The 72,089-nt window shown below is 40.7% G+C and overlaps 1 protein-coding gene across 1 annotated transcript; it reads left to right on the top strand.

Moving 5' to 3' along the window:
* The first annotated feature begins 13,427 nt into the window (after positions 1-13,427).
* Positions 13,428-67,849, top strand: NFATC3 (nuclear factor of activated T cells 3). The gene is made up of 10 exons (XM_035117883.2): positions 13,428-13,899; positions 29,550-30,672; positions 37,518-37,680; positions 49,058-49,257; positions 50,435-50,607; positions 52,370-52,510; positions 55,609-55,664; positions 56,398-56,524; positions 58,486-59,547; positions 66,151-67,849. Exons 1-10 carry the CDS (start codon positions 13,758-13,760, stop codon positions 66,273-66,275), a joined length of 3,312 nt encoding a protein of 1,103 aa, XP_034973774.2. The 5' UTR covers positions 13,428-13,757; the 3' UTR covers positions 66,276-67,849.
* Positions 67,850-72,089: the final 4,240 nt, after the last annotated feature.

Genomic DNA, 72,089 nt, shown 5'->3' with positions numbered 1-72,089 from the left:
ATTCAAATGGCAGACTGGGAAAGACTATGATATAAAATTTACGGCCGGTACCTTATTTAAAGAGAATTATATGAAAATGATGTATAGGTGGTATTTAACACCGGTTAAATTGGCAAAAATGTACAAAACAAGGGAAAATAAGTGTTGGAAATGTAAACAAGCAGAAGGTACGTTTTATCATATGTGGTAGCAATATAAGGTTATCAAAAAAATTCTGGGAAATGATATATAACGAATTGAAAAAAATGTTAAAAATAACCTTTGTTTAAAAACCAGAAGCTTACAGGAACTGATCTACCTAAAGAGTACAAGAACCTGATTATGTACGCAACAACGGCCACTCGAATATTGCTAGTCACCACTAAGGACCATTGGCAAATTCAGTTAATGGAATATGCGGAAAAGTAACTGGGAAACTTAGAAATCAAGATGATAACAAATATAAAAAAGAATGGGAAATGTTTCTTGCATATTTACAAAAGCACTGTAAGGAACTGAATACATTGGCAGGATTTTAAAAACACTTGTAATGTTATGGATAATGTTTAAATTTGGAGGTAAGTAGAGATAAAGACTTTATTGACATGCATAAATGAAGATAATATAAAGGAACCAGGGGAGGGAGTGGAGGGAAGTTGGGGGATTCAAGTAATCCCACAATGTAGATTTAATACTAAGTGTATACACAGTTATTTTAAATGTTTCATTTTATTTCTTTTTCTTTAATGTAATGATTTTGCTTATTGTTAAAATTAATAAAAGTGTGTGTGTGTGTGTGTGTGTGTGTGTATGTGAATTTCACCAGCATCTTTTTAAAATGTTGCTTTGATGCTAGAAAAACTCTGAGCCCCCGAAAGCTGCTATCACACGCTTTCTTCAGATGTTCTGTGCACAGCTCTGAAATCAAAAGGACAAATATTGGGTTGACTGACCTTAAGAGACCAAGCAGATTAGTTATACCCATTGGTTACCAGTAAGTTTAGGTATATAACCTTGGATTTATTGATATATTTCTTATATAAGTTATTCATTTGTAACAGTCAATATTTTGAGTGGGAATGCATAATAGATCAGAGAGGCAGGCTGCTGGCCCGGCTTGAATGAGTGCCCTTGTTGAAGTTGTGAGCTTCCTTGAGGAGAGAGTGAGTTGTCTTCTTTGGCTCCTTGACTAACTGTTGCATCAGAAGTCACTGATAACAGCCTGTCTCATCTGAAGAGATGTGCATCAACCCGGATCCTGTCTGGGCCAAGGAAGATGGAGAAAACAAGGTCATCTTCATTTGGGTAAGGGCAGGAGTTATGGGTTATGGCATGTGAGCATAGATGCTGCATAAGGTGGTCAAAATATATAATTGGACTAGTGTATATGTCATCAGGTTATATCAACCTAAACTGTAACACTTTTCAGTTTAGGCTTCCCATAATACCTTGTCACATATGTATTGTGTACCTAACTGAACCCTGGGATCCTCTTCAGAGGCCCTGTTCTGAGTGCCTCCACCAAATGGAGTGATGCTGGCTATCACCAGAGGGTGGGGGGTTGGCTTTCAATGGCAGCACCCATGTTATGCAACAGGAAGGAAGGCCGACTCTCCTAAGCAGGGATGGGGAACCTGCAGCCTTTCAGAGGCATTGCTGAATTCTAGCTCCCATCAACCCGGAGCATTGGCCATGCTGGCTGAGGCTGGCAGGAGTTGGAGTCCAACAGCATCTGAAGGTTCACAGGTTCCCCCTTCCCAAAACTCTAACAGTACAACCCTAGTCATGTCTGCTCAGAAGCAAGCCTTCCCCTCAACTCAGTAGAATTTGCTTCTGGCTGAATATACAGGTATGGGATTGCGCTGTAAGGTTATTATATACTCTTGGAATACTTCTGGGGTGGGAACTGAGGGCCACATGCCAGTGGTGGGCAGGCAGAGTGCGCAGAGAAACAAATGTGATTTTTAAAATCTTTATACAGTATTCTTGCTTCTACACTTACTCAGATACCTCTCTCTCCATCCTCCATCAAGACAAGCAAGAAACATTATGAGAGTTCGAGGGCACATTCCTGCCTGGCAGAAACACTCAGGGAATGAAGCAGCACAGCCTGGGGAGAGGGGACACAGTCTGGGAAGAGTTCTGAGGGCCAGATAGAGAGACCTGGAGGGGCCACATTTGGCCCCTGAGGCAAGAGGCTTGCTTCCCAGTCTTTGCCTACTTAGCCTTTGAGGGCCTAATTCACCAGTAAGTTTCCTGTTCATTTCAATTGGGTTTTCCTGGCTGCTGGATTGTGCCTTTCGTTTGTTTCTTGCTCTACTTTGCCTGCTCTTCAGAAGGAGTTGTCGAAGCTTAATTACCCCAGGCCATGTTTCCCACAAAGAGCCTGCTTTGGCTGGGTTTCCATTGGCAAAGCTGCCATTCTGACATTTCCAGACTGAAACCGGAGGCCTCCTTAGTGCTTCAGGTGAGATTCTATTGTCAAGCAAAGCCACACCTGTGCCAACCAGGCATTTCCTTTGGAGTAAGAGACTGTTGGAAAGAGTAATAATAATTTCTCACACACCTGAGGGGAAAGTAGTGCTAAATGTTGAGCCTAGCTTTCCTGCAGATAATGGAACTCTAATCTGAAGCTGAGGACACACCCAGCATTGCTTTTGAGTAGCTACCAGTCTATGCATCCCAGGTAAACACAACTTCGTTGATATTCACTAAAGAACAGGAGGGATTTTCCTGTACTGACATCAGAGTCCTGGCACTGGGAGAACTGCTGCAGTCTTTACTGCACACCACATATTGCCTCTGGAATGTGTGATAGATCCAATGTGGCAAAGTCTGGATCAAATGGAGAGGGGGGCCAGTTCAGATGTCACGGGGTGGTTGGGAGATTAGCAAGAGCTAAACTCTACTGTACAGTATATCATATCAAAATGGGTGGAAGAAGAGGCAGCATGCCATAAGTCACGGGTAGCCAATGTGGTGCCCTCTATATGTTGCTGAATTACAACTCTCATCATATCTGATCACTAGCCATGCTGCCTGGGACTGATAGGAATTGGAATCCAATGTCATGTTTATATTCACAAGAGCATCTGTTACTTTTGTTTATACCTCATCAAGACAACAACACTTCTTCTTCTTCTTCCTCGGCGATCACTCGTATCCGAGTAAGATTGTCTTCCATAAACCTGGTTGTAACAATGAGTCCATAAGTGACTGTGGAGGCCAATTCTGGATCCACACATCCTTCCACAGTGGGGACATTGGTTTCCAGGAGGGAGTTGATCATGGTGTGGATTTGCCATGCGTGCCTTCCTCTTAGCACGTTTCTCCCTTGTGTCCTGAGTTCGAGTGTCTTCAAAGCCCATGACACCTTTGGTAAAGGCTGTTCTACAACTGGAGCGCTCGCAGGCCAATGTTTCCCAGTTGTCAGTGTTTATACTACCTTTTTAAAGATTTGCCCTGAGACAGTCTTTAAACCTCTTTTGTTGACCACCAGCATTACACTTTCCATTTTTAAGTAGCAACAACACAGGCTGAAAACAGCCACTCTCCAGTTGAAGCAAAAGGGCTTTTTGTCTGAGACATCCACAACCTAGTTGCATTGGCCAATTTAAATTGTTAACTAACAGCACCAATTCTATCAGACTGCAGAGCAGGGGAGATATTCAGCAAGGCTATTTGCTGAATATTTGACACTCAATTGTCACTTAGTGGTACTATTCCATTCAGACCACCTGAACTGTTTCCACTCCAGCTGGTTGGTTTAAGAGCTTTCACTTTCAGACCCCCCCCCAGCTTGCTTTTCCCTCCTTCCTCATTCTCCTTTCCTCTCCTGTCATGTCTTTTCAGTTGTAAGCCTGAGGGCAGGGACTGTCTTACAATCTTTGTAAGCTACTTGGGGAGCACTTTCAGCAAAAGAGTGGGGTAAAAGCCCACTACCTCAATTCAGTGCTTAGGGCTTAGGTTCTCTCCTAAGAGAGAGAGCAATCAAGTGCTTAGGCCAGGCATCCCCAAACTGTGGCCCTCCAGATGTTTTGGCCTACAACTCCTATGATCCCTAGCTAAAAGGACCAGTGGTCAGGGATGATGGGAATTGTAGTCCAAAACATCTGGAGGGCCGAAGTTTGGGGATGCCTGGCTTAGGCTCTCTCATCTCTCATGGCTTAAAACAATGTTGTTAGAGTTCATCACACCAGTATCTCAGGGTCAGCCTTATCATTAGGCAGAGTGAATCAGCTGCCTTAGGCAGCAGGTGCCTGGGGAGTAGGGTGGGGAGATCGAGTGAGGTGTTGGAGAACAGAGCTGCATGAACTACCGTGTTTCTCTGAAAATAAGACACCGTCTTATATTTATTTTTCCTAAAAAACACACACACTATGGCTTATTTTCAGGGGGTGTCTTATTTTTTTCTCCTCCTGCTGCCACGGCCGGCATTGCTGCTGCGCCTATCACTATGTCTTATTTTTGGGGTATGGCTTATATTCCTTGAGTGCTTAAAAATCCTGCTATGGCTTATTTTATGACTACGTCTTAAAATAGGGAAAACAGGATACATGTCTTGTGCTCTGCAGCCCCTAAGCTAGTCTACTACCATCATTGTACACTGAAGTGTAGTGTACCCTCTCATCATTAGTGCTGAAGTAAGATTCAGCTACAGATTCAGTTGGCTTCTGTACAAGGAGTAAGATGAGGGGATGTGGCATCTCTAGTGGCCAAACAACTTGGGCCAGCCCTACAACATATGCAAAATGGGAAATTGTGGGTTTAAGTTCCGACTATAACCCAGGATTACAAACCATGGTTTGCCAATCAGGGATCTAGCTAGTGCTTAAACTGCACTCTCCTAATTTGGACATAGCAGAAAACTGTGGTTTAATGAATCCTGGGCATACTGCATTAAGATGCCAGAGTTGAGGTGAGACTAGGTGGGGCTGTGGAAGCAGAAGGCTTGTTCCTCTTCCAATAAACTCTTGTTAAAACTGAACCAAACTAAAATATTGAGCTGGACATAGATGATCATGAGGAAAAATCACAACTGGCCTGAAACGGGATGTGGAGAGGGGAGGAAGAGGATGGGTTACTCATCCTGTCCTTTCTAAGTGACAGTCAGGCTATAGTAGTTTTAAACTACAGGGTGGGGAGAAAACTAAATTAAGTCAGATTACTGTGAGACTGTTTCTAATAGCATCAACTTCAGCCTAGCTGTAATCACCTCATTGCTGCATATACAGATCATCACATTCAGCAAATTGAAACAGCTATATTTTAATTAATCTGGTTCTTTTGCTGTTAAATGATATGGCAGCTGTTCTTACAGTTCATATCACATTACACAGTTGGGAATCAACAATGTGATATTTACACTTTTGCTTCTCTTTCGAGCCCAATCACTTTCCTGAGCAATAAACCTGTCCCCTTAAAAAAAGAACAAGATCATTCTAACAATAATATGGAATTTATTTAATATTATTTTTCTAAGTGCAGTGAACAGTTTTTAGATTAATATAAAAAGATGGCTATGGCAGTAATTTTCTTATGCTAAAATACTGTGCATGGTTTAGAAAGCCCACCCTGCCCCCGCCCAAGTCCACACAATGAGGACCACAGTACGGTAAATCACAGGGACAGCTGTTCACACTACTAAAGACCATCCTGTATTTCATTTTAGTGCTATTTTCTTACATTTTAAAACATCTCTTAAAATGAAACCAGCCTGACCCTGAATATAAGCATGATTACTCAAGAGTAACTACAGTACTGAAATAAGCGTATCAGGAAATAAATTAGTCAAAGTACTGGGGTATTATCACTCATCTTCTAATACAGATGGACACTGGAGGACTTTTTTGATGTTAACATCTTCCACCCCAATAGCAATGGCAGTGAAAAGAACAAGATAGTGCCTTAGATTATTAAGTGAGCATAAAACTCACCAACAGTCTGTACTGTTTCAGCCAAGAGTTACATCAGAGAACAATAATGAAAAAAACAGAAATGATTGCAACAAAAGAAAATGTTCACTGTAGCAACAAAATCTACTTATTTATCATACTGCTGAGAAGAGAAAATAGGCTCTCACTTTAGAGGCCTGCCATGGTGAATTCAGTCACTGCTAATAGGATCTCTTGATTATAAGAGCCTGGCAGAAAAATCAATTTTCTGCCATTCAGACCAATTAGCTTTCCCAGCTGGATCTGAAAAATTTGTATGAACTGCCGAAAACTGCAATAAAATAATGTGGCATGTCCTCTATAGAACTATGTACTGCTGCAAGGGCAGAGACTAAAATCATGAGAGATTTTTTGAAAAAGATAATCTAAAATTGCAGTTGGCATCAGTTGCACCTTTAGATTAGAGTAGGGTTAGAAATAAATTTCAGGTAGCACTCAAATGAAAATCTCTATGTAATCATGTCACACCAAGGGACTAATGAAACTCACAGCTGCAACCAGGGGTGTGGGAGAAATTTGTTTGCATTTAAAGGCAAACCTACCTAATTTGCACGTTCCAAAACAATACAAAAATTGAAACAAACCCATTGTTCAAAATGTTCCCTTCTCTGAATTTTGCAGTAACACTTCTTTAGTGAAGCACAAAAAGCGCACATAAAGTGTGCATACAATGCATAAAGTATTGAAAATTGCATACAAAAATGCATTACAGTACATAAAAGAAAGCAACTATTATGAAAGAATCTAAAAATGGCTATAATTTCCCCCTTTCCCAGAAATGGATGAAATTTGTAGGCAAAAGAGCCCCTCCAGAGTGGATTAAGGCTGTGAGATGTTTGTGCAGGGAACATTTCTATGGGGTGGGTGTGTTTAGATACTTTTTATCCAGTATTGGATGCTATTTGCAGACATGTTCCCCTTTCTGAAGGGATTAGACCTGCCTGCCTTCAGAATAAAACATGCAGTGGTTTTTCTGTAAGGATAGACTTTGCCATTTTGAGGTGACTACAATAGAAATCACATAACCACTCCTTGTGTTTTATGGGCAATTAGTCTGAAAACTGATGGCATGAGGGAGGTGCCCATGGATAAGTGGATAATAATAGGCTGACAGTGAACAACAAAACAACTAGGGCCTTACTTAAGGGACAAGCAGGCTTAGCTGAGTGGGAAAATGTACCAGGCTTTAATAAAAAATATTAAAATAAATGTAGACAACAAGAATTCAACATAAATAAATCACAAGTCCCCTGACCCTCAGGGTTCTTTCCAACTATGGTATAAAATTCTATGATTCTATGAAAACCAAAAAAAGGAGGATAAAACTTCAAACAAGCAAAATGAAACTAAAGCCTTCTTCCCTGGGAACTTTAGAAATTCCCTTTGTTAAGGGAATAGGAATTTCCTAACAACTCTCAGACCCTTAACAAACTATCATTCCCAGGATTCTTTGGGGGAAAACCATGGCTATTTAAAGTAGTATGACACTGCTTTAAATATATACCATAGTATAGATGTGGCTTAAGAGAAGTTTGCACAAACATAAGCAACAAGGCAATGAAATGAAAAACAAGCAATTAAAGTAGGCATTTATTTGAAAACAGAAATGGGTATGGATAAAGAACAAATAAATTATATGAAAACCCTGGAACTGAACTGTGGGAGAAAGAAAATGGAACGGCACTACAGTATATTGATCTCTCCTACAGGTTTGCAAACCAACAAGAAGCAAATGAACAGAAACCTGGGGTGGGGCAGAAGAGAGAAGAAATAAAATGAAAACAAATGAACTAAAGTATTAATTGTAATTGTTTGTAAGGAAGCAAAAAGCAATCAGGAAGAACACCAATAGTCCACCACTCTTCTAAACACTCTGCTTTCTCATGCAAAGCTTGCAGAAGAATTAACATATGGAAAACAAATGTTTTTATTTACTTCAACCTCACCCATATCACTGTCATTGGAGTTCCCTGAGAAAATTATTCACTGCAATCAAAACCTAGACTTGCTTGTTAAAACAAAATATTCCACACACTCTGTCCACTGCAGCTCAGAATGCTTCTCTAGTCGGCTTGATTTCACCTTTTAAAAAATGCAGCAATTGCTTTACTTGGAATGGCAGAATGCAGAATTTGGGGGCACTAGAATCCACAGAGGGGGACGCAGCTGGTGCTGTGGTCTAAACCACAGAGCCTAGGGCTTGCTGATCAGAAGGTTGGCGGTTCGAATCCCTGCGAAGGGGTGAGCTCCCGTTGTTCGGTCCCAGCTCCTGCCAACCTAGCAGTTTGAAAGTATGTCAAGTGCAAGTAGATAAATAGGTACCACTTCGGCAGGAAGGGAAATGGCGTTTCCGTGCACTGCTCTGGTTTGCCAGAAGCAGCTTAGTCATGCTGGCCACATGACCTGGAAGCTGTCTGAGGACAAACGCAGGCTCCCTCGGCCTATAGAGCGTGATGAGCACACAACCCCAGAGTCGTCCGCTACTGGACCTAAGGGTCAGGGGTACCTTTACCTTTACCTTTAGAATCCACAGCGCAAGCTGAAACTTTAGGGCGTTTCTGTTTCTGACTTGAGATGCCCCTCACCCAAATCAGCCCATTTTGCCTCATAATTCAGGCTGCAAACAGAGTTGATATACACCTCTACTACATGCAGGCTTTGTGGATTCAATATCAAACCAGCTTTTCTCCCCCTCCCTCACTTTGCTTAACATCCAGCCTGCTGAGGTGTTCTGAAGAACTCAAAAACTCACTCATTAAGTATTTTGTGACAGTTTAGGTGGACCTAATAAAGGTATTGCCTGTCCATGGATTTTGGAATCATCCTTTTGAAATTGCTTGTTGGCAGGCAGAGACAGTTGGGGCTCTTATTTCATCTGGCATAACAGTCAAAAGTTGCCTTGAGGATGTCACTGTATTAAGAAATTCCTCAATGAGAAGTGCAAGTCAACTTCAAATAGTAAAAATAGAGAAATAAATGAAAGGTCCCAGCTACAGTAACACAACTGCAATTTCCCCCTCTTACTGGAAGATGTTCAACATTGCAATAATAATTCTAGACTCTGGAGTTAACGATCTTACAAACACACATACCTTTTAAGATTTATTTTTTCCATTCAATTTATGAATCACTTCCTATTAAACCTCCTAAAGTGATTTAACAATAACAATGTCAACAATAAGAACAATTTCAAATAGATACAAGACTGGGAGGGAACTCTCCACATAAAAGCTTGTTGAAAAAGAATGATCCTCAAAAGGCACTGAAAGAGACAATAGGGAGCGTATTCATTTGCTTCTCTTGAGCAGAAGTCTTGTAAAATCTTGGCTTCTTCCTCCCTCCCTCCTTCTTTCACCTGGGCAGAAAGAAAGGCATTGGAACAATGCACTCCCTTCCTCATGGGGTGCTGGTAGAGAGACTGAGAGTTGCTGGTATTTTACAAGCATCCTGCTGTTCAAGAGAAGCCCCTTTCAAAGCAGACAGGCAAAACCAGCCCCCCAATCCAACCCACCTTTTGTGGGGCTTCTTTTGAGTTTAGCTTGTAGAATACTATGTAGCATCTTCCTCCCCACTTCAAAGAGTGCCTCTTCTTAAAGTTTAAAACATGTTAAGCCAGCCTGGCTGCATTTGGGAACCCTTCTGCTCATTTTGCTGAACATCTGTGTCAAAGTCCCTACTCTGATGGCATCACTAAGTAATCTGTGTCTCCCCCCCCCACCTCTGAGATCTTAAGAAAAGGATGCTTGATTAAGCTTCTCTTTCAAGCAGTACTCCCCCCCTCCCCCTCCCTGCTGCCATTATCACTTGTGTTTTTGCCTCATTGGCTCAGGCACACTCCTTCTTTCTACAGTAATTTGTTTAGCACTTAAAATAATCCAAGTGCTTCGAAAAAACGTAAAGTCCCCATCTGGTGATCTGCAGCAGGTCCCTTGAGACACAAGAGTGAAAGGGGGGGGCAGGGAGGACAGAAAGAGAGAATAGCTTTATTTGTACAGCTGCAGGTGAGCTAAGGAAGGTGTCTGAGGGCGGATGCCAACTAAAAATAATAATCCAATTTTAGAACAAAAAGGAAGATCTGCAGAATCATACCAATGGTCCATCTAATCAGTCCAGTGAATTAAAAAAAGGGTAAATTCCATGTTAGGGAGCAGTAGGAAAGGTATTGAAAATAAAAGTCAGTGTCATAATGCCTTCACCCTAAATTATGAAGTACTCTACTTCCCTTTGTCTGTCCTGAACTGTCCCACATTCACCTCCACCTGATGGCCTCATTGGGTTCTAATATTACTTTCTCTACACCCTGCACAATGTTTTGCACTTCTGACATGTTTCCCCTTACCTCTTAATCAAAAAGCAACCAGAATTGTACACAAGTACATTCCAAGTGTGGCTGCAACTTATTGACCTGCAGGGTGCTCTGGGCAGTTCATGGTCCAAATACACGTTCTTTGATGGCATGGGGAGGAAGAAGGCGCCAAATGTGTACTGAGGAATTACTTGATGGCAGAGTTCACAGCGGAAAGGACAGACCTTTTAGTTTATAGGAGGTTTTTGGGATGTTTTCAAGTTTTCGGGGGCTGGGGTTGTTTTGTCTTGCTGTGTTTTGTTATGTTTATTTGTGACTTCATATGTTTTTTTAATTTTATTCACACTTTATTTTATTCACTTTCCAACCACCCTGTAATTTTTTATGAAGAGCTATTAGAATACTTTTAAATAAATAATATGATGTGGTGATCCTGATGAGTTGTTCCAGGTATTTTTTTTTTTAAGAGAGAGTAATAACACTAAACTCAGTCGGACTTACTTCTTGGAAAATAGGATTAGGCCAGTGCTGTCAGCAGGAGCTCAGAAAAGGCACTCTCTATATACTCGGAAGCACCTTCATCTTTTCCCATCGAGGCTTGGCTTGCGTCATATGACCTCAGAATCTAACTAAACGGGCATAAACAATCTGGTGTGCCCGGGGACAGCCTCTAGCGCTGCATTCACAAAACAAGCGAGTTCGCTCCCCAAAAGGGCAAAGTCAGAAGGTCTCTTCAAACCAGGCGTTGTTGGACCACACCTCCCGTCAGGCTCAGTGACCGCGGCGCGACCAGTAGGGATGATGGGAACCGTAGTCCACCAAAACAGCTGAACCCACAATTCCTACTGGTTTCTAGTCACGAGGCGAAAATCTTCTGGCTGTTTTTTTACGTCATCGGGCAAACTGCTTTAGCTTGCGTAGGGAAAGCTGGACGAGAGAAGGGCGAGGGAGGTGCCCAGGGGACAAAAGTCTTTCCCGAAGGGCGGAAGGAGAGGCTGTCGGGTGTGGCTAAGCTAAAAAGCAACGGCTGTGAGAGACAGGCTGCGACGAGGGCGTGACGTAAAAAGGAGGCGGGGCCCGCGCGTGCCTGTAAAGCTAGGGCAGCGGACAGAGCTGGCGGGTGGAGTGAACTTCTCTTTAAGGGCCCAGTCCCTGTGGTTGACAAAGACACTTCCGGCTTCTTATTGCGGTTCGAATCGTCTTGATGAGGGACAAGAGCTGTGGAAGTACATAGGAATCAATGTAAAACGGCAGACAAACAGCAACTCTAAAACAAAAAAACAGTTTTCTTAAGAGGTTGCATTGCTTTGCGGTGATCATCATGCCTCTGTTCCTCTCCATTCTGCGCTCAAAGTACAGCATAGCTGCCAAGTTATCCCTTTTTTAAAGGGATTTTCCCTTATGCTGAATAGGCTTCCTCGCGAGAAAAGGGAAAACTTGGCAGCTATGAAGTACAGTAGAGAAGTTATTTATAGCAGGTTTTATGTTAAATTCTATACTGTACAGTAAATTTAAAGCGCATTTCCCGCCTCCCCAAATAGTCCTTTTCATTTACATTTCTATCCCCATGCTTTTTAGATGGTCCCTTCCCGTAAGCGGGCACACAATCTTCTTTTAATTGATTGTATGTCACTGTAAAAAGGTAAAGGGACCCCTGACCATTAGGTCCAGTCTTGACCGACTCTAGGGTCGCGGCGCTCATCTCGCGTTATTGACCGAGGGAGCCGGCATACAGCTTCCAGATCATGTGGCCAGCATGACAAAGCCCAAATGCTTAGAAAAGTTCCAAAACATACAATGGGATGTGACTGTCAAATTGCAATCCTAAATTCACAAAAACCGTTGAATACATCAAGTGTAATTCTGAGTAAACAAAGAAACAATGTGTACAATGGTTAGAGTTTAAGACTGGGGTATGGAAGACCAGGGTTCAAATCCTTACTTAGGCATGTTGCTCAGATTGCCTCAGTCACTCTCTGTCAGCCTAACACACCCTGTCAGGCTGATGTAGAGGTCCGGAGCAGTCCAAAGCTTGCTCATGATAACGTGTCATTTTAGTAAGTCTTAATAAAGGCATTGCCCAATTGTGGAATCTTTTGTTGTTGACCAACATTCGGCCTTGCTGTTTAGTTTTGAGTAGATATGCATAGTGGGATCAGTGGTGCTGCTAATGCAAGGATCTGGGTGAAAAAGAGTTCTGGACCTGTAACTGAAAGATAGTGCTCTGTGCGGGTAATCAAGCTGTTTGTGTGGCTCTGCAATTTCATTTGGGTCTACAAAAGAGAAACAATAGTTTTATTCCCTACTGCGAATGCTTTAGCGCGCATGTTTATTTTGTCGTTCATCAATGCAATTGTAAAGCCTCGTTGCTGTGATTATTTTGCATACATTCTAACTCTAATTGAATTGCCACTATCCATACTTTTGCATTCCATTTCCCCTCTGACCTCACTGTTTACAACTCCACCCCCCCTGCATTCAACTTCCGTAAGTTTTGAAATGAACGAACCTATGATAGTCGTGTCCATCAATTTCAATGGGACTACTTTGAGCATGGCTAAAGTTGGATGCAATCCAATATAACTACAACAGAGCATTACATTTCATACATCTGCTGAAATTTATGTTCATTTAAGATTGTGCAACCTAGATTTAATCCTAAAAAATTAAATGGATTTATTCCCAGGTTGTTGTTGTTATTTAGTCGTTTCCGACTCTTTGTGACCCCATGGACCAGAGAACGCCAGGCACTCCTGTCTTCCACTGCCTCCCGCAGTTTGGTCAGACTCATGTTGGTAGCTTCGAGAACATGTCTGCAATCCTAATTTGGTGAGCCCCATTGTAGCCAAGAGGCTCTACCTCTGTGTTTGCATATACTGTTGTTTTTAAATAAATGTTTCTTAAATTTTGAGAACACAATCCCAAATAACCAATAGGATATACTAATCAATCAAAGGAAGATGTAAAAAGAAAAGAAAAAACCCAATAAGCCCGCACTGTTAGCGCCCCTGAAAACTCTTCTCTTTTTTTCTTTCGCCAACCAATAAGCGAGCGGAGGGCTCGAAATGGGCGTGGCGCGATGGCGGAGGTGCCGCGTGAGGGGAGTGGGCGTGGCCCGGCGCGCGGAGACCCAGGAGGCGTGGCCTCCGCAGCGGCTCCTAGTCGCCTTTCCCCTCCCCTCCCCCCCTCCGGCACTTGTGAGTGACAGGCGGGAGTTCAGGAGCTGCGAGGACGCGGAGTCGCTGTTGCCGCCACCGCTGCCAGACCGTGGAAGGAGAAGCCGCTTTTTCGCCTCCCGGAGCGCTGCTTCTGCCGCCTCCTCCCCTTCTTCTTCCTCCTCCTCCTCTCCTACGCAGTACTATGAGGCGGCCCTGACGGGGGCCACCGCAGCCCACCCGCCCTGTCTCCCTTCCCCCCCTCCTCGTCCCCCCCTCGCCCCCAGCCCCCTGTCCTCGCCTCAGCCCAGCCCAACGAAGCCCGGCGCGGCGGCGGGGTCTGGGCTCCCCACCCGCCCCCCGATGACTGCGGCAAACTGCGGCGGCGCCAACGACGAGTTTGACTTCAGGCTCATCTTTGGGGAGGACGGGCAGCAGCCGGGCCCGGGGCCGCCGTCGACGACGCCACTGCCACAGCCGCTTGGGCCTGCCGCCGCCTCAGCAGGTGCGTCTCGCGGACCAGGCTGGCTCGCCTGCTGCACTCTCGCTCTGCCGGGGGGTGGGAGGGGGGGTGGGAGGCGGCAGCTTTGCAACTCCTTCCAGCCACTTTGGACTCGACGGGGCTTTGGGGAGGTGCGGCGGGGTAGGGGGAGAAGATTGTCACCAAGTCCTACTCGGAGCAGAGCAGTTGTAATTAACGGACCTGAATTAGTCACGCCCTTTTATTTCGTTGGGACTACTCCGAGCAGGTCTTGGTTGGCTGCAGCCCTTGATTTCCCTACCCCAGTCGCGCTGGCCTTAGGGTTGGTGAGGGGTTTGTGTGTGATGGTGGTCCTACGATTCAGTGCACGTTTAATTTGTCAGGGTTAGTCTCTTTAGGCTGCTGTAACAGAAGCCCCCCATAGTATTCTGGCGGAACTTTGAAGCCTGATAACAAACTTCTCCGAGTAGACGAGTGTAAGGTTACTCAGGAGTAAGGCCCAGTGGTCACAGGGTCGGCGTGAGTAGGATCCGGGGTCACAGGGCGTGGCTGATGTGTATATATTGTGGACGCATGGAGGAGCGAGTAAGCCCCTTTTGGTTCCACTGACTTGATTCTGCGCAAGTGTATGTTAAGTTACTTTGAAGAAAGTGACATTGACCCCAGTGACAGGATTGATGTGCGTAGAATTGGACCATGAGGTCGTGAGTGAGGAACTCTTGAAGGAATAAATTTATTCGAGATTATTTGATAGTGAATCCTATTGGAACCCATTGGATTTACTATACAGTATATGTACTAAATAAGTAAATAAACATGGTCAAATCTGCTTCAGGATCAGTATGCGTAGGATCAAGCTGCATGTCTATTTGGTTCAATTCAGTGACTTAAATATATGCTTGGGGCAGTCCAAAATAAGCCTACATGGGAATAGATCTTGTTAGACCTAGTGGGACATGATTCAAGGTAAGCACACATAGGATTCAGCCATATGTCTGCTGTAAATGCTACACACATTTCACTAGTGAGTAATTGTTATTTATTTAGATAACACTAGCAGGACAGGTGCCTGCTTGGAGGAGCTTACAAACTAAAATTGGGCTCACTTCTGAGTGTAAAAAATGCATACAATTGTATGCACTCAGGGGACTAAGTAGCATTGAACTCTGTAACTATACATAGGATTTGACTCTTATGGTGGCTTCAGTCTTTTGTACACTTTCTTCAAAGCAAGTCCCATTGAACTTTATACTCTTGTTATGGAATTCTGGACATTCTCCCACCCCACTCCAACGGTTTTCTTCCCCACAAATGCTCAAGGACAGATAGATCAGAGAATGAAGCTTGCTTCTGAGTAACCATGAATAAGATTGTTAGTTCTCCAGGTCCTGAATGAGGAAAGAATAATGAATGTTTTGTTTGGGCCCGGAGATCCCAGAAAGTGTTGTGAGATATTGAACTCTTGGTAAGGGAGACTGTATATATCCTGTTTGGAAAGTTCTGTGAAGCTGATAGAAAATAACTTGGGTTGAACATAGTGTATTTTGCACATATGAGGCTGCTGTACAGTATACTGAACTGGTTCATGTAGTCCACTATTGATGCCTCTGACCGGCAGTGGCTCAGGCCAGAGGTTTTCCCCAGCTTTGTCATATGAGATCCTCTTAACTGTCAGGGATTGAACTTAGGACCTCAGCACATGAAAAACACATTGTCTACTATTGAGCTATGAACTCCCTTGTTCTTGGAGGTTCCTGTGGTGTTGAGGCAGCAGGCGCATAATGAGAGAGGTCCTTGAAGGTTGTATCTGGAGTTGTTTTTGCATACGAAAAGGGGTGGTTGGTTGGGGTGCCCAGCTGTAATATTTCATTGATAAAGCAAATTTCAAATGGTCATTAAGTGATATCTGAACTGGGGATTCTGCAGCCAGCTTTTACGAACTGATGTTAAATCAAATTGTCAAACTTTAAGCCTCAAACCAAGAAGCCTACTGGGAGAGCTGGCATTCAGACTATTTTTTGTGATGTGGTGAGTTAGTTCCATAACTTTCTGGGAAGTTACTGGTTTATGATTCTGTTTTCTGGAGGTGTTTGGTTTATTTTTGAGCAGTTTCTTTAAGGTAGTTATGGCAGGTGGGATAACGATGCAATTTAGTGTATTTGGTCTGTAAGAATTATGCAAGTAATGAAAAAAGTGTGGAAGTTTCTATCCTCCAAGAAAAAATATAGAAAAATAAACCACTGAAACACAAAAGAAGGCAACTACAAAACGACCCAACATTCCTCTGGGGGAAACCAACCTGAACAGACTAGTCTGCTATGCCAAAGGTTGTGCAGTAGTGTGAAAATGGAGGAATTGGTGGTGAATCTGTCAAGCTGTTGTCTTAGAGTAAACTGCTTGTGGAAGATAAATACTGTATTTACTTGAGTTTAATGTGCCATCAAATCTAATGCACACCTCAGTTTTCAGAACCTTGAAACCAAAAACATATTTGTTGGCGAATGTAAATGTGCCATCAAATGTAATGTGCAGCTTAATTTTTGCAACGTTATTTGGCCAGAAAAAGCATTAGATTTGAGTAAATATGGGATATTCAAATTACCTTGGCTCTCATTGGTCCTGAAAGCTGCATACTGCTACCTAGAATTGAGGAATCCTGAAGTGCCTTAGAGAAAAAAGTGCAACAGGTCTCAATAGCATGTGCATGATGATTATGAACAAGCTGTGAAAAAGAAAATAAAGAGCAAGTGTATGAAGGAACTGAAACTGGCAGTATTTTGATGAAAGCCCCCGTGAAGATTATGGACATTTTGAGGCACGTTACTTCTAAAGAAGAGCACAGTATAAAATATCCTTTTATCTTGTTTGTACAGTACTGTGTTGTTGAAGAATATTTGTATAACGTGCATAGAACTTGATTATGGGCACAGTCATAGAATCATAGAACTGTAGTGTTGAAAGGTACCCCCAAGGGTCATCTAGTCCAACCCCCTGCAATGCAGGAATCACAGCTAAAGAATCACAGACAGATGGCCATCTAACCTCCCTTTAAAAACTTCCAGTAAAGCAGAGCTCGCCATGTTCTGAGGAAGTTGGTTCCAGTACAGGCAGACTATAAGGTAATCCAGTATTAAACTGTTTAGTGACTTAAAAGTTAATTTGAGCATGGAAATGCATTGCTAGCCACTTATTTTTGTGAAATGAATAACTTACAAATCTCTTAAAACATAGCATAACCACATACCCCCAAGAAAAAAAATGAAGGAAGCAAGGAATAAGGCTAACTTTAGGATCTTAGTGAAGATGATACGCAAATAGCACATGGCTATTTTGGGAAGTCTAGTTTTGAAAATGCACTTCATGTTTTTAAAAATGTACTAGAAAAAACTGTTTAAAAGAAGATTGGCAAGTATTGTTGATTCAAATGAGCTACTTCAACATGATTTGTTCATCAGGTTCCACCTATATTTCAGTGTTCTTAATTTTTAATTGACTTGTAAATAGCTGTATTTCTCATAAGAATTCCCATCAGGTGAATAGGCATGAAAGTTTTTCTAATTTGGAATAGTTACTGTTATTAGTTTATTGGTTGTTTTTTTCAGAAAAGTTATTTGCAGGGTAAAAATAAACATTAAAACCAAGAACAAGAATAAAATAAGAACCTAAATTAGAAAGATTGAGTAGAAAGATGAGTAGAAGAGGCAATAAACATATTTATGGAACCCCCAAATTGAGGACCGAAAGCCTGGGTGAATAAGAATATTTTTTCCTGGCATTTAAAAGCAGATAATGATGCTGCCAGACTTGCCTCCCTGAGAAGAGCATTTCTCCAAGCTTCTCCCCTTCATTGAAACCCCATGACGACCCTCTGAGGTTATGCTGAGAGGTAGTAACTGGCCCAGCAAGCTTCATGGCCAAGTGGGGATTTAAACTCAGGTGCTAGTCAGACACTCTAGCCACTATATCACACTGACATTAGCAAGTGGCAAGTGCCATAACTGTCCTTTCCTTCACACTTGCAAAATTCTTTCCTTGTGTTCTTTAAAGTCTTCAGTAAAACTGTACATACTGCCTCCCACTGTGCAGCTCCACTCATGAAGCACCATTGCAAGTAGCACAAAGGCAAATCCTCTGCACTAGCGCCTCATCATTTTGTTTTGCTTAATTTTACTTTAATATATTTCAAGTTTTGTGTTTCCTTTCATTTATAAAAGAGTGCACGTTTGCTGCATGTGTGGACAGGATGTTGTGCATCGGAAGGGAACTTGCAGGAATATGATGTAAAGTTGAGCCATGCCTTGTGGTGAAAGGCTGTGTATCTGCATGCAAGTGATAGAATCAGGAAGTCTTTAAAGATAACTCAAGTGGGACGCTATAGGTCCTGTGTAACTAGATGTTCCTTAATAATTGGATATGAATAGAGGGATTTTAGAGTTGAGATGGACTGTTTTTTAAAATATTCCCTTTCAGCCTGGATAGGTTCCCCAAACACTTTATGGCTAAAATCCATACAAATTACAATTTAATTAGGGACAAGGTGGTAGCATGCGTGTTGGGGGAGCAGTCCTTCGCCCTTAGAAATTGATGCCACAGTCCAGGCCCCAGGTTTTTCCCACCAAAGGAAAATGGTTTAAAAAACTAAAGATTGACTCAGGGACTGGATGATCATAAATTTAAACCCACAGAAGTCTTCCCTCTGTTGATCTTCTTTCTTTATTCGGTAGCTGAGTAAGATTGTCTTCCATGAACACAGTCTTAACAGTGAGTCCATAAGTGACTGTGGAGACCAATTCTGGATCCACACGTACTTCCACATTGGGGACATAGGTTTCCAGGTGGCAGTTGATCATGGTGAGGGTTTGCCAAATGTGCCTTCCTCTTAGCACGTTTCTCCATTTCATCCTACAGTCTTCTAGACCCTGTCATACACCAGTATGTACGGTATATACCAAGCCTTTGACGTTACTTTGCTCTTGTTAAATAGAATGTTCTTACTAAATATGATTTTTGGCTGCAAAATGTGTTTAACTGGCTAAAATCAGGTAGCTATGGTAGTTCATCTGTACAGAATTCAGAGTTATAAAACTAGTATGTGCAGAGACCCATTACTGACAGTACTGCTGAAATGAAGCTGCTAATAAAAAGAGGACTAAGGCTAAAATAGCTTGAACTGTTTATGTATTGACATTTTGTAAAAGTTCAAAGTTATTTATTGGAAGTGCAAGGTTGTTTTTTGGCTGCTCTTTGAGGATTGTGGCAGTTTTAATGGAGGAAGGGGATGAAGAGTTTGACAGGGTAGTATTGTATTTATAAGCTCACACTGCAAGCTTCTTCATATTGTAAATGACTTAAGACTTTTTGTGGATGACTACTTAAAATAAGCCTCACATAATTAATTCCAGTGTTAGTCTGTTCGCACTGATTGTTGCTGCCTTTGTTTGTATCTGTCCATTTGCATTTATGAAAAAAGAAGCGCCATACATAACACACACAATATTACCAAACTTTGTGCAAATAAAGATGCAAAATTTCCTTGAATTCTGAAGATAGGGAGGATAATGGTGGTAGTTTGTTTAAATGCAGATAAGAAAAACAAATCTACAGTAATTGCTTTCAGAATAGCTTGTATTAGGAAAAGTATTCTGGATAGTATTTTGCATACTTACCGTATTAATTTTACTTTGTTCAAATTACTATAGCTATTAATGGTATATATCTTAACTGGCCCTGGTGAAATATGATAGCTTAAAATTTGAGCCTCAAAATGTTTCGCCTCCCGGAGCGCTGCTTCTGCCGCCTCCTCCCCTCAAAACACAGCATGGCTTGCAGGACCAGACATCAGACTTCCCATACCCCAACCCAAATAATAAGAGACCAATGACTGGTTTTGGGTTAAAACAGGCCACAACTTTATTGAATACAGATGAAAGAGGTTTGGCTTGGGCATCAGGCAAACTAAATACTGTACTTCCTGCCCGCCAACCGGAAGTGATGCATGGTCAATCCAGGCGGGGGTTCCTAAGACTTACATCCAATAGGGTGACCCCCACCGGGATACCGTCTGGGGGAGTGCCTTCGGCCCTGGCCCTGCCAGGGCACACGGACATAGCCACTCCCCCTGGATCCCCAAATATCCCAGCGTTTGTAGGGGCAGGCGGAGACTACAACCTCCTCTCCATCCAAAACAAAGGATTGCCCCAATGCCCAACCAGTTGTGATGATTGCTATGAGGTAGGCAAAACCACTGGGTCAGTATCAATTAGCCCGATGGGCAAATTCCTACCTGGCCCCTGAAATGACTGCCACCACTATAGCCGCAGCAAAGTCATTGACTATCAGCTTAAACCGAGGGTAGTTGGGCGGGGAAACCCGGTGTAGGAACAAACAGGCTGAGCCCCAGGTGCTGGCTGCTTAAATGGGCAAGGGGTGGATACAAGGGAAGCCCACCGTCTGCTCCATCGGCTCCGCCCCTGGCACAGCCCAAGCCCCAGCGTGCATCCCCATTTGCTAAAGCAGGGAGTAGCCCAGGATACGGTTCACAGCCAGTTTGAATTCCCTCGCTGAGGCCCCAGTGAAGCCACCTCCGTCCTACAATGCCGCTGCATGAAAAGGGTGAGTGGGCTTCTTCCCTGGCAGCATAGCAGCAGGAGTAGAGGAGAAAGGAAGCACCCATTGTTTTAGCAATGCTTGTTTACATTAAACCATAATTTATTTTAACAATGGTTTAATGTGACGTACAAACCAGGCCAGTCTGTTGAATGAACAGAAGAAATGGGGCAGATGATGTGGATATCACATTTGTTGTAGGAGTTAAAAGTAACATGCCTTTTCAAGTCCATGTTGTAATATTTTATCAAAGTACTAGCTGGCCCTGCCATGTGTTGCTGTGGATTATTTGTGTGATTTCCCCTACTATGTCTGTGATTGCCCCCTCATCCCCCTCCCTCATCCCTGTGAAACCCCCAACTCTGTCCTGATCCATGACCTATTATGCCCCCTCTTCCCCCCCCCCCCGGCTTACCCCTGTGATTTCCCTCCTCTCCTCCATCCACCCCCCCCGGGTTATCCCTGTGACCCGTTCATTTTGCACACAATCATTCCCCTGATGCGCATGTTCTGTAAAATTTTGCCCTGTCCCAACCCTGACTCCCCTACCCACGTGTGTTATGTGAAATAACATTTATTCTACCCAAAGGCATGGCCCTGTAAAAGGCCCATATTCAGTTGATTCTATGCTGCAGCCTATTCGCCCCCCCCATCCCCCACCCAGGCAGGCCCCTAAATCCACTCAGCTTAGTCTGCAAAGCCAAGGCGAGATACTGTGGAGAGGGCAGGTTTCATCCCTGTGTCTCCCCCTACCCTGTTCTGACCCATTACCTATCCCTGCCCCCTATTCGCCCCCACCACTGCCGCCCCCAGGCAGGCCCCTACCTCCACTTGGCAATGTTGGGCCTTGTTGCTGCAAAAGGCCTGTTTTCATTTGGTTGCTGTGGAATTTTGTGATGTCATCTGGTGACACGGCTTTTGAGGCAGCAGTGTGCAATCTGCCTTTTTATTGGATTCTGCTGGAGTCTTCAGAGCTTCTGGTGGGGACGTCTAATTTGGGCGCCACTTTTTGTGTTTAATCATTATTTTAGGTGTGAAAGGTGTGGTGGTTTTTTTTTTTTGGGGGGGGAATGCCAGATCCCTCACTGATGGGCATGGAATGTTGTGGTCAAATTTGTTACATTACGGTTCAGCAGTTATGAAGAAAGGCTGTGACCTCCGCGCGTGCAATGCCTACATTTATATATAGAGAGATATTGCTTCTTTTAAATAAACTTTCCCAATTTACTTGAAAGTAATATGGATCTTCTTGAGAGATGAGTTGACTGAGTTGCACTTTTGATAACCCTTTAAACACACACATTGTACATGTTTAGAAAATTACAATAACATATTGCCTTCTGTTACCCTTTTTTTTAAAAAAATAAAGCTGTGACTGTTTGCATATTTAAAACATTTATATCCTGCCTTTTGGCCTCGTAAGCTATATGGTGAAGTATAGAGGATATAATTCTGAGAACAAAATAAATATCATAGCTGTTAACCTAAGCACAAATTAGAAACAGCAGCAAAATTCACAATAGGCATATATATTTTTTAAAAAAATCTGGAAGCTGGTGAGGAGGAGCTGGTGGTGGAATTTAGCATGATGAGGTTTTCTAAGTGAGCAACAGAATCTTTTCTCCTAGTTAATTAGGAGGGAAAGCTTCTTTCATGTGTAACTAAAAAAACTGTGGAGATAATGGCCATAAAAATGTTTTATTTAGTGCCATTTATGTACCTGTCAGTTTACAGAGTAATGTAAGCCAAAAGACGGCTCCTTGTCTCTAAGAGCTCACAATTTAAAAAGGGAGAGGAAGATCAAGAAAGAGTAATAGGATGATTGTGCAGCAATGCAGTTGTTGTTGTTGTTTAGTCGTTTAGTTGTGTCCGACTCTTCGTGACCCCATGGACCATAGCACACCAGGCACTCCTGTCTTGCACTGCCTCCTGTCTTGCAATGCAGTTATATATACTATTTTTTGTGTGGAATGAGAGGTTTCGCAGAAGAGTTGGTTGGGAGGGATTTGAAGGATGGATTCATGCAGGAGGGAAGGCCTGTATGGGAGAATGATATTATTTTAAGTGTTCAGGAGGTCTTTAGGTTGAGGTTTTGCTTCAACGTAGTAATTGGGAGGTATGATAATCATGGGCAGGGATATCTTGGAATATGAAGCTTTTGGAGAGCTTTAAAATTAAGAACAAGAAGTTTGTGCTGGTTGTTGAAGAGGACAAGAAGCCAGTGAAGCAAGCTGAGGCATTGCAAGGTCTAAGTAAGGTGAATAATTTGGCTGCCTTATTCTGGTTACAGGTGGCTGAGTTGTAGTAAAAAGTTAGAAAAGATGGTTGCCTTAATCCAGGTGGCCAGAATGTTCTGGATTGGTCTTGCCAAACAAAGGTTTTGACATGTTATAATAGGTACACTCCAGAGGAAACTTGTGGTATTTGAGTCTTATCTGAGAGGCATGTGGCTATATTTTGCTACCCTAAACAAGTTTGAGATGGTCATCATGACACTACCAAACTTCATGGTGGGGAAAACTGAGTGTTTCTTGAGTAAATGATAAAATAAAATAAAATAAAATCCTACTTGAAGTGGTTTTCTGGAGAAAACCAGTGGAACTTGATTGAGAGAGACTGTAAGACTAAAATGTTGAGCAGGTGCCCAAGAGCTTGGTGTATATAGAATTCTAACTATTTTCTTGCACAACTTGCCTGTTTTGTATCACTTTACAAATACTTAGTAATTTAAACAGGTTTTTCAGTTCAGTTTGTTTATAAATCTGCAGCAGTGAGAGTTTATAAATGGAGAGGAAAACACAGCCATGAAGACATTGGACATTTGGTTAGCTCATCATAATTTACGTAACATATGGAGTTATTTATCTCTTACTTTTTAGTGTTCCTTATTTTGTCTATAATGAATACAGTAAGCTTTCATGTCTTCTCTCAAATCATTGCAGAATAAAAGTTATGTTTATATGAGATAAGGATTGTTTGTGTTTAAAAAACTGTTTGAAAATGAAACAGACAGTTGAGGTTATAATTAAGTGAAGTTATGAGCCAGTTAATAGAATGGTTGGATTTTGGAACTGGTTATTGGGATTCATATCCCAGTTCAGCCTTGAATCTTGGAGCAAGTTATTTCTTCCAAGCTTTGGTTTTTCTAGCTAACAGGACCAGTGGTCAGGGATGGTGGGAATTGAAGTTCAAAAACAGCTGGAGGGCCAAGTTTGGCCATGCCTGCACTAAGCCAAAGGTAAACCATAGAGGAGTGATATGCATAACTTGTAAGCCAAACTATGACTTAGCAAGGTCATGTGATCCACTTTGCTCCTTCCAAGTTCTTTTTAGTGTTGCACTGTACTGAACTAAGCTAAGGTTTGGCTTGACATGTTGGCCAAAAAAGGACTTGTGGCTAAACGTTCACCCCACTCAGTGCCATTTTTCTAGAAAAAGAGGTACCAGAACTCACCATGAACGCCTCCCTTGTTCTCTTTTAATGGCATTGCTACTCACCTGAGAGATGCCAGAACCAGTGAGTTCCGGCTGAAAAAAGCCCTGACCTCACTAATCACGAGCTGTTTGTAGGGGAACTTAAGAGAAATTTGGTGGGAGAGTTGTTGGGATACCCTAGGGGTGGGCATCTTAGCTGAGGTGTTTTTCTTGCTTTTAAAACATGTTGACAAGCACTGTATTTTGCAGGCATGACTTCCAAAATGCTAGCAAAAGGCACCTTTTAAACAATTAAAAATTGGGTAATGTAGTGAAAGCCATACATAATGGAGAATATTCACTTGAGCTTTCTGTTTAAATTTTCATGTTTTCTCTGCACCATAGATGTATAATGAAGGTTTGTGTGTGTGTGTGTGTGTGTGTGTGTGTGTGTGTGTGTGTGTGTATGTAACTTCAGAGATATTCATAGCTGCCAAGTCTCCCGCTGAAAAATGCGGGATCAGCAGCGGTGCGGCACTGGAAGTTGCTTCTACGCATGTCAAGATACCATAGTCAAGATGCTGGGTTGGGGTTTCATGTAACACCAAACCATGGTTTAATATTATGTGTGAATCAGGCTAATGTGTAGGTGGTTTCTTTGGACTCATGCTTCTCCTTCCACAACAGTATTTTCTGATAATACTATCTCACATGCAGCACATCCAACTAAGGGAGATGCCGATGTACTTTAATAGTTGTTGGCGCTTGTATCTTCTAAGGCAGTGTTTCCCAACTGGTGGTCCGCGGACCCCCAGGGGTCCGCGAGCTATGCGAGAGGGGTCCGCAAGACTGGGACTCTGGTGAAGCAAGATGGCGGCGCAGAGCTCCTAAACTCGACAAACGTGCTAGCGCCGCCAAATCAGCCCCCAAACAAGCAGAAAGCCACCCAAACCGCAGCCGCTGCTGCGTGGGAGCCGAACCCTTCCCCCGCGTTCTAAGGTATCTTCTAAGGCTATAGTATAGCTTACATTATAAAAACCATTACTTGATCATGCAGTTCAATGTGAGTTTGTCATGTCAGGGCTCAAATGTGTGGAGGAGAGGACAATTTGTTTTTATATGGCAGTTTAATTACTGTGTTAGCTTCTGTGATAATGCCAAAACATTAGGCTTCTGGATTCTTGTCTAGAGACTGTATTGGCATTGTCTAAATTTATTTGATAATGTTTTCCTGTTCCATTCACTCTCATTAGTACAAGAATCTAGAACAGGGGTTCCCAACAAAATTTTCTCGAGGACCCCTCATCGAGCCGCTATTGTGACAAGGACCCCCATTAATTCCTAATCCTAAAATTAAAAAGTGAGAGCCAAATTAAGAGTCTTTTTAGTTACAACAGAGTACTCCATCAGTATACAGTTAGTTTTAATTTTCAGTTCTAGACCACATTTTACCAGCTTCTTTACAAGAATATCATGGGGCACCTTGTCAAAGGCCTTGCTGAAATCAAGATAGGCTATATCCACAGCATTCCCTTCATCTACCAGGCTTGTAATTCTGTCAAAAACACAGGATTTAGCCTGCACTGGTCTTGTTTTGAAATGCAAGTATTGAAATAATGTACAGTTCCAATTTAACCACTGGCTTGTTTAGTTCCCAAATCTTTCAATACTGCTCTTGGCTCAAACACCACCAAAAAAATAAATACATCAACAACATGTACTTGAAATGCATACTGTATTTGGACAGCAAATAACATTTAAAATGTGCATTTTGAGAGAAAGGCCCTTAAAAAAAAATCATGTTTAAATGTGAATTTTCCTGCAGACTTTTAGAGAAAAATCTGCAGGCTAATATGGATGGACTCATGACTTGAACATATACAGAACTGATATTAATGAGAAATATACTTATTTACTTGTCCCTGTTATAGGGAGTAAGGCAATATAGGAAAGAGGTGTGAAAGGCCCCCTAATTTCATTAAATTACCAAGTTTTAACTTGTACTGTTCAGATACTAAACTAAAGCAGTAGCTGTAGAATAAAGGACCCTCACAATCAGCTATCCCAATCCAACTCATGCTTAAGGCCCATTGAAATCAATGAGGTATAAATCTGTCGCAACTCACTTGGCCAAGAATGCACGTGGCGGCGGCGGTCTCAGCGGCTCAGGAGCCCTTCGGGCAGCGCGAACACGCTGGCTGCCCTCAGGAGCTCGGTGGCGCTGCGGCGCGCGCCAATAATGCCTCGCCGGAAGTCCAACAAGAAGCTGGAAAGATTCTCCCGCCGCAGCTGGACTCCGCCCCCTGAGCCCTATTGGCTGGCAGAGGGGTATGATGCGGCGACGGGGAGGGGCTGGTGCAGGGGGCTGACTACGCCCCCCTGCAGATGCGGGAGTCCCAGGCAGCGGGCGCCGGCGGGCGGTGGGCGGGTGGACTCGCGGGGGAAGGGTTCGGCTCCCACGCAGCAGCGGCTGCGGTTTGGGTGGCTTTCTGCTTGTTTGGGGGCTGATTTGGCGGCGCTAGCACGTTCGTCGAGTTTAGGAGCTCCGCGCCGCCATCTTGCCTCGCCAGAGTCCCAGTCTTGCGGACCCCTCTCGCATAGCTCGCGGACCCCTGGGGGTCCGCGGACCACCAGTTGGGAAACACTGATCTAGAAAATCGCAGTGAATAACTGAAATACTTGGTGTGACTTTATACAGAATGTTTCTGGTGATGACAGCAAAGCTTTTTGTCATCCTTGAGTTAAGTCTATGATATATGCCAGTTAAAGGATAGCTATAACATTAAATGTGGGATTAATTGTTGAGACTTGTTGGTCATACATAAGATAGGCTTCTGGTTAGTACATTTTTACTGCTGTTGTTTATATCAGGTGTGGGGGAGCATCCAAGTGTTGAATTACAACTTTCTGGCCATCGGCCATGCTTGTTATTGGTGATGGGCGTTATAGTTTAGCAGTATCTGAAGGGCTGAAGGTTCCCCACACCTGGTTTATTTGAAGTCTGCATTAACTTTTGTGCTCAGTGATTCAGTTACTTATATGCACAATACAGGCAGCGAGCGATTTATGTGTGTCTGATATGTGCTCAACTTTGCACAATGCGCAGCATACTGAACTTGGAGATGACCTGAAAACCTCTCAAAAACATCACATGGATAGAACACGGTGAGGGCAGGGATGGGACAGGGCAGCCTTACGCAGGCCCCACTCACATATGGGCATCCAGAATGTAACCCCCATGTAAATTGGTTGCCTGTCTTACATATTGTCTAGGTCAGGCTTTGTTGCTTTAAAAGTTGAATAAGCCTAACTTTACATGCTGGTGTGCCATTACCGACAAAAGGTCATTTGACATGTGTATATACAAACAATGGAAAGCTCAACTTGGCACTGCTCTGACATTGGATTAGTGCAGAGATGATTGTCCTAAAAGGCAGTGTCCCTTAGTTGTGCAATTCCTATATGGACAGCACTTCTTTGTAGCCCAGAGATGGAGAAGCTTTAGGCCAGGGGTGGCTTTGGGCCGGAAGCCCACCGTGCCGATTGTGTGGTGGGCCAGAGGGTGGGGGAGCGCATGGCTGTGCGCGCCCATGCCCATGCGCATGCGCAAATGCTATTTCTGGCACACTCCCAACCTGGAAAGCGTCGGAAATAGCAGAAGCCTCCTCCGACCCGGAAGTACACTGGAAATGATGCTTGCGCATGCGCGCAAGCTATTTCCGTCACTTTTCCGGGTCGGAAGTCGGCAGCCACACTGCACCGTGCCAGTAAGAGCGGGCGGCAGGGGTCCCCGGGGGGCGCATAAAAGAGCCTCGGGGGCCATATGTGGCCCCCAGGCCGTAGTCTGGGGACCCCTGCTTTAGGCCTCCAGATATGGTTGGACTCCAACTCGCATAATTGCTGACAATTGATCATGGTGACTGGTGTTGATGGGTGTTGGGAGTCCCACAATATACAGGAAGCTACAGGTTCCTCGTCCCTGGTGTGGGCCATAGTACGTGAGTGGCAATTTTACATGTGTGTGTGTGTCCCAACATGTGTACACACAGTGGGGAAGGCAGGAAGATTCTGACCAAGTACCGTGTTTCTCCAAAAATAAGACACCGTCTTATATTTATTTTTCCTCAGAAAAACACACGGTGGCTTATTTTCAGGGGATGTCTTATTTTTTTAAATTAAGTATGGTACAGTTAAACTGTTTAAATTAAGTATGGTACAAGGTTAAACTGCCTATCACTATGGCTTATTTTCTGGGTATAGCTTATTTTCGGAGAAACACGGTATATCTGACAGAAGTACCCCACATATAAGGGCATTGGCCCATGGTCTGTATACAAAGTTTCATATTCATTCTCATACAGAATAGCATTCTGTTTTAAGAATTCTACAATGTATTAAGTGGCCTTAAATATACTGTGGATCTGCTGCTGCTGTGTAGATTATGTTCTCTAATGAGAAAACATCAGTTTGTTTAAAAATGCATGAGGTTCGGTGCTCATTTTGTTGTAGCCACATTTTAAACATGCATTTGTCGGCCTTTGTGCTTGAAAGGGTAGCTGTACAAACAAGTTAGACCTTTTTTTGGTCAGGATAGACTAGAAGGAGGAATATTGGAAATCTTGGTCTCAAGCAAAGCTACAGGCACATTTAGCATTTACACTGTACAAGTGAGAAATGTGTCAAACAATGTTGAGCAGTTGTATTGTTTGTTTAGCAGCAGCAATGATGACATTCTGCTGGTATTGTAATTCATGAAATCAACACTATCGTTTGAATCATTTGTTCACAAATGTCTGTTTCACTGAACTGTAAAGTTATAGGCCCTGTTTGGATGTGATGCAAAAGCATATTTTAGCAGTACAAGGGCTTCTTCAACAACAGATTCCTATATTCCTGCTGTTTCTGGTTGGGGCTGCAAGAAAGGGATTGAAAGCATCACCTTCCTAGTTTAAACTAATGCTGGCAGTAATTAATCAAATTATGTACTGTATAGACTTCAACAAAAATATGAAGATAATATTCCCAGCTGATGATATACTTCTAAGCAAAGCTTTTTTAAAAAAAGATGCTGCCCAGCTTTAGTATTGAAGTACTTCTGTTGCCATTTGTGTGCTGAGATCCTTTAAAAGTAAAATGTGAAGAAGTACAGTTAGGCTGCTAGGTTTTTTAAACCATTCTTTGAAAGAACACACGGAGAAAATGAATGTGCATGAATCTGGTACATGTGGTCTGGAAAGGATAGGCTGCTTGTTTTTTGTTTTGTTTTTTAATAGTGAGTATTGTCTGCCTTCAAGGATAGGGCAACTTGTCTAAATAAAATAAGCATACTGAAGGAAGAAGTTTTCTTTCTGTAGAATTCAAATTTTGCAGGAAGCTAACAAACTTGGTGCAATCTGATCTTACCTTTTTATTAATGAATCTGCCTTTTTTTAAAAAAAAAGTTGAATGATTTTTTGTAATTATTTAGTTATGTTATATTAATTTTATCTCCTGTGCTTTTCTTTTACATGGCTCTCTCAGTATTTTGAAATGTTAACTGTTTAGGACACTTTGTTGAAGACGGGTAATGGAATTGCTACAAATGTCAGCATAATGAAATGTTTAAATAGTTTACCAAGTTACAATAACTGCACTTCAATGTCTCTCTCTTTCAGATCTTGAACCTGATGACTGTGCTTCTGTGTGCATCTTCAGTGTAGATCATTCATCATCTGTAAATCATCCTATTTGTATCCCTTGTCATGGATTTCAGTCACATCATTCTCCTTTGTCTTCGCCTACTAGACTGCAGGGTCATAAAAGCTATGAAGGAATGTGTGAAGTACCACAATCAAAGTACAGTGCACTAGGTGGTCCTAAGACATTTGAGTGTCCTAGCATTCAAATTACATCTATTTCTCCTAACTGTCATCAAGGAATAGAAGCCAGTGAAAATGAAATGCACACGAATGGCCCTCAAAATGAATATATGGAAAGGCCTTCAAGGGACCATTTGTATCTTCCTCTTGAGCCATCTTACAGGGATTCGTCCCTTAGCCCAAGTCCTGCCAGCAGCATTTCCTCCCGAAGCTGGTTCTCTGATGCCTCCTCTTGTGAGTCGATTTCTCATATTTATGATGATGTGGATTCAGAACTGAATGAAGCTGCTGCTCGATTTACCCTTGGATCACCTTTGGCATCTCCTGGAGGTTCTCCAAGGGGCTGTCCAGTGGATGAACCCTGGCAACAATCTTATGGATTTGGGCATGCCTTGTCACCTAGACAATCTCCTTGTCATTCTCCTAGGACTAGTATCACAGATGAAAATTGGCTTAGCCCTAGGCCAACCTCAAGACCATCATCACGACCTACATCACCGTGTGGGAAACGGCGACATTCTAGTGCTGAGATCTGTTATGTTGGTTCACTTTCTCCTCACCATTCTCCAACTCCCTCTCCCGGACATTCTCCTAGGGGAAGTATAACTGAAGACACATGGCTAAATTCTTCTCTTCATGGTCTGACTCCTGGCCTTTCACCTTTTCAGTGTTGTGCAGAGACTGACATCCCTCTTAAAACACGAAAGACCTCTGAGGATCAAACTGCCATTATATCAGGAAAAATAGAGCTTTGTTCTGAAGAACAGGGTAGTGTATCACCATCACTTGAAACAGCAATAGATGATAGCTCTGGAGCCCAGCATATGTTAAAAAAAGACTTGTCTGGTGACCAATTTCTTTCTGTTCCTTCACACTTCACCTGGAACAAACCAAAGCCTGGCCATACTCCTATCTTTCGGTAAGTGATTGTGGGAGATGGACTACTTGTGCTGTTGTCTTTATATGTACATATGGCTAGAAGTTGATACACTGTAATACAAGATAGTAAATCTCTTTAGGCAGTTGTATTCCTAAGGTATTTTGTTGTAAACAAATCACCTAGTGCCTGAACATTATATTGCCTCACAATTACAACTAAATTTTTTGTAAATCATTGAATATGTGTAGAGGTAATTTGGCCTAGACACAGGCCTCATTCAAGCATAGTGCTAAGCTATTTTACGTTTCACTACCAGTTTTAACTATTCGAACCTGGATAAACTGTGGTCAAACTTAACTATGGTTTAGGGAAACAAATCAAGTCATGGTTAGTTTATTTCCCATGGATTATTTCCCCAGGCTATGGTGAAAATTAGTTAAGATAAATCAGTTTTGGATTTGGATATAACAATAAATTGCAAACACTTAAAAATGAAAGTCAAAGTTCCTGATCTCTTTGCAGCCTTGCTAGAGAATTAGAGACTAATGAAGAGGACGGGAAGAGACTGCCCGTAGTTTAGTGTTTAAAAAAAGGTAAAGGACCCCTGGACGGTTAAGTCCAGTCAAAGGCAACTGTGGGGTTGCAGTGCTCATCTCGCTTTGAGGCCAAGGGAGCCGGTGTTTGTCCACAGACAGCTTTCCAGGTCATGTGGCCAGCATGACTAAACCGCTTCTGGTGCAACAGAACACTGTGTATCCAAAGCAAACCACAGTGACCTGGTTCACATGACATGGTAAGCCAAACTATGGCTTAGCATGACTATGCAAACATGGACTTCCAGAGAGGAGCTTGCAAATGGACATGCTGGTTGGAGCTGATGGTTCTTGGAGTCCAGCAATATCTGGAGGAGCACAGGTTGCCGAATCCTGCTCTGTACCCTTCCAAGCTGTAAACAAGAAAGTACATATGCTGCTGTTATGGTACTACACTCTGTTCTTTGCTAGATGTTCTACAGATGTAGTGTAGAAACAGATAGGAATTTCGCCTCTTATCTCTTCCACTCCCCCTTTTCTCCACCAGAATGTAGCATGTTCAGAATCTTACGATCAAAGTAGGGCACATCCACACCATACATTTAAAGCACATTTAACACATATTTCAAGCACATGGCTTTCCCCAAATAACCCCAGGAACTGTAGTTTATTAAGGGTGTTGGGAATTGTTGCTCTGTGAGGGGTAAACTATAGCTTCCTCAGGATTCTTTTTTTGGGGAACGCCCCCTCCCCCCCATGGTTAACACAGCACCCTTTAGCTCTTTTCAATATTCAGCTGGGGCAGCTACACAAATATATCCAATTAGGGACTTGAAATGACAAGCCCCATTGTTGTTTTGAAAAGTGTTTAGCAGGGCCAGTTCCAGAGATTTCAGTAGTTGGTGTCCAGACATTTTAGTAACTTAGCAAAGTCCAAAACTGCAACACTTTTTCATAAGTCCAGCATGTATGCTGGAATGACCCTGGTTCACAGTATCCTCTCCATCATAGTATTGAATTAGATATCTTCATTTGAAACAGTCTCATACGCATCATATACCATTTTTGCGCAATTTTTAATGTTTGCTCCCTCCTACTAGATGATATGGATTTAAATAGGAATGTTAGTCACATAGAATTCCAACAACTGCCTTCAATCAAAATATTACTCTCTCTTACTCTCACATCCATTACAGGCCCTCTGCAGTGCCCATATCAATGTTTAAATGTAGTCATTTACATTACCACACTTTTCCTTGGTTAGTTGCTCTTTTTCAGATATTTCATCTGGTCCATTGAAATTGATGGACAAGGCTAACTTGGGTACATTAATTTCAGTGAGTTTATCCCAAGTAGAATTTAGTTGGATCTACAGCCCACAGAGTTTATGTTGGGTATGTTGAGCCCACTCTTCTCCTTTAGATCTTCCTGATAGAAAAATGAGAGTGCTTTAAATAATGCCTACCCATTTCCCTTCTTTTATCAGTGCAATGGAACAAATTGGGTATTATTACTTAACATTTGTTTACTAGCCAGATGACAGAAATCAGAAGGCTTTTTTAGATTTACTCTGATTTTGAATTAGCAATTGAACAATACTTACGGTAAATCCTTTTAGGGTTATCAGTCATGGGTTATCAGCCATAGCTATTGGTGACTGCCTAAACAGAAACAAAGCATATCTTAACTGTGTATTGCTCAGTAACATAAGAAACTAAGCTATATTAAATAAACAAAGCCGTCAAATATATTTGTTGACCTGGGAATAAGTGTCCCCATAAATCCAGCAGGTACCTTTGAAGTTATTAGGTGTTAGAAGAATAAACAGTTTGATGTTTACGCACCATCTAATGTATCTTTAAAAATGCAGTTATAGAAGTTAACACAGGTGTGTGTGTTTGCGTGTGGTGTTCTGATTTTCAGTATTTTAGCAGTGGCAAACATTCCGACACCAGTTTAAATATACTTTGGTGCCATTAAGCATTGGCGTGGATCCTGAAACCACAATTGCTTTGCATTTTCCTAGGAACTGGAACCAGAATGACAAACTTACTGGCTGTTGGAGCATCCAAACTTCCCCAAATAAAGCGCCATGTTCAATTACCAATGTAATAGTGGAAGATAACCTACACATACTTGATTCTTCAAAATTGTGTGGTGCAAGGGCAGAGGCAAAAGAGAAAAAAACCCTTGAAATGAACAGTGTAGGCTAAGGCAACATTTGCTATATAAAGGTAAAGGACACCTGACAGTTAAGTTCAGTCGTGAACGACTCTGGGGTTGTGGCGCTCATCTCACTTTACTGGCTGAAGGAGCTTATGTTTGTTCGCAGACAGTTTTTCCGGGTCATGTGGCCAGCATGACTAAGCTGCTTCTGGCGAAACCAGAGCAGCACACGGAAACGCCGTTTACCTTCCTGCAGGAGCGGTACCTATTTATCTACTTGCACTTGACGTACTTTCAAACTGCTAGGTTGGCAGGAGCTGGGACCAAACAACGGGAGCTCACCCCGTCATGGGGATTTGAACTGCCAACCTTCCAATTGGCAAGCCCAAGGCTCAGTGGTTTAGACCACAGCGCCACCCGTGTCCCTATATGTAAAGCATATACCAGTTAATCCTTAGCAACAGATTTCCTGTGTGCTTCTTTGGACTAGTTCCCACTGGGGTAGGTCAAACTGTTGTGGTTTTAGTGCTTCACATGCTGCTTTGGAGATTCTCATGACTAAATACACCCCCATACATGGGTGAAATATCTACCCTTGCGCAGACAGGCAGCATATTGGGGGAAAATTAAGAAAATACCCAGCTGGGACCAAGCAACGGGAGCTCACCACGTCACGGGGATTCGAAATTCCAACCGGCAAGCACTAGGCTCTCTGGTTTAGACCACAGCGCCACCACGATTCCCAACATTTGCTATACTTTGTGTAAATAGGTTTGGGGCAATTGGTGCTGTTTGCCTAAGAGCAGCTAGTAGCCTGACATGCAGTTTGACAAAATAACTTAGGTATAACAATATTGCCCCTTGGAACAGGAAGCCTGTTTCTCAAGGTTAGAACTGTAAAATAGAAAGAGTTTTGTGGCTGATCACTCCACTCTTTGCACACTTGCATGTTAAAAGCAGTACACACTTTCTGCATTAGTTTGGCAATGCTTCTCTTGCTTGATAATCCTTATCCAGTTCTGCCATAGATGCTGGGCACTGGTAACTGCTGTGCTGTCAGACAAACAGTTACCGTAATAACCATAAAGAATTCAATTAATCCTGTCATGTTGTTGTTGTTTAGTCGTTTAGTCGTGTCCGACTCTTCGTGACCCCATGGACCATAGCACGCCAGGCACTCCTGTCTTGCACTGCCTCCCGCAGTTTGGTCAAACTCATGTTCGTAGCTTCGAGAACACTGTCCAACCATCTTGTCCTCTGTCGTCCCCTTCTAGTGCCCTCAATCCTTCCCAACATCAGGGTCTTTTCCAAGGATTCTTCTCTTCTCATGAGGTGGCCAAAGTATTGGAGCCTCAGCTTCACGATCTGTCCTTCCAGGGAGCACTCAGGGCTGATTTCCTTCAGAATGGATAGGTTTGATCTCCTTGCAGTCCATGGGACTCTCAAGAGTCTCCTCCAGCACCATAATTCAAAAAATCCTGTCATAGTCTAGTTGAACTACTGTGTAAGTGTCATTAGTGTTCTAACTAGGCAAATGAGATTCTATGTTCAGGTGCTGGATTTAATGAGTGGTTTCCATTTTTATATGTTATACTTGGACTAGTTTTAGTCGCAAATAATTTTTCTGTCCTCCTGTGAAATAAGGTGTCAGAGTAGATATGCAGCCCATTGGCTAGGTGCCTTGGACCAGTCAGCTGGGTAACTTTGAGGTGGTGGTGTATATTTGTTTTGTTTTTCATAAATGCGATCAATTTAGTGTATCATTCTTAATAGTACATTGACCTCTTACTGCAGGCTTGTCTTGATGGTGGGATATGAGAAATACTAATAAGCAAAAAAAAAAGGTTTTTGGATAATGTTCTCCCTAATGAACATTTTAAAAATCTGCATCTTTTTTCTGATAGTTTGTTTACTCAAAAATACATTGCTAGCAGATATGATTTTTACCTTGGTCCCCTCTTCTTATTTAAAGTTTAGTTCTTATTTTGAGTAAAGCTGACATTTCTTCTGGTATTTTTGTAGGAATTTTCAGTGCGTCATTCTCTTTCCTCTAATGTTAGAGGACAAAATAATGGTGAATAAAGTGTATGCATTTAATTATAATACAGCTGCTATTATTGTCTGCTATTGACAGAGCAGTTGCCATAAAGGGGTGATCTTTCTAATAAGAACTCTCATGATTTCTATCAAGGTTGATAATACTATATTTGTATTATTTATTCATATAAGCCCTTGCAGCTTGGGTGAACAAATTCGCCTATGTTTACAAGAAATGCATGCTTTCCTCCTTGGTTAGAAGGGTTCTGCTTCTAACCTGGAAAAGGCTGCATGGATTGCATTAAGTTAGGAGGACAGCACTTAATTATGGAAGGTGATCTTAAGTAATCCAGACATCTATCAAAGAAAGCTGTACTGTTTTGATGTCTACTGGGAAAGAGGCAGTCTTGGCCATATTCAGTAGGCTAGGGTTTGCAGGTGTCTGCTTATGCTCCAGAGGAAAGCTTAGGCAATCACTGTATTACAAGCAGCAGTCTTTCCATGACTTCAGAAATGTGAGTTTACAGCCTGGCTAATGAATATTTTGGAATACAGTGGTACCTCGACATCCGAAGGTTTTGACTTCTGAAGTCGGCAAACCTGGAAGTTTTTTTGCCGCACGCGTGTTCTGCACCTGTGCAGCAGCGGCGTGTGCGGTCTGCGCATGCACAGAAGTGCAAAATCATGCTTCGCGCATGCGCAAAACGGACGCTTCAACAACCGAAGACTTCGACTTACGAAGAGCGCCGCGGAACGGATCGCCTTCATAAGTCGAGGCACCACTGTAATGCAAAAGTTTATTGTGGGAGGAGGGCTCAATTAGTTATTGGCTTTGTAGTATTATACTTCATTGAAGAATGAATTTCAGATTAAGATTAATGTTAGCATTAATAAGAATTATGGTTCTGAATGCAGGTTTAACTACTCATGATGGCCACATTGTATTTAAATAGTTTAAAGTACATAACTTTTAAATTTGATCCTGCTATGTTTGTTTGATCCTGCTTAAACTTCTGTTTTGTTTTGTTAGCCAGCCAATCTTTTATTTATCTATAATGCTACAATAAAGATAAGTAAGAATCCCTCTGTGGCTGCTAATAACATTTTAAAATGGTTTAAACATCTTGAAAACCCAGTAACAATAGAGAGCCCACATATGCATTCCTTAGACTGAATGATCAGGGTTTTTTAAATATATCTTTTAATGTATTTAAATAAGAACCTAAACTTCAATAACGCATAAGAACAAAAAATAAGAAAAAGGAAAACAACAAAACTGAGTGAAAACGAAATTAAACTTGTACACAAATAGTACAAACTTGGGTTGCTTCATTCACATTCCCTGGAAAACGTTTTATTGGTGTTGGGGTAGTAACATTTTTAAAAATACTTGTTTTATTTTTAAATATCAGGATATTTTCTTTGATCACGTAGTTGGGCTCAAACTGTTCCATTCTTCTGAACAACTCAAGAAGTGATATCTGTCTGAAGTAGGCTTCTCTCATAATTCTTAGTGGGTGAAGTGGTTAATATGAGAGGAAGTGCTGGCTATGATATGTTGGACTAAAAGATATATTTTGGATGGGATGGTTGTTCTCTTTTACCAAGCACACAGCTTTGGGTGCACCATACGTGGAATGGTGAGGGAGGGAGGGGACACCCACCTAGCTAGCCAGATCAGCTGAATTAACCCTGGTAATCAGTGCAGTGAAAGATGTCAAAGCCAGATGGCTCTCGCATCCAACCAAAGGATACAGGGCTTCTGTTAAGGGTTGGTTTTTTGAGTTAAATTTTGCAGAGGAGGGTGGGTGGGTGAGGACTTCTGCATGCAGTGAAGGTTTATGAAAATGCAACAAATGTCACTTTTGCACATGGTAGTCTCTCCTCATGCATACTATGTCCGTTCCATGGTGGCAATTGCCTTATAATTGACCACATTACCCTTGTCTAATGGTGGCTGTATTCTGGTCTCTTTTTGCATGAAATATTTTACTGTATTCAATAGATTTTTATTTTGTTTGATTTTTGCATGCTCTGTACTTTTATTACTGTATTTGTAGTGCTTGCTGCCCTTGGCGATCTTTAGGAATTGAAAGTGCAGGGTGTAAATGTATTAAATAATGAAATCTGTTCACTTCTTGTTTTTAGCACATCTTCGTTGCCTCCCCTAGACTGGCCTTTGCCTACTCAATATGGACAGTGTGAATTGAAAATAGAAGTGCAACCAAAAACTCATCATAGAGCACATTATGAAACAGAAGGCAGTAGAGGAGCAGTAAAAGCATCAACTGGTGGCCATCCTGTAGTGAAGGTAAAAGATGCTAATATAATGTTTTATCTGTGGACTACTCTTGAATGTTAATGAAGATTGTAATAGAGGTGTGTGTTGAATGATAAATGTTTGAAGCATTTTTATCTTGCTCTCCAGCCTAAAAAGAGTCACATGGCAGCTTGCTAAGATCAGTTCCTGCTTTCAGCCTTGCAATCTAAAGGCATGGCACTGATGGAATGGCTGGTTTCAGGTGACAGTTGATGGAGGGAGGAGTCTGATGAAGGTGGCTTCTCAGCAGAGCTGATTAGGACACTATTTCTCTTTTATCCTTCTGAGGTAGCCCAATGAAATTATCTACGTACAGCAGGTCTGGAGAACCTGTGCCCCTCCATATACTGTTGGACTCTATCAGTCCTAGCCAAGACGATCACGAATGCCAGGAGTTGTAGTTCAGCAATCACTGGAGGGCTTCAGTCCCTCCATCTCAGAGCTACAAAAATAAGGTTGACAATCCTTTGTACAAGTATTAGAAAAGCTTTAAATTTTGTTCATCTCTGATTGTGGCAAATGACACAGGAATGAGGTGTGTTTTTTCTGCTCTGGTAGTAGCTTCTGTGCCAATAATGAAGAAAAGTGTTGTTGAAGAGCAGCATTACTGAGGTTTCATGTATAGCTCTCATATTCAGGGTTTTTTTTTAGCCTTAAAGATCCTGTCTCAAGATAGAAAAGAAAATCAGATTGCCAAGAAATTAGTTTTCAGAAAATTACAAGTTATGTTTGATAATAAATGAAACATACATTATGTTTATGCTCTGTTATTTGGGACTTTAGCTTGCTTACCTTGTGGATTGTATATTTAGTCTAGAAATGCGCACAACTAGAAATAGCTAGTTTTACTAGATGTGATAATAGTTGAGTTTGTCCTAAAGACTGAGATGGAAAATGTAGTAGGAGGTACTTCTTTTTGTTATAAACTGTCTGTAGGGCAGGGGCATGCAGGATATCAAGTTCTACAGAATATGCTTGTTGACTACCTTTTTGCATGTTACTGGGACTCACAATTGAGGAGAGTGCTGCTCCACTTAGTTCCTTCTTGTAGGCTTACATGGGCATCTGGTTGACCACTGAGAACAGAATGGTGGATAGGTGAGTCTTTGGCCTGATCCAGCAGGATTCCTATTGAAACTACTTAGGCTTGCTGTCCTATGAGCAGTTTCCTAGCTATAGGATCCACACACCAGTCCAGAAGGCAAGTGTGACTTGACTGTATGCAGGAATTTTGGTAGGAGCAATGACTAACACCTGCTCAACATGTCCTTTTTATAATAATAATAATAATAATAATAATAATAATAATAATAATAATAATTTATTTATACCCCGCCCTCCCCAGTCAAAAACCGGGCTCAGGGCGGCTGACACCAACAGAATTACAATAAAACATAAAAACAATTAATTAAAATACAGATTAAAATACAGTATTGAAATTTAAAGTGCAGCCTCATTTCAAGTAGGCCATAAATCCAAGCCATGAGGGAGGAAAAACACAGGGGTCAGGCTGAGTTATATACAGGTTACTCACAACTTACACACATTCAACTCTTGTACATTCAACTTTATGTGCTTAGCATGAATGAATGAGACATAAAGGGAGTGGGTGTCTGGGGGAAATAACTTTGGCACTCCTACCCGCCACTGTACCCAATGTGTTTTGATTATACAGAATTTTGGTTTTATGTGCTACATAACTCCAGCGTAAGTTGAGAATTGTCTGTATAACACAAGTGGGCTTTGAGATGTAATACCATCTACATGAAGAAGCACTGGGATTTTTAAAATTATCAATTCAGGTTGGGAGATGGGAAGGAAGAAATCTCCTAAATTATATAATTTATGTAACAGTTAAATGAGTGGAGCCCAAATAGAACCTTGTTTTACTTCCCTGGATAGAAATATTGAATCTGAAACAGAACCCACAGGTCAAGTTCAAATTTAAACAGTATTAGAATACAGCTCTTACTTTAAAAAAAGCAGCTGTTTATCCAAGTAAAACTCCTTCTTTTTAATCAAGAAGGCAAACACTTCTAGTTGTATTATATATTATTCTGCTTGTTTCAAATACCTCTTCTATTTTAGACTTGCCATATGTATGTAAGACTTTAGCACTAATTAGTAGGTATTGGACTGCTTTGAAAGTAATTTAGGATGTATGAAGCATTTCACCCCATTTGTGTTTTTCATGAAGTTTATACACATACATGTGTTCATGCACATAAGTTCAGTAACTGATACTGAAATGTATGTGATCTATAGGAGCTAATGTAAAGGGATGGCAGCTCCCCATGCAGGAGATACACTGCTATTCCTTATCACAACTGAAACTCAGTTGCTGATCTGTGCAGTCATTGTTCAGTCTCATCTTGTGAAGAGGGAAGAAGTTGGGTGGTCTTCAGTCTGTACAGTTTTAGTTAACTGTGCTGTCATGCTTTCTTGCTCACCAGTTGGTACTGGGCACACCAGTCCTTCCATTCTCCCCTTGCCTTTGTGTGAACTTAAGTTTTCCAGAGAACTTTTATAACTGGACAGCCTATAGATAAATAAAAATGCTGCTGTTCTAAGAGATTTACCCATAGCACTATTGTACTGTTTGTCCACTTTCAAGTGTGCATTATGTGTCCAATTTGAGTGATCATCTCTTCTGTTTCAGTAGTGCAGTTGACTTTCTGAGTTGCTCTTACAGTTTTTGATTGAGAGAGATGCAGTCTTCAAAAAACAGCCTCTGTAAACAAAGTATTGAAGCAGCTTGCCAAAAGTGTAGTTTATGTGGAGTTGGGATTATTGAACTAACTTTGGATAAACTGATAGTTTACAAGGATTTTTCTTGTTTTATAATGGTTATTACAACCAGTTAAGTGTTGCAATGTGAGATTGCTAGAAACCTAAGCACCATGCATCGCCTTTTATAGAATAACATCTTAGCAGGTTGTTTACAACTTTGGTTGTTTACAACTTTTGGTTGTTTACAACTTTTATTTTGAAATAAGTTGGCTTATGTGAAAGGAACATTACTAGGAATCACTTCTATAATTAAGCAAAATAAACTGTGCTGAGCTTGGAGTTCATATGAGAGCCTTTCCACAAAGCTTACATTATTCGCTGGGGGTAGTATTGGGGTATGAATTATAAGGTATTGGAAAGTAATAAGAAATATCAGTCAGGTTGCTCACTGGCAGGGTGGATAAAAATCAATGATTTTTTTAAATAAAATCAAAAAAATCGGATTTTTTTATTTAAATCGATTTTTTTGATTTAAATCTGATTTTTTTAAATAAAATGCTTTTTGAGGAAAATATATTACCATCCAAAGGTTATTCCATCATGAAATAAAGATTAGTTTTTTAATTATGTAGAATAAGGTTGTATATGTTTATTTTTTTGGGTAAATAAATGCCATTAATCCATTCACAATGTCATGCTCTTCCAGAGGTTTTTGTAAGATTTTTTTTTTGAAGAACTTTATTGAGAAAAAAGAAAATCAGAGATACATCCAATTTTCGAAACCAAAAAGAAAGATTATATGTATCTGTATAAAGTGTAAAATTTAAAATATAAGTTACATAACACAACAGAAATATCCTGCGATTCATACGCAATTTTACAAATGAATAAACTCAAAATTTCTCTAAAATTACAATGTGCCAAATATGATCTAAAATAGTTTCTTGTTTCTACATTTGTCAACGCTTCCAATCCTTTCCATTATAACCTTTGCACAGAGGTTTTTGTAAGATTATTGGTCAGATTCTCTGCCTACAAGATATTATCACAGATGCTTGGTTTACTTTTGCAGTTCTCAAAACTGAATTTGACTCAACAGAGATCACATGCCTCTTCTTCACAGCAAAAATGTTATAACATGAACAGAGTTGAGAAAAAGACCTTAATCCTATTGTTCTACAAACCTATGAATACAGAAACAACCCCTTCAGTGCTAAGTTTCAAGAAGTTCAGTGAATAGAATAGAAACAATATTTTTCTGATTGTTTGGAGTGGACAGTATTTAAGTTTTTCATGTGATTTCAATCGACTATTATTTAAATCAAGCCTTACTGACTAGTGATTTAAATCGTGATTTAAATCAGTTTGATTTAAATCAAATCCACCCTGCTCACTGGGTGGCCTTGGACAAGTTGCTGTTTCAGCTAATAAACTTCATGGACTGGTGGTGAGGATAAATGAAGATAACCGAGAGTTTCTTGGAAGATTTGTGGGATACAAATGCATTGAAGATGAGATGAAATTGTTTAGCATTGAATCTATAACATTTCTCACCATAATTACTAAAGGAGCTTTCTCTACTCGTTCATCACAACTTGATTGTCATGTTAGTCTGTTGTGCCTCTCTGTTTCTGATGGCTGTTCTTTCTTCTATTTTCTTTTTTAAATAGAGATCTCCAAGGACTCCATCATTTATTATCCGTTTTTAGGTCCAAACTAGTTATAAAAGTGAGAGATCTGTGAACATATCAGTTGCATTTCAAAACCCTCAATTTCACTCTACAGTATTACTACTGCATTGGTAGTAGGTTTGAATCAGGGTTGTGCAGTGGAGAAAGGGAAGATTAACCCTAACCATGTGTCATCTTTATGTTTTTAAATCCCCTACCAGTTGCTGCTTGCCCCATGAAGAAAACATTAAAATGTCTTGCAGTTCCTCCATTAAGCACAAACTGATCTTGTTCTCTTGTGCCACTCTGTTTTCTTTTCACTCCTTGCATGCAGTTGGGATTTTCCTGAAACTGGCACAACTATATGTGTTTAGAAGTTAGCACTTAATTATGAAATCTCTGGCCTGGTAGCTGGAGAGCTTGCAACAGAATTGATAAGGTGATGTTGATGAAAATGTTGTTTAACATTGGAGCATGGAGCATATTGGCTTGCCTTTTCCAGTCCTTCTATTGTATGTTCTCAAGATGCTTACCCCCAGCACCTTTGAGGCTGTTCTGTATGTCGGTGGTTAAATACAGAATAAACTGCCAATCTGCTAAAGGGGATGGGGAGTCAAAACTAGAAGATACAAAAAATGAACTTTGACTAAAATGACTTTTTAAAGTTTCCCTGTTCAGTTTTCTTTGCTATATACATGCTCATTTTATATTTTTGAATTTTTTTTACAAGTACCAGTTCTGTGCTTGTAGCCCCCCTATCTGGATTGTGTGGGTTATTTTATGCAAGGACCTGTATAAGACGGTAACTTCAGATCTGGAAATTTAAAGGTCTAGCCAAAAGAATTCTAATGCTGCTTAATATGGTAAAATTGTTTCATTACAAAATGTCAGTTACTAATTCAAACAATATGGTCAAAAGTTTAACCTTGTTTTTAAATTTTATTTTTATTGCTTTTCTTAAGTTTAAACAACAGTGTGTGCGCACAAATCACAACATATACAACAGAAACAAATTTTAACTTTGTAATAAAAATCTGCATGCATCTTTGGTTGAAAGCATGTGTGTTCTACATATTTTCAAATATTAAAAATGCATACATACTGATTTTCATAAATTCATCTTGCTCTACATATAAGCAGAGTTATCCACCTGTAACACACTAGTACAATTAGTTTTTTCAGAGGGAAACTATTGTAGGTTATCCTTTGGTGACCTTCTCTCTTCAGCCTTTCAGCTTTAGTTTAACTTAGCATCCACTGACCTTTGCTATGGAAACGATACAGAAACACACAAACAACTTGGCAGAGTTTCCTCCATAAAGCAATGGGTTGTGTGTTACAGTATACAGTTACTAGCGGAGGGTTTTTAGAGGTCAGTAGTGACAGTGTGCTGTAACTTTTTCATTATTTACAACATTCTGTTTGATCCCTTGGGTGAAGAGTATATGATTATGTTTACAAAATGAAAGTGTATGATTGTGTTGAACATGAGTGTATTTAGATTTAACTGGAGCAGATGCTGGTAGTAAATATAAATTTATTTTAAATATGCTGTGCTCCCTTTTGTAATATTACACTTCTAGCTCATCTCCTCTCCCTTCAACCACCAGTTTAATTTACTATCTTTGTGTAAAGGACACGTGGTTGCATATTCAACAGGCTAGCATTGGTGTCAGTAATCTAATTAAACTTAATATTTATGGGATGATTTATCACGGCCTAACTTGTATGAGGATTTTGGATTTTACAAAAGGACAACAATGCAGCTGTCATTCCAAGTAGACACACACATTTTCTTTCTGGAAGACTTTTAAAGGGTGAAATCATGCATGGGTGGATTTGTAGTTCAGGAAGACTTCATGGAACAGAACTATTGTGGGGACATAGGTTGGTGCCTTACACCAGACCAGTTTGTCAATCCTAGGACTGTCTACTCTGACTGGCAATGGCTCTTATGGGTCTCAGCAAAAAGGTCTTGTTCTTTACTTGTTACCTGGTTCTTTTAACTGGAAATAACTGGGACCTTCTCTGTATAAAGTATGTGCTCTGCCACTGAATTATGGTCAAATGTCTCCCAGAAACTTTTATGCTAGGAAAAAGAATCTTGAGACAATATTGATGATAGTTATTCTGGATTTTTAACCCCTCAGCTTCCTCTCCAAGAAGATGTACAATAAAATAGTCTGTACACGATATGGTAACACACAATACAGTTGGAACATCCTCTCTGGCACAACTCTTTATTTATTTATTTATTATTTTATCTATATTTGGACTGGGCGATATCTGGTTTTCAACATCATGAAATATCACCTGCTAACTATGATATATCAATATATCACAATATATATCTGTGGTGGTAGAGGGCCTTGCTGGGCCTCTCTGTGGCGGCAGAGAGTCCCTCCATACCTCCCTGCAGTGGCAGAGGGTGCGTTGTGTTTCCCCGTAGCAGCAGAGGGCCTTGACGATGCTCCCTGCGGTGGTGGAGGGCCTTAAAATTTAAGAAAGTAGTAGATTTAATAAAAATATTAAACTTCCATATAAAATATTTAATATATTTTCAACTAACTTAAGAGTAGTTTAAGTGATTTACTAGTCAAGTTGTATCTGCTTCCCCACTCAGAGGTCTAAGTGGAATCTCTGCATATGTAAGCCCCACTGAGTTAAACTAAACTAACTTTTACTTTCCTGGGAGCAAGCCTCATTGAATTCAGTAGGGCTTGCTTGTGAGTAGACACACATTTTCTTGCACTGCTTACTGAAAAACACCCTCCCCATCATTCTCACATTGTACCCAACCTTCCATTTCAGCATAAGGTAGCCAGCTAAATCTTCTCCCCTCCATTCGCCCCCCTCTACAGAAGAGCCCCCCCCCAAGCCCTCATCTCACCAACCTCTTCCTTTATATCAAAGTAAGTTCAAAGCAAAAATATAGTCTCCTTTAAATAAATAAGCCCTTTTTGATATGGAGGAAAGTTATTTAGGGGAAACCAACAACATAAACACCACCAGAAAATAAACAAACTCTTCCTTTTCTTTTTTTCACTGGTGGGGTTGTGAGAGAAGAAAGAAGTGCTTTCCAGTTCATTGTTTAGTTCTTTGTTTGCCACTGGATCTTGACTGTCTAGCTGTGGGGGGTTCCTCCTGGATTGTTAGCAGGTTCTGCATAATTGTTGTGGTTTAGTGACCCCATGGACCAGAGCACGTCAGGCACTCCTGTCTTCCACTGCCTCCCACAGCTTGGTCAAACTCATGTTCGAGAACACTGTCCAACCATCTCATCCTCTGTCGTCCCCTTCTAGTGCCCTCAATCTTTCCCAACATCAGGGTCTTTTCCAGGGAGTCTTCTCTTCTCAGGAGGTGGCCAAAGTATTGGATCGTCAGCTTCAGGATCTGTCCTTCCAGTGAGCACTCAGGGCTGATTTCCTTCAGAATGGATTGCTTTGCTCTTCTTGCAGTCCATGGGGCTCTCAAGAGTCTCCACCAGCACCATAATTCAAAAGCATAAATTACTTGGCGATCAGCGTTCTTTATGGTCCAGCTCTCACTTCCATACATCACTACTGGGAAAACCATAGCTTTAACTATACGGACCTTTGTCTGCAAGGTGATGTCTCTGCTTTTTAAGATGCTGTCTAGGGTTGTCATTGCTTTTCTCCCAAGAAGCAGGCATCTTTTAATTTTGTGACTGCTGTCACCATCTGCAGTGATCATGGAACCCAAGAAAGTAAAATCTCTCACTGCCTCCATTTCTTCCCCTTCTATTTGCCAGGAGGTGATGGGACCAGTGGCCATGATCTTGGTTTTTTTGCATAATTAGCTGAGTTCTAAGTGGAAAGATACTGGTGAAGCTGAAAGAGTTTGCTGGTTTGTGTGAGGGCTTTTCTTATCTGTTAGGAGGGAGAGAGCAAGCAAAGCTGGATGTACTATGCCAGCAAATAATCTGCAAGGTAAAGTATTGTTCAGCTGAGCTACCCCCTGGGAAGCTGTTAGTGTCCACCTTTTGTTCACCAGTATATTTCCTTGGTGAAACACTTATCACAATGTTATTTCAATACCAGTATTCAGTGATATGGCGATTTATCACACATCCCTAATCTATATATCTGTGTTTTGGGGGTTTTCAGAGCTAGTGCTACAGATGGAAGCAACTGTGTAAACAAAATAGATTTTTAGTATTCTCTTGAAATAACTTTTTTCAAGCAAAATATGGAAAGTGCACATGCAAAGTGTTACGTTGCCATATTGTGAATGCGAGCATAAGTATTATTCACAAGAAAGACCCTAAGCAAAGAACAGGCAGGAATCTGGTACTTTACTTTTAGTTTTGTCTAAAAAAAAGTAGAATCTCAGTTCTGACAACATATTCCTGAAGGAGCATGTGTTCAAGTGAAAGCAGTCTTGGACTTAAATGGTGGAATAATTTTCCTTTCATTTGCTGAGGTAGTGCTCATTAAGTACAGTAGTCAATGCTCTTTCTGTGAAGTTCCTGAAGTTCACTAGAAATTTTTTGAGCATCTGTTGTGCATCAACACAACCTGGAATTCAGTAAGTTCAAAGTGTCTGTGGGAGGGAATATTATTCAAGTGTTCAGTGATACACAGTAGTGTATAGCTGCTTATTTTGGCTGTTTTGAAACACTAATATGGCAGCAAACACTGCAGGATACAAAAGTAGTAAATAAGGGAGAAACATTACAAGACCAACATGGAATTTGTAATCCTGTGTTCTTTCTGGAGGTGCTTCTTTTTACCATCTTCATTTTGCTTCAGCACCATCATGTCAAGAGCTCATCTCCACCCAGATGGTTTATGGAACCTTACTAGCTTACCCTCTGGTCTTCAGGTACAAGTGCTATATTTCAGGTTAGAAAGGGTAAAGGGACCCCTGACCATTAGGTCCAGTCATGACCGACTCTGGGGTTGCGCGCTCATCTCGCATTATTGGCCGAGGGAGCTGGCGTATAGCTTCCAGGTCATGTGGCCATATTTCAGGTCAGTCAATAACAATTTTTTCTCATCCATTTGTGATTAATTGTGGATGAGGAAGCTGTCTTGGTGTGCATTACTGAGACTTGGTGAGTTGGGAAGTGTTAGTCTATCTGGGCTGTTCCTTTTTGGGTACTCAGTGCAAGCATCAGTATAGGCTTGTGAGATCTCTAGGAATTCCATCAGTCATCCTGTTCAGTCATGTGCCAGGCTTGAGTGTTTGCGTCTTGTACTGGGGTCTAGGGATTGATTAGGGATTCTGCTGGTGTATCAGCCACTCTGCTTCCCATTGGTTTCCCTGCCTGAGCTGATGTTGATGGCCCTTGAGTTGATGTTGAGGAAGATTGATCTGGGAAAATTTGCTGAGACCATTATATCCAGCTTGATTGGCACTCATATGAAAGCCTGTGGTACGCTGCATATTATTATTGTTTCAATTGTTTCTGTGTTTCTTGCTAGTTTTAACTTGTGTTTTTTTGGGGGGGGGTTGGGCTTATTGCCTTGTTGTAGTGTTTTTATTCTGAATTGTGTTTACACAAACCACCCAGGGGACCTGGTTGGAAGTGCAATATATAAATGTATTCAATAAATACAAAGCAACATTATTGCAAGGCAACATTTGCATGGGGAGAATCGGTGGACAGAGAATACTGTGGTCTAATTGACCCCAGTGCCATGATTAGTAAAACACTTCTCTTTTTTAAGAATAGGATGATCAAGACATGCAGAACCGTTCTTATTTTGTTGTTCCAGGACAAGTTTATAACTTCTTCCAGCCAGTGTAAATGTTTAAAAATAAAATATTGGAGAATAGTTATACTGAGTTTCCCAAGCACATTGCATTATGTGGCAGTTAATTTAAGATTAGTACAGTTGATACAGCACATTGCTGCTTCCTTAAAATATCCTAGTTTATAACATCGTGTCCCCAACAGCTGTTGGAGTTTGTAGAAAACCCTGCAGTAGTAAGGCCATGCTGGTTCATAAATGTCAAAATGCTGTTTTTGCCTTATTGGGGCCAATTAACATGGGCAACTTTCCTGCCAAGTAGTATCTCTCTTTGCCCGCCTTGCCCATCACTTTGGCGTAGAATCCAGGTGAAATTTAAGCTGGTGAAGAGCACCCCCTCTTGTTTAACCCTCATTTGGCACCTGGATATGGCTTTCTGAATGCTTAATAGGTGAGCCAGACTAGCAGCCTTGGCAGGTGATGTCTCATCTCTTATTCCTGGGATACAGTGATTATGTTCCCCACAACACAATGGGGAGTTATTGTGGGGAGTGATTGTGAATTTTGATTATATTTGATACATTTCTTGATGAGCCAGGAAGTCAAGTCACTAGTTTGGTTTAGGTAAGCTGCTATCATATCTGTTTGGCAGTAAAGTGATATTTAAAGTACTGTAATTCCTCCCTGCTCTGATGACTTTCTGTCGGTTCCCTCACTGCGGGATGTGTGGTTACAGGGAACCAGGCAGAGGGCTTTCTCGGTAGTGGTGCCCACCCTGTGGAACACCCTCCCATCAGATGTCAAGGAAATAAACAAGTATCTGACTTTTAGAAGACATCTGAAGGCAGCCCTGTTTAGGGAAGTTTTTAATGTTTGATGTTTTATCGTGTTTCTAATATTCTGTTGGGAGCCACCAGGGTGGCTGGGGAAACCCAGCCAGATGGGCGGGCTATACATAACAAATTATTTTTATTATTCATGAGTTACAAAGATTGCAATGAATGTATGGGAACTATTTTAAGTGGTGGTAGTAGAATTCATATTTAAAGATATATATATATCTTGAGACAAATTCGAAACCAGTGGACTCCATAATCATGCCTTTTAAATTATTTGGGCTCCTGTAAGTAAATGTATTTATGTTTGACTTACATTCCTAATGCATCAATGTCTGTTTTTTAGAATTTGGGCAAAGCCAATTTCTTTTACAAAACTGGGATTGAGAAGTTACCTTTTTTTCTTTTTTCTTAGCTCCTGGGTTATAGTGAAAAGCCAGTAAACCTACAGATGTTCATTGGGACAGCGGATGATCGTTATCTACGGCCACATGCCTTCTACCAAGTGCATAGAATCACGGGTAAAACAGTTGCTACTGCTAGTCAAGAGATAATTATTGCAAGCACAAAGGTCTTGGAAATTCCACTTCTTCCTGAAAACAATATGTCAGCCAGGTACGTCAAAAGATATGTTCAAGCAGGTCAACATATTGCATTCTAGGTTTCTCAGCCATATTTAGGGAGGTGAAGTTACAAACCTCTTAGGAAATGTGTGTTATCTTCTAATGATGGCTTCTCAACAGTTGCTACATTTTAATTCATTCACAACACACACACACACACACACACACACACACACACACACTGTTCACAGGTCAATTGTAAAAAAATACCTCAGAGCGATATACAAAAATTAAAATAGATTGGCTCAGATGTAATGTTCTTGATCTCCAAACCCATGTTTTGGCAGGTTAGGCATGTGCATTCCCTCCCCTCATACACTCAGATTTCCTCCTTCCCTTCCTTGTTTGCACAAGTCATAGTTTGTGTGCAACAGTAGACTATGATTTTCTCAAATTAGGAAGAGAGTATGTGGGATAAAGAAGTCCCTGAGCCTTCACCATGTGGTTTGGAGGGATAGGAATGTTGTATTTGAACTGACTTGGTGAATTTGAGCTTAATCTTACCCTCAAGATTTATTAGTTCAGATGGAAGAAACGTGATACATGAAGGTAACAGTTGCTGAATGTGGCTTGTAACAAGTGCACAATAGCCACCAGCTGTAGTCTGGCACGTGCAATTTTCATGAGCATTACTCATGAGAATTTCATTGGCATATGTTAACTATAGGAACAGTCACCCAAGGTTCTTCCAACTCCTACATTTATCAGAGTGGATCTTAGTGTTGGACAGTTTGTCTACTTCTACCATATACATGTGGTAGACTTTGCCTGTTTAGTGTTTTGCAAACTTAAAAAGTATCCAGTTTCTTCCACGTTTTATAAAATGCATAATTTGCCATTTCAAAATGATCATTTCATGGAAAAATAAGAGATTGTTTTGTTTTTTTGTGTGGCATAGCTGTGGTTGCTTCTAAGGGTTACTCCTGCCGTTTTAAATAGCATTCTTAGTTTCTGCATTTGTTAATGGTACTGGGGTAGAGTATTGAGACTGTATTCCAACATAAGCAAGTAAAGAACAATGTACGTACATGGATGTTGGTTTCATGTCTGACAAGTATTCTATCAGCAAGAAGGAAAATAGGAGTAACTTTATAAAATATGCATACTTGAATTATATAAAAAGAAACACCTGACTTGTACTTTTTCATTCAACTCTCTGTCTCCCATAGTATTGACTGTGCAGGTATTTTGAAACTCCGCAATTCAGACATAGAACTTCGTAAAGGGGAGACAGATATTGGAAGGAAGAATACAAGAGTGCGGCTTGTGTTTCGAGTTCACATCCCACAGCCTAATGGAAAAGTATTGTCCCTTCAAGCTGCTTCAATACCTGTTGAATGCTGTAAGTTTTCTCTCTTTGTGTTGTGTTCCTCCTTGACTACACTTAATAAAATGAAAACTGATTTCATGCAGGATTCGTCCCCTTTTAATGCTAATTTGTAAGAACACATTTTTAAGGTATTATTTTGCTGTTGTGTTGAGTTTTTGCCTTTGTTGGATTAATTGGCTAGATCAGGCTTCCTCAACCTCAGCCCTCCAGATGTTTTTGGCCTAGCTAGCAGGACCAGTTGGTCAGGGATGCTGTAGTCTCAAACATCTGGAGGGCTGAGGTTGAGGAAGCATTACCGTCAAATAGATCCAGGGTTTTGTTTTTGTGTTGGGCTCCTTTAAAAGTTAGTATTGGTAGGAGAACTAAATAGGATTTGCTTCTCTCCCTGCAGTTTTGTGGGCAACAACTTTCTTTTAAAAATGGCATGCATCAAATACTCCAGGCAAACTGCACAATTTCAGAAGTTTGGGTGTAGGGGCTATGGAGTTATGATAAATGAGTGTGGCGGGAGATGGGGAAACTTCAGGTTTGTGTTCTGCTGTATTGGCACCAAAAATCAGAAAGCTGATTAACAGGAGTGGGTTGTGGGGAGGTGGTACAGAGGCAGAAGGATTCAAATGTCTTGCATTTCCAAGGAAATACCCCTAACAGAATTAGGAAATACTACATAATAGACAAGAACAAGGTGATAATTACTTTAACATCCTGATTTGAGAGCCCTGATAAAATCATCCCTCTGATTGGAAGCTAAAGAGCTCTTCTTCTCCCTTATATGGCAAGCTTAGGAAGAAGTGTTTCCATTTTTGCAGATCCACTGCACAGTTTTTTTAACAGTGACATTCCCCTCAATCTGTTTAGAGGTCCCCACTTATGTTTGTAGCATTTCTGACGATTCCCCTTCAGCTAATATAAGCTCTGATTCTATCCCACTTCAATTTTTGATTTGGAATTTGTCCAAATCTGATGCATACCCCCACAAAATAACTTGCATTTTGATATAAACAAATTTGAACCACAATTTCTTATGAAAAACATTATTTCAGTCGTGTAGCATTGTTTTCAACATGGGATTTTCCACCCATTTTAATAGCTTAAGTTGTGTCTCATAGCAGATTTATATAAAATTGGTTCTAATTTATCATTTTCCTTTCATAGATGGGGCATAGGTGACTTGGAAACCAGCTTAGTGATAATGATGTAGGGATAAGTTTCCTCTCCTTTAGGAAAATGAACACTGCATGATTACCAGCACCTATCCACAATAATAATTATGTTTAAATGATGCACACTGTTTTAAACAGTAAATATAGGCTTTGGCTACCTTACCCTCTTAGCCAGGGGTCCCCAAACTTACCCAGCTTTGGGCCGGTTCCTCCAGCGCCAATCATGCGGCGAGCCGGGGAACGTGCTCCCATACGCGTGTGCACTCGCTTTTTCTGGCGCGGCACGGTGCTGGAAGTGGCTTCTGTGCATGCGCAGACATCATTTCCAGTGCACTTCCGGGTCAGCGCAGCACCAGAAATAGCTTGTGCGTGTGTGTATGGGAGTGCATTCCCCTGCCCTCCGGCCCGCGTGTGCACGCAAGCTAATTCTGGCGCCATGCCAACCTGGAGATGGGCAATTGCACCGCGATGTGCCGGTAAGAGCGGGCGGCGGGGGCAGCACAATTGGCTCGCGCAGGTCGCATCCGGCCCCCGGGCCTTAGTTTGGGAACCCCTGCTCTTAGCTATAATTCTAGCATGCTTATGTATATTTGTACAACTTTTTCACAAAGCTCAGAGATCGGCTCAAGAACTTCCTCAGATAGAGAAATACAACATCAACAGTTGCTCAGTAAATGGAGGCCATGAAATGGTTGTTACTGGATCAAACTTCCTTCCAGAATCAAAAATAATATTTCTTGAAAAGGGGCAAGGTGAGTATATAGCACGTTGTGTGTGTGTGTGTGTGTGTGTGTGTGTGCGTGCGCGCGCATGTGTGTAGTATGCAATTTAATATAGAATGTTTTTTAATATATAAATAACAAAGCTAATACAATATATAATATAACTGCAAGTACTTAGCAATCATTTTAATGATTTTAATGCGAATTTACACACATTTTTTCATAATTTGTTTAATAACACAAGTTTAAGATCATTCTACAAAATTCCACAAAAACACAGAAGCCAATATTATGCAGTTATTTTCCAAAAAACCCCTAAATTATATTTAACCAAAATATCTTTTGAATTCTCAAGTCACGTTACAACTTTTCATCAGCTCTCATTTTGGGAATTGAAAAATTTAACATGCCCTACAACATTTCTCATCAGAAGTGACATTAGAAACTAGTGTAGAGCAACAGCCACTATTTCTGCACATTCTAAGCCTTAGCTGCTTAGAATTATTTCAGAGTTTTCCCTTACCAAGGTGCTGCTTCTTACTTTCCCAGTGATTTTTAACCTGGTAGGATTGCTGTTCTTGGCTTCCGATTCGTCGCGCTGGTGAAGTTGGACGCAGGGACTTCGTGCTCCGAAGTCCCTGGCTTCGTGGAGGGGGGGGGAAGTCCGCAGAGCGAGCGGACTCCCCGAAAAAACACCGGGTAGAGAGTCCCGGTGACATAGTGCCCAGCTGTTTGCTCCGGACGCGAATCCTCTGCTGCCCGAGAGCTCAGTAGAGCAATCGAGAGCCAGCGGAGTGGAGTCGCGGGAGCCATTTTTGGGTTTCATCTTACCTCCTTGAAGTGAAGCTCCGAGTCCTCAGCCTGCAAGCGGCGGATTCTTCCAAGGAAATAAAAGACTTCTTCAAAGTAAGTCAAATCTCCATTCGGATCTTAAAAATTTTAAATTTGAAGATAGGAAGAGATTCTAAATTAACGGAAGCCGATCTCTTCCAAATGGACAATCGGGAGGCGCATTAAATATTCCCAAGCCGAAAAGGGAAAACTTCTTTCAAGATTGCGGACCCGAGAGAAAGAAAGACTTTTCCAAACCTCCCCAGCCCCCGGTGTCATTGCCCCTTGAGGTTCAGCAGCAACAAGGGGGAGGACGCTTTGACAGCTGTCAAAAGCTGTCAAATTGTTAAAGGATTAAGAAAGACGATTTTATTCCTGTGAATTGGAAAAATTGATTCAAAAGGTTTTAAAAGGATTTAAGTGGACTGTAAATTTGAAATCTGATGAGGTTAAAGACAAAGGATAAGAACAGCCAAGATGGAGCCGACAACGTGGTAGAGAGGAATTTTCCAGTACCCTTCTGCCCTTATCTCTGGTCTGCCTGTGGTCAAGTGAACTATGAAAACAAAATTCTCTCGAGCTTTCCAGGAGGCTGTGCTGGGATATCTACAAACATGGGAAGATATCTACAAGGAAAGGCAATGCTTCAATCCAACAGAAAAGGAGAATGAGGTGCAAGAGCAAGATTTAGAGGACAATTTTGATTATGAGATTGTGTGTGAGGAGCAACAATTTGAGGACAATTTGGAGACTGATTCAGACCATAAAAAATATGTGTTGGAAGATGAAAAACAAAGATCAGAACAAAGAGATGAGGCCGACAAGGAGAAGCAAAGTGAAGAGAAGATTGATGGAAGTGAAAATCCTGGAGAGACTGAAATGTTGAATGGTGTTAGTGAAGGGAGGGAAAGGCAGAAAGAGGGAGGAGCAGAGGTCTGGAAGTGGATGTGGGAAAGAATTGGTGTGGGGTAAAAATTTTAGTTTAAGGTACTTTTTTTGGTTTATGAACAACGGTGTCGGAATCTTGGCCTGCTAAAGGATATGCTGATCCAATTGGGAGGAGGGACATTGGGGGGGGGGAAGGAGAGATTTTTATAGTTTAAGGTTAAGAGCTTTCTGGAGGGAGTAAAAAGAATGGCTGAGGAAATATGCTTAGAGTTTGTTTTTGAATAATTTTGGTGATCAGGAGGTGTTTGGGTGGAAAACTGCCTGTCTCCCCCTTCTTACTCTTGGTACCCAGTGGCAGGGGGTGCCTTGAGGGGAGAGGGAAGGGTGGAGGGAAACCCAGACACAAAAATGGAACCTTTTGACTGCTGGACTCCTCGGGCTACCCCAGTGGCAGGGGGGGGGGCTCAGAGGGGGACAGCATGAAGAAGGAGGAGGATTGTGTTAATATTATAAGAATAAGATTCTGAATTGGATTAGAAAACCCGCCATAACTATGTAAAGAGGTTGGGAAATCCAGGAGGAGGAGAGTCGTGGAAGCCATTAATATTTTTCCTTTTTCCTTTTTTTTCCTTTCCTTCCCCCCCCCTTTTTTATATTTTTGCTTTTTTTTTTCCTTTTTTCCTTGTTTTTCTTTTTTCCAGTATAGTGAAGAAATAGCTGGGGGATAAGCCAATCCCCAGAGATCCTCCGCCTTTGTCCTCTCAGTGGCAGGGGGGGGATGAGGGGGGAGGAAGGAGGGGGGAGGTCAAACCCAGCTTTAAATGGACCCCTTTGTTCCCCAATACCCATGGGTCTCACTGGTGGCAGAGGTGGGCTTGTGGGTGGAGGGAAAATGAAGGGACAGAGTTTATGTTGTATATTTTGTATGTGTTTTCTTTTTCTAAAATTAATAAAAAATATTTAAAAAAAAAAGGATTGCTGTTCTTTCAGCACGTGAAGGAGCCTTAAGTCTCCCCATCTCCAAGTGTACCCTCTCTTTGCACTCCTCTTTCTTTTCTTTTTTCTTTTTGCAAACTGCAATTGCAGCAGCCACTAGTCTATGAATTAATTATGAGTGTGCCAAAACAACAATTTCCTTCGCTCCCCTATTTCATATTCCTCTTCGAAGCCTACCTTTTCTATGCAGTATTCATCTTTCTGGACTCTTTGCTAGCAGTTAAATCAAGGCTATTCCATGTCAGTACTATGCATAACTCAAAGCCCGGGGATCTCTTGCATTGAGATACATTTGGATTTTAAAATGAAAACTAGTATGAAGGATTTTTACAGTCTGTGTTTTGTATATCATTAATTATTAGACTGCTTTTTTCAGTAATTTGATACTTCAACTAAAATCTTTCTTTTGATAGATGGAAGGCCCCAGTGGGAGGTGGAAGGAAAAATAATTAGAGAAAGGAGTCAAGAGGTGAGCTTTCTTTTAAACGTGGGGAATTATTTTTAAATGTACTGTAGCCCTGTAAGCAGCTTGGCAGACACTTGAGCACAATGTGGGTAGCCATAAATTTTCTCATTTTAGCAGAAAGGTTAAATGTTTAAGTATAACTGATCTACTTCATGTGTGTTTACATATCAGTAGGGGTGCAAAATTGTTTGCAGAATGTAGGAGCTAGCTAGTTTTCCTAGGAGTTGGCTTTGAGAATCGGAGTTAGACCAGAATTGGCCAGTAAGATGAAATTTTATGTTCTTTCTGCAAGGACTTTTAGCCACAGAGAGCCCAGCCATGACTAAGCAGTTGAATTTATGTGCCACTGACATGTCCTGTAGTCTAGATGTTTGGTTAGCAAATGAAAATTCTGGAATATACTTTACATAATTAAAACATAAATATGCTAATTTGTCCTGCATCAAGGAACTGCATTGTAAGAAATTTAAAATCATAGTTAGATTTTCTATGACTTTCAAAGGATACAAAAGAAAGGAGGTGGGGAGGTGGCCTATTGAACTTTCCCAGCGATGGCCATTCTGTAAAAAAGATGCCACCACTTAAAAGTCTCTGCTTGGTAGCCTAACTAATACTACAATACTTTAGGAGAGAAAGTATATGCTTTGCCAGCTGATCTTGGAGAGGACGAGGCTTATTTAGGGGAAGATGTTTTCTATTGCTTTTAATATGCACATTTCATTTAATTTTCATTCAGGCTACAATTGTTCTTGAAGTTCCTCCATACCACAACAAAACAGTTACAGCTACTGTCCAGGTGCAGTTCTATGTTTGCAATGGCAAGAGGAAAAAAAGTCAGTCTCAGCGTTTTACTTACACTCCAGGTACATACCTTCTTTCTAGTATTCAAAATGTTCTTTGATTCAAATTGCAATAGCACTTAACCTGGATTTGGGGTACCTGTTTTTTAAAAATTGTTTTTGCAATTATATTTGGCTATGGCTATTAAAGTGCCTAAATTGGATCTTGATGTTTTGTACAACACTGTATTCTTGGCAGCTGATAAAGGTTGAGAAGTGCATCCAGAGGTATTCTGAAAGCATTAATTGTAGCTCTTGACCCAAGATCAGGGGAGAAACTGTTTACCTTTTGAGCTTGAAGGTTAGAAACAGGAAAAACCCTTCAACATGCAGAATAAATGTGAATGCCAATGCCGGGTGGAAAATATAGTATTTTCACTTTATACAGGTGAAACTTGGAAAATTAGAATATCGTCGAAAAGTGCATTTATTTCAGTAGTGCAACTTAAAAGGTGAAACCAATATATGAGCTAGATGCACGACATGCAAAGCAAGATATGTCAAGCCTTTATTTGTTGTAATTATTTGTCGTTAGGCGGGTCAATTATAAATGGAATGTAATTAATGAAATGTAATAGCAATGTTTATTTTTGTTTGTTTTTGTATTATTGTAATTATTTGTTTTATTACTGTGGAATTTCCAAAAGAAAGCATTTCTAAAAATTAAAAGAAAACTATTTTTTAAAAGTTGCATTACTGAAATAATGCACTTTTCGACGATATTCTAATTTTCCGAGTTTCACCTGTATATATCTCTCCCACTCCTGACAATCTGTCTCAAACCAACCATATAGAGCTTACTCAGATGTATATAGTATTACTGTCTTGAGTTAAACATATCAAGATGTCTAAAACAATAGTAATTGTACACACATTTTGTAAAATTATGCCATCTCACTACACACAGAGATTATTAATTTTGAAAGCAAATTTGTTTATCTTACCATGACCGTTTATGTAAAATAAACAAGCTGTGCTATAAAATGACAATAAAATGAAATAAAATAAATTCCTTCCAGCAGCACCTTAGAGACCAACTAAGTTTATCATTGGTATGAGCTTTTGTGTGCATGCACACTTCTTCAGATATAAAATGACAGTCAGACTGATACAAAAATAATGCTTCCTACACAGAATTTTGACTTTGCATACTGAAATGGCTCTCAGCTTTTAAATTTTTGCATAAAGTGCTTGTAAAAAGTTCTTCATTCTTCACAATTTCCAGTGCTTATAATGTGAAAATCTTTAGGTAGTATAAACCTACATGATCAATAGTTGTGTATATTTCATTCACTACTTTCAACAAAGATCAACTTTCAAAGCAGCTTACAATTAAAATCTATACAAAGACAGCAGAGTTAGATATATGTGGGTGATTATAGCCAAGGAGAGGGGGATGCAGTATTTTCTGGTTCTTGCAGTTGGTAGCAGTTCAGGTTCGCGGCTTTTCTTTCTGACTTCTAACAGCCCAATTAATTCTGTTATTGTTAAGTGTGGCATAGATTCCATCTTGAATATGGGACCTATGCATGCAATCTCTAACATGTACCTTAATAAAGATATATATTGCTTACTGTGGCTGGGAATGACATCTGCATGAGACTCACATGACTTCTCTTGGTCAGGATCGATTATACAGTGGTATCTTGGTTTATGAACTTAATCCGTTCCTGAAGTCTGTTCTTAAACCAAATCCGTTCTTAAACCGAGGCGCGCTTTCCCTAATGAGTCCTCCTGCCGCCAGTGCCCTTCCACTGTTCGGCTTAAGTTCGCAAACCAGAACACTACTTCCAGTTTTGCGGAGTTCGTAAACCGAATAGTTTGTAAACAGAACTGTTTGTAAAGCGAGATACCACTGTATGCATGGCCCTGTACTGCATGGCTCTGCATTGACTTGGGATAAGGTTGCATCTTATGTGACCAAGTTCTGATGTCCATCATTTTATCTGTGAATTTAGTAAATAGTTGGTTTTCTTATTTCACAGTTGTACTAAAGCAAGAGAGCAGAGATGAAATGGATTTGTCTTCAGTTCCATCATTGTCCATGACTCGTTGTACAGGTGTTAAAGGACTATCTCCTCTCCAAACTCAGCTGCCTTCACCAGATCCAGGGCTCTCGCATGATAGTTTACTTTCTACTTCACCTAGGAGCCTTGTATGCCCAGTTCAGCAGACGTACACATCCATGGCATCCTCACCAGTATCTCAGTTGCCACACATCCAGAATAGAAGCATTAGTCCAGGTGAAGAGCATCATGTTTTGTCTCCAGCTGTAGTCCACCAATCTTTTCAGGTAACACCAGCACCTTCTGCGAGGCCTTCCTACCAGCCTATGCAATCTAATGTTATGTTTAATGGACAGTCTGGTCTTCCCATGAACTCTGCTTCCTCCAGCCAAGGATATGATGCAATTTCATTTCAACAAGATGCAGCTGTACCTCCATTGATAAACCTTAGCTGCCAATCTCTACCAACAATGCCCTATCTTTCTTCAAGTCCAGTTTCAGTGTCAACTTCAGCTGCAACAGGAGGGCATCCTTTAGTCCACCCAACTCAATCAGGACAATCGTCACCTCATTTGCAGTCAATGGGATACCATTGTCCAAATCATCTGCAAAGTTCTGTCTCTTCCACAATGACTCAGTCCCTGGGACACCCTTCCACACAGTTGCAACAAGTTACTTACCATTCTTCAAATCCAGGTAACACTTCATCGCCATCCCCAAAACCTTCTCATTCATTGGGCCATTCACCACGATCTGGGCCATCTTCTCCACAATTGCAGCCTATGCCTTACCAGACTCCTAGCTCAGGACCCGCTTCATCTCCTCCTCCAACTGCTGTTGGTCACTCTGGACAGCAGTCCCCACAGGCACACAGCCCAGGCTTGGGTGGAATTCCTGCAGCTTCATCTTTGATGCATCATAACATATGTGACTCATCTCCATTTTCACCAGAGGAATCGGCTGTTAATATTAAACCTGAACCTGAAGATCGAGAGTTGAATTTTCAGACAATAGGGTTGCAAGACATCACTTTGGATGATGGTAAGTGATGTTATAAGTGTAAAGTTGAATGGGGTTTTGCTTTTTTTAAAAAGCAGTATATTGAAAAAGAAAAGGGGGAAAACAGTATAATAAAGGATTACATTTGGAGAGCCTTATACATACACATGACCTGGTTGTTGGCTTTCTTGTTTGTTGTAATATTGGTTGCAGTTATGCAACTGGGGAATGAGTTTTTGAGCATTTAATATGTGTGTTGAAGTCTGCTTTCTCGTGAGTTGTATGCATATCAGTGCTTTTCTATGCACAGAGAACCTCTAGGTTAGGTGGACAGTCATCTCTTGTTAAGTCATTTAATGTTTTAGTGTTTGTGATTTGGTATATTCCTATGCGATAGGAAGTTTAATAATGCCTCACTAAATATGACTTTGTGTCATACTTTGGATGCAAATCAGGTAGTTGAAGAAAGCATTGCTTGCTCCATGTGACAGCCTTTTAGATATTTGGAGATGACTATTGTATCTCCTCTCAATCTTTTTACCAGGCTAAACATACCCAATTCCCTCAACCAGGCCTCATAAGGCTTGGTTTCCAGACCCTTGATCATATTGGTCACCCTCCACTGCATACAGTCCAGCTTGTCAATATCCTTCTTAAACAGTTCATAGAAATAATTGATAAAAGACACTCCTAAATATTTGCAAAGCACAAACAATTTTTGACAACTGGCTGAGTGTCCACAGTGCATAACATGCATCTACTGGTCAAGGATGTTCAAGTCTCCTAGAAAATTTACATACATTTCTCTTTTAAAAAAAAATGATATAAAAGAATACAAATAGTAGAATGAGTCGCACAATTACTTAGACTTTGAAAAGATGCTTGAGAAGATGCTTGAGAATTTTTACATGAAATGTTCCTATTTTAGTGTAACAATATGCAATCTTTGTTAACTGTTCTGAGGTTATGTTAACCTTGATTTATGTTCAGTATAAGATTATGATGACCGCTTGCTAATCTTCTTTCACTTCCTTATCCGTTGTATCTCCCATTACATAAAGCTGTGGATTAGAAAAGCAAGGAATAAGGCTGTGTATTTAGGAGTTTGCTTTGGAACTAGACTATGAGCACATAAGGAGGGCTCATTACTTCACTTTCCCTATCAGCAGTATTCTTGATATACCACTTGAAAAGGATGTTGCCTGATTAGTAAAACCTACATGTCCTGAAGAAGTCTTCATCCAAAATGTGTTGGGCTTTGCAGCATTTTATATAATTTGATAAAGTTAGATTTTAAGCACCATTTTGAATGTCTCAATTTTCTTTGTTGCCATTTTGTTTTTGTGCCTTTTGCTTTTGGTGTTGGGTCCCCACCCTCTTTGGTATTTCAGAATAGCTGAGATGACTCGAATACAAGCCCACCTTCAGTAAGAGGGTAACATGAATCATCCCTTTTCAATTACAGTAAGCCTGCTACTTACGCACATTCAACTTGTGCGCATTCAGCTTTATGTGCTTGGCAAAAAAGTAAATTTTTTTAAAGGTGGCTGGTGTCCAGGGAAAAAGACTTTAGCAATCCCACCTGCCTTGAACCCATATTTTTTTACTATACTGTATGTGGTTTTGGCTTTAGGTGCAATCCCTTGAACATAACTGCCACATAAGTTGAGGGCTTAAAGTGTTTTGGATGCTGCCCTGCTGATGGTGGTTAGGTGACTTGAAGACATTTTGAGGTAGCTCAAGTGTGACTCCAGTGGCTCATCTTGTAACTTGAGTTTCTTGGTTTTAAAGGCTCTGGGGTTTCAGGAGCAGCACAGTTCCCTGGAACTCTAAAAATCGGGCAATTCTGTATAAATTGGGTTTAGGGTCTTGAACTTATAAGAAGATAGTTACAACCGTGTTGGTCTGACGTAGTTGAACCAAAAATAAAAAATTAAATTAAAAAATTTCTCCCAGTAGCACCTTAGAAACCAACTAAGTTTGTCATTGGTATGAGCTTTCATGTGCATGCACACTTCGAAGAAGTGGTCTCTAAGGTGCTACTGGAAGGAATTTTTTTATTTAGTTATAAGAAGATAGTAAGTTTTCCCCAAATTTACTTAAATTTCAAGTGAAAAACTTTCTGTTGCACAATACAGTATTAACCTTTCCAAATTAAAATTGTTCTTCAGGAGCTCTGTTCCAACCTATGGGCATAGAAAAATAATTTGAGTATCAGATGGAGATGTCATAAGTTCCTAACAAAAGCATTTAATTTCAGAATAACATGTAATTGGTCTTCAGATACCAATTTATCTTGTTTGTTTGCTTTTAAATATTAAATCATAGAATTATACTTCTTGAAATCCAAAACTTTAGCCATTTCTAAACCAGGATTACTGGCACATTCATGACTCAGTTGTACTGTATTGTGATTCACTTGTGTCTGAGCAGAGGTTCTACAGTTTGAAGATAGGTTAATGCAGCTTGCCAATAGACTCTTACTTTAAAGATCAAAAGGCAAAGCAGAGCATTCCAGCAATTTTATCAAGTGTCACTTGTCACCTGTTCTGCTTACAACTATACAGCCTCAAAATAATTTCCAAATGGTCAGCAGGTAATCAAGTAGTCCAGAATGCCAAGTTCTCAAGCTACATGTAAACAGGATTCCTTTTTTGCTCTCCCCCACTCTGGAGTATATTGTATAAAATACATACTGCCTAGAAGTTTATAAAACTGAGAGTAATTCTATAAACCCAACAGCTCATAAAATACTAAGAAACACATAATTCCTTCTTCCTGGTACTTCTACTACTGACACAATTTTATCAGATGAACTGCCACCACATGCTTTTTCAGGGACTACTAGTCCCTTCCTTGCATAAAACAACTCTTCTAATGGTGCTTTTAGGAATAAATCCAATAGATATTAAAGGCATTTATTCCCTGGTAAATATATGAAGGATTCCAGTCAACAGGATGTCAGGGTTATAGATTATTCACTACTGATTTTATCCCACAGCATAAGAAAAGCCATAGTTTTTCCTTAATATTGGTATTGGTGTTGGCATCACTGTTGTAAGCATTTGCTAAAAATAAATGTCACTTAAGCCAAATATTTGAAGACTCAAATGAAGAGAAACACCAGTAACTTGCATAGAACTATAACACGTCCTGTGTTGTTTATCCAGTATTTAGTCTAGGTTGTCTCCTATTAGGCCATACAGAAATCAATGAACATTACTAACTTAAGTCCACTGATTTTGACTTATAGTAGTTGGATACAAACCACATACATCTGAAAAGTCAAAGCCAAATGTGGATCTCTTAGGGGAACTTCTTATGGTCTTAGAGAGGAATAAAGTGTTAAATAACTAAAGATGTGAATCTGTGCAGAAACATATTCCAGTTAGCTCCCCAAACTGAATAAATGTGGCAAACGTGTGTGCGAGGAGGCTGCAGACTTTGAAACTTTTAGCTGCTGGCTGTAAGATATCCCTAGCTGGTTTAGCTGCTGAGATGTTTTGGATGCGTTTTAGCTCATAATTTTAAACTGTTTAGACCAAAAGACCAGATGGAATATTGGTGGAAGGAGATATAAGAAGGAAAAGGTAGCCCTATAACAGTGGTACATAACTGTTAGACTGTGTGATAGAGGATGCAGGGTGGAATGTAGGAAGCTGCCTTATGCAGTGTCAGACCATTGGCCCATCTAGCTCAGTATTGTCTACACTGAATGGCAACAGGGTCAGTCAGGTGACATTTCCAGTGCTATCTGGAGATGCCAGGGATTGAATCCAGGGCTTTCTGCATTCAAAGTAGTTAGTTGCTCTGCCACTGAGCTATGGTCCTTACTTACCCTTGAGAATAGGGAATGAATATTTGCAGATAACCTTTGTTTTTAATCTAATTATAGTTTGAAAAAGATTGTGTTCACTTTTTTGTTTCATAAACATTACCTTGATTCTCACCGCATTCAATTTCAGTACGCTTTTGTCAACAGAAAAATTAACTGAACACTTAGCAGTAAATGTCTGGCTATCACAGAGTTAAGAATGATGCAATGCATAATTCTAGAAGGCAGAAGCAGTCTAATTCCAAATAATGTTTATTTCTCTGATGTTTAACAGAAACATGCAGATGCAGCCATTGATTTGAAGAGCAGTGTGTTCAATAGTTTGCAGTGCATACAAGGACAGTGTTGTCATTTGTAATATGATAGGATTGACAGTGGACTTTACTGTATTTTATTTCTGTACTAAGGCGGCATTTGAATCAGCATCAAAATTGCATATTTACAAGAATAAAAGTGCAATACATGTAGTCCCCTGTCCTCTTACCAGTAGACTGACTTTTTAACTAATCAGCTTCTAACTTTAGAAATGTGGCAGTATGTTCCAAGTCTCTAAGAATAATAGAATTGTAGTTGGAAGTGACCCCAGGGTCATCTGGTCCAACCCCATGCAATGCAGGAATCCTGGCTACATCCCTTCGTGTGCTCAAACCACCAACTTTCTGGTTAACAGCCAAATGCACTGACCCATTGAGCCACCCAAGGACCTTTGACATAGTAAATTACTAGTTTGAGTTATGATGGGAAGATTTTGCCAGCATACATTCAAACCATTCAAAATTTAATTATTTATTGTAAGCTCTGCAGGTGACATTCCTCAGTACTTTTTGTAGGCTGTTAAACATTGTGCTTCTTTAATTCTTTGGCCATACTGACTTTGTGTGTAGTCCCAAAGCAACTTCCTGGCCAGGCTGCAGAGTGTGTGGCTAAGAAAAGTGGCCAACTCAGCCCCGAAATATTGGCCAACTGCCCATATGAATGAAAGAACAGTTGGTGCAGGAGTAAAGGTAATGAAAGAGGGAGAAAAAGAGACTTTGTCATCTTCTTCGTCACCAATCTCAGTCCTGCCTGTGAATTTTTACAAGCACTTACATTACTACTATTATAATTTCTTAAATGTATTTACCACCCTTTATCCAAGGATCACAGGGCAGTTTATAGTATAAAAACACAAAATGCATAACATTATGACAAACAAAACAGTACCCCAATACATAAAACATTGATTTCTTCCTTTAGCGGTGAGCATTAATTGCATTTCCAAATTTTAAAATCAAGCTGTTGCTATGAAATGTTGGGACTTTGAGCGCAGGACTAGCATAACCTTGCAAAATTAATTTTCAGGGTGATTTAACTAACTCAGAAGCAGTATGGAAAATAATTACCTCATGGGCCACTATACTGTATAAAAGGAACTGCAAGGAGAATCAATCTGTATTAAATCACGTTCTTGACAAATTCACACATTACTTTTTAAAAACAAACTCAAGGCTGTTAGCCCTTGGGGCGCTTTGAAGGCATCTTAGCAGAACTGCTAGGTATTGCCAAAATTGCTTGGAAGCAATGACAAGTAGACAGGGAAGAGCTTTTAGGGTAGGGAATGTGATAGCACGTGCTGCAGCTGAGAACAAATCCATTGAGGCTCAAGCATAGCTTAGACTACTGGAGCATTGTCTGTATCTATTTTAAGAGTTCTGTTTTTCAGAGTGCCTCACTGTGTGCTCTTCTGCATCTGATGGCTGATGCCTACTGACACATCTGGCAGTGTAGCTGGAGAGGGGGGTTGCCACCAATTGAGAGTATTGCTGAGTTGTGTATTTGTTTTGCACAATCATTAGATGTAAGGTGAAGCTAAAAGGGAAAGCTAGCAAGTGCAAGACACATTGAAGCAGCCCCCCCCCATATTTTTTTGCACTCCCATCAGTCTCGGTGTCAGGGACTGGCTGGACACTTAGGAGTGGTGGCTGGATACTGAGGAGTGGGCACTGGGAGAAGCGGGGTTGTAGATTGACTTGGAAGAAGGGACCAGTGGAATGGGGGAGCTTGTAACTGTTAAGAGAGGCAGGAGAGCAGCAGGATCGAAGAGTGAAGAACCAGATGCAGAAGGGGGAAAAGATACGTCAGGCTGGTGTAGTCAAGGGCTTCCACACCACCTCCTCCTGCTGCCCCCACCTCTCTTGCTCTACTGTCTCACAGGACCAGAAGTGGATTGAAGTTGGATTGAAGTGTGACTTTTGTATAAGATTGACTCCATGCCTCTTATTTAGAAATTAAGGCATACCACATGATATAAGTTTCTGAATTCATGCATTGTTTAAACCTACACACCCATTGCCAAAAATTAAACAAAAACAAAAAAACTTTTAAGGAAGACAGCTTGCTTCCAGTTGCATGCAGTTCTCCCCTGCCAAAAAAAAAAATCCATTTAACTTTTTATTACCCAGGGCTTCCTGTTTCCAGTGGTGAGAAATGGCTGACTCCCATATGATCGGACCTCAGCCATGCCGATAATTCAGGGTTGATATGGGGGTAATTAGCCCTGGCAGACTCCCCGGGGTGGGGGAGGACTGTCTTGTAGACCCACAGATTGTCTGAGGTTGTCAGCTTGCATCAAGGTGTTTGTTGGAAGCCGCCCAGAGTGGCAGGGGAAGCCCAGGCAGATGGGCGGGGTATAAATAATAAATTATTATTATATTATTTTTATATGAAATTATATAAATATCATCCAGAATGGAGTTTGGAAAATGTACCACTCAGAAAACAATATTTATGAAAACTGAACAAATATATTAATCCTTTCTTTTTCCTTTCAGTGAATGAAATCATAGGAAGAGATATGTCACAGATCTCGGTGTCCCAAGGAGCAGGGGTGGCTATCCATTCTCCGCATGCATCTTCTGCATCTCTGGAGACAGGACTATCGGATGGAGTTCAGTAGCTACTAAGCTTGTGACTTAGTGATCCAGAAAACTTCGCACTTTTCCTTTGAGTAATGCTTCATCCCCCTCCTTAGATTTACTGTGCTTCCGACTTTGTGGCCTTGATGATCTGGAACAGTGGATCCTTTGCATAGCTGTTCTGGGAGGGTGGGGAAATGGTTATACTTCTAGCTTCCTAGGATGCTGTAAAAATTACTTTGTAAAAATGGACACAAAGAAGCAACCCAAGATACTTTAACCATGAAAAAAATACCAATGAGAAATGCTTGTTTTGTGCATTTAATAGAATACTTTTATATTAAGTGCTTAATTGTATGGAGAAATATAGTTTTGCTCTCAATAAGCACAGTACTGAATGTGGGAATTTTTTTTAAAAAATACACATCTTCATATGCTGCTTTTCCTTAGAGATAATAGGACTGTAATATAAATTTGTATACCTGTTTGAAAGAGAACTTTTTTTATAATGAAATCTTCCAGAGGCACAAAAGTACCTGTCATCTTAAGCCAATGCCTTGGAAGTCTTGCGTATAAAAAAATAGCATTTTCTTTGGACTTTTAGGAAGCAAAGCCAAATGTAGGTCTGTGTTCTTTAGACATTGAAAATCCTTGGTAGGCTGCAAAGAGACCATTCCATCATGGAAATATTGGGATAAAAATGACATTCCAAAATCTAACTTTTATAACTTTATACCCCTTGCTAGCACAGGCCCCTCTCTAAGTGAAACAGGTTTTTCTAGTTCAGAACAGTTTATAAAATGCTAATTTTTAAAGGAGAGAACCAAGATTTTTGGATGCTAAAAAGCCATGGTCTATAAGGAAACCTTTTGGTTGGAATAGTTTTAAGTACGGGTTATCCGCACTGTCTTGAAATCCCTCAGGTAGGGTTTTTCACTTAGCCCATGGTGTGTCTCCCCACCCCAGCCCACCCCTGGACAAATCCAATTCATATCTCTTGTTACTCAGACTTGTTTCTTAAAATATTTTCTTTATAACATTTTGATACTTGCGTTCATGGGGATTCCTCCTTCAAGAAATCTGATTAGTCCCAGTATGTAGTAAAGGAAATGTAACAGGTTTTGATAAATAGTGGAAAACTGTTTAGCCGCTCATGCTCTTAACAGTTGTGCTTAACACTGCTGACAGAGGCAGCTTTTTCTAGTAGTTAACAGCATCAGGGCATACCCACCACGAATTTCTCTCCTGCAAGCGCCATTGAAATTAGTGGGGACTGCCCTTCTGCAACTCCTGTTGTACTTCCAGCAACCCACACCATCAAGGAATCATGTTTAAACTACATTTTGAAATTTCAGATCACTCTGAATAAATAAATAAAAATCATGATTGGAGCTGAAACGTCAGAGTGACACAACTTTGTGTTAGTATTTCATACAAGATGGGCAATTATGGATTCATAATCCAAACATATGATCCAGAATCCCCGTTAGATAGTAAATTTATGTTGCTTTTTGTATGAATATTGAGTTCTTAAAATAAATTGAAAATCCAGCTTATTCAGCTTTGACTAGCCAAATAAGAAAGAGGGACTCTAGATTGCTAAGAGTTTTTGAAAGCAATCAAGTAAAGATTAATCTGGCCTGGCCTGTTGTAAAAACATTCTTCAGTAGCACCTTAAAGACCAACTAAGTTTTTATTTTGGTATGAAAATAAAAACTTAGTTGGTCTTTAAGGTGCTACTGAAGGATTTTTTTTTATTTTACTTCGACCCAGACCAACACGGCTACCTACCTGTAAAAACATTGTAAGTCTTAACTGCATCTGAAGTTTTGATTCCTTCGGTCAGCAGTAATAGGGGCTTTGTACACTCATGTCGGACACCACTAAATGACTAAACAACACACATGTCATTGCAGACATGCTTAAAGCTAACAGAGCTGAAATACCCTGCCATGGGAAGACCCCCAGGATATATGTGCAGAAAGAACATAAGAGCCCATCCAAATCAGGCCATCCTTGTCTGGAAATCTGTTCTAACTCTGGCCCACCAGGTAGGAAGCCCAATGTGTTTTAATCAATTTCCCACATCTCCTGTGAAGAGAGCTTTGTCTTCTTTAAGCCTTCTTTTAGCCACCAAGAGGGCACTGACAGCTAGCCCCAACTGGCAATGTTCTGCTGACTGATTTGTCACTTGGTCTGCCAGTGGCCCACCATTCAGTGTAAAATAAAATACAGTACATTCAGATGTTTTTGCTTATCTTCAGTGGAAACATAATGCCTGTCTTCTACAAAATTCCTAAAGTTTAGAATATATATATTTAACCTTGACAGTCAAAGCAAATACGATTTTGGGGGTTAGAATGTACAATTCAAGAGGGAAGGAAGTGGCCTTCATATGAACAGCTATCTTGAATGCTTTAATTAGGTAGATGTCAAATTGGAGTAGCTCTTAAATTCATCCCTTTCCCCCAGTAAATTTGCTTTTAATTAACTTTTTGAGATATGTATTGTTATTAGACTACTGTTACTAGATTGTCGTATATAAATATTAGAAATCAAAAGGAGCGGTACTGTTATTTGGAAAAGGTAGTCTCTCTGTAGTGTTGCTTTCAAGTAAGTCTGTCTTCTGTTCACATAAGTTAAATAACTTTAAAAGAAGCTTAAGTACAGCTAATTACATGTGTAGCACTTCACTCCTTTTTAAATTGCCTTAGCCTTTTCATGTCTAGTTGGCGACAATTCCTGCATTACAGTTTTCACTCCGTAAGTAGTAATGGGTCTCTAGTAACCAGTGGTTGCAGGGAGATTTCAAGTTTTCAGAGCTTTCTGTACACCATGGGGTTTTATGCTCCTTGGTGGTGTGCGGTATAGCCTCTTCCCTCTCTAAGTCCTCCTGAGTAGTTTTGAATTTATAATTTTCCTAAAATATGGGACCCCAAACAATCCCGTGTTGCTATGCACTAAGTGAGCAATCCACCAAAAGCTGTACCATTACAGCCTCTCTCCATTTCAGCAGGGCTTGCACAGGGGAGCCCCTTGCAAGCAAGCTACTGAAACAAATTGAGATTTTTGCAGCTGTGGAATTGGCGGATGGTTCACAAAATATTCTGATGCCTTTAAATACCTTGATGCCTGTAGATGTAGAACTGCTTTCCTATTTAAAACGAAAACATAGACTTCGGGTACTAAAAATGGTTGTATTTGCCTTGTAAACACTTCAGTGCAAGGGTCTTAATTTTATTTTAATGTTTTGCTTGTGTGATGCTATAGATTTAAAGACTGTTAATCTTGTGTAATGTAGTGGATATAAAAGCACATGATCTCTTTTGGACTATGCAACTTACAATTTTCAGCCGCCGCCGCCTGTGACTGGCACTTTGGCATCTACCTTGGTAGCCTCTCCCGCCTCCAAATCTACACAATTGCTTTCTATGCTGATGTCCAATTTTTTTATAAAAAAAAATTATGGAAAGCATTCATAAAACCACTCTCAACAGAAAGAGTGGAGGCTTTTGTTAATCAAATGAGGAGGCAGTGCATGGCCCATTTGATATGGGCTACTAAAAGCAGTTTTGGCTTCACCAAAGTTTGACCACAATCTGGCACTCATTGTAATAAACTCTTCCTCAGAGAAATGGAACTGCCTTCCTTTGTAAACCAAAGATTAAAGAAGAAGAAGGAAAAAAAGACAAATTTTGTTTGTTTGCAAACAAAACTTTGAAAACTCTATTTTTGATACACAGAATGAATGTCATTCCTTGAGAGGTTTGGAGACTATTCAAATTGAAGTTTTATATTTAACCATGTGGGACAATAATGATTTTAAGACTAAAGGTTACATTCTAGATGTTTACAGAGCCTTGTATTGTAATTTCATGTACATTTTGTGTATTAAACCTTTTGTAAGTTATGATTGCAGTGCTACATGCAGAAATACAAAGGGAAAAACTTGTGTTTTAGGCTCTTGAATCATAGTGTTGAAATAAAGAAGAAAATGCACAAAAATGTGTGTCTCCAATGAGGTGTGTGTACTATTTTGGGAGATTTGGCATGATTTGGCATGTTTTGCATGAGATGAGACTTTTCTCATGACCTCCTTGGTCCTTGGAGGATTTTATATTTTCTCCAGATTCCATTGAGATGCCCAAATCCATTCAACAGTCTCTTGACTGTAGTTCCCTTTCCACAGTACCTGTTCCACACAGTTCCTGTTTCACAAACTGCTGCGTTAACATTTAGATAACCCAGGAGCCACATAGGCTTGCCCGTGATTTAGAGTTCTTTCCAAGCAGTGTTCTGTCTGAAATGCATTTTATGAGAGGCAATAGTTCAACAGTAGAGCTTGTTATTCTGCTTGTAGCATAAGGTTACCAGTTCTGTCTCTGGAATCTTAATTGAAAGAGTCTTTGCCTTAGATTTCAGAGAGCCACAGCTTATCAGAGCTGCAGATTTGTTGCAAGATGGGCAGTATGTTTCTAATAACCCAAGCTAAACTACCTAGTGACAGAAGACTTGCATGTACTGCTAAGGTGCTAGCTGTAAATACAGGATCAGTAGCTTTGAGGTTGGTAGCAGTTGCATCTGTCTATGTGGGGATCCAAACCACATGACCAAGCAAGAGCCCTGACCAATTTAGGATTAGCCGCCTTGACGGTGCCTCTACCTATATGGATGCTCCTGCAGTATAAATAGAGAGGGGTAGTTGGAAGTGCCAATGATTTCATATTAAGCCATGGTGGCTGAGGCTTTCTAAAGATAGCTTGGGGAGGCTTGAACCCTGCTCCACGTTCTTACCATGTAATTAAGAGCTGTAACGCTGGAGCTGCAGATCAATTGACAGGAGGATAATTTGCTAGTGGGTTCAGGCTTTCCTCTCTCTGTAATCTGCTAGTGCTTGTGTGAACTGATGAGGCCAAGAGGTGCCGTAAAATTACTTACCCTCTGTGGAATGAAACTGCGACTCAAGCCCCCTCTCATACCTCTGCTGTGTCACATGAGGCAATTAGTCCATAACTCATTCTAGGCATCATCGCCTTACGATGAAGAGTTGTGACAGAAGCAGTTTGCCCTTCAAGAGCTAACTGGGTAGATGCACTTACTTGCCTTCCTGCACTAGAAGAATTCTTTCACTGGAACCCAGGAGCTAAGGGGTTTGTGTGCTAGCTCTGGGTCTGCAGAACTGGGTCTTTTGTTTGCATGTTTGGTTTAAGAGGTGTGAATTTTTATTCTTTTCTCATTAAATTTTAATCTGTTTTCTGCCTCAAATCTACTCCACAGAGTCTGGAGAGACAGATGGTATTGAGCACTTAGGCTCTGCACCTCGATCCTAAAAGGACCACATAAATTACTAAACGACACTCATCCAAGTTCACACCTTTTCTGAATAACCTATTTTATTCTCTCTGTGTTCCTAAAGTTAAAATGTGTTCATGTTCCAGTTTTATCACCAACATGGTGTCAAATGTTTTTGCATTTCCCTGCTGCTGCTGGTTTGTTTGGATCTCAATTTGGAGGCACAGTTTCTGCTGCTTAGAATTTTCTCAGTTGCATCTCGCTTTTCCTCAAAGCCCAGCTGTCAGGTTTTCTTTTGGGTTTGTTTGTGCACAACATGGAACTATGAATTGCTGCTGCCTTTCTCCAAATAATGTTATCCTTTTATACACCAGTGTGTGCACTTTGAGAATTTGCAGTGCTATATTACTGAGACATTAGGCAAGGTCTCATTTCAGTTGCCTCACAGTCCTGCTTACACACAGGTTTTTAAAAAACACACCACCAACTTAGGCTTTCTGCTCACCCACACTGCATTTTTCAGTACTTCATCATTTTCAGCCCTGTTAAGATAGGACCATCCT

This window comes from Zootoca vivipara, chromosome 6 (assembly GCF_963506605.1).
Source record: "Zootoca vivipara chromosome 6, rZooViv1.1, whole genome shotgun sequence".
NCBI classification, from domain to species: domain Eukaryota; kingdom Metazoa; phylum Chordata; class Lepidosauria; order Squamata; family Lacertidae; genus Zootoca; species Zootoca vivipara.
Note: the sequence above shows the minus strand (reverse complement) of the source record. Positions and strands in the feature narration are given on the sequence as shown.

What these genes read in the sequence shown, in the direction of transcription:
- NFATC3 (XM_035117883.2), top strand. Translation starts at nt 13,758, where the DNA reads ATGACTGCGGCAAACTGCGGCGGCGCCAACGACGAGTTTGACTTCAGG. An exon ending in GCCTGCCGCCGCCTCAGCAG is followed by an intron (nt 13,900 to 29,549) that starts GTGCGTCTCGCG and finishes TCTCTCTTTCAG; the next exon opens with ATCTTGAACCTGATGACTGT. An exon ending in ATTTCTTGAAAAGGGGCAAG is followed by an intron (nt 52,511 to 55,608) that starts GTGAGTATATAG and finishes TTCTTTTGATAG; the next exon opens with ATGGAAGGCCCCAGTGGGAG.